Source organism: Amphiura filiformis, chromosome 17, assembly GCF_039555335.1.
Source record: "Amphiura filiformis chromosome 17, Afil_fr2py, whole genome shotgun sequence".
NCBI classification, from domain to species: Eukaryota; Metazoa; Echinodermata; class Ophiuroidea; order Amphilepidida; family Amphiuridae; genus Amphiura; species Amphiura filiformis.
Window position 1 is genome coordinate 20,619,668 of NC_092644.1, and position 72,089 is coordinate 20,691,756.

General features: G+C 39.1%; 3 protein-coding genes and 1 long non-coding RNA gene across 4 annotated transcripts; all 4 read left to right on the forward strand.

Moving 5' to 3' along the window:
• Nucleotides 1–6,540: 6,540 nt before the first annotated feature.
• LOC140138215 (E3 ubiquitin-protein ligase TRIM71-like) lies at nucleotides 6,541–8,589 on the forward strand. The gene has a single exon (XM_072160130.1). It carries the CDS (start codon nucleotides 6,579–6,581, stop codon nucleotides 8,520–8,522), a length of 1,944 nt encoding a protein of 647 aa, XP_072016231.1. The 5' UTR covers nucleotides 6,541–6,578; the 3' UTR covers nucleotides 8,523–8,589.
• Nucleotides 8,590–20,892: 12,303 nt separating this feature from the next.
• LOC140138216 (E3 ubiquitin-protein ligase TRIM45-like) lies at nucleotides 20,893–22,885 on the forward strand. The gene has a single exon (XM_072160131.1). It carries the CDS (start codon nucleotides 21,050–21,052, stop codon nucleotides 22,883–22,885), a length of 1,836 nt encoding a protein of 611 aa, XP_072016232.1. The 5' UTR covers nucleotides 20,893–21,049.
• A 23,904-nt stretch (nucleotides 22,886–46,789) lies between these two features.
• Nucleotides 46,790–48,706, forward strand: LOC140138217 (E3 ubiquitin-protein ligase TRIM71-like). The gene is made up of 2 exons (XM_072160132.1): nucleotides 46,790–47,800; nucleotides 47,888–48,706. Exons 1-2 carry the CDS (start codon nucleotides 46,790–46,792, stop codon nucleotides 48,704–48,706), a joined length of 1,830 nt encoding a protein of 609 aa, XP_072016233.1.
• A 10,859-nt stretch (nucleotides 48,707–59,565) lies between these two features.
• On the forward strand, nucleotides 59,566–62,723 carry LOC140137444 (uncharacterized). Its single transcript, XR_011856838.1, has 2 exons — nucleotides 59,566–59,708; nucleotides 62,645–62,723. It is a non-coding gene; the product is annotated as an uncharacterized lncRNA (long non-coding RNA).
• Nucleotides 62,724–72,089: the final 9,366 nt, after the last annotated feature.

Sequence of the window (72,089 nt, forward strand, 5' to 3'; positions counted from 1 at the left end):
ACAAAAATCAAATTCAGGTTCTTCGATGATTTTTTTCAGGGTTACTTTTAAATTGACAAAGGCCACTTCTTCATTTGGGAAATCTGCTTTCTTAGATATCATTTCTTCTTCTTCCTATAAAGTGTAGACTTCAGGTACTGAAGATTTTACACTGCAAGTGGTAGCATGCGCACGTCCTCATGAACGCAGTCTCTAATTACAGGTGCAGTTATATACAAGTGGGTGCAGTTAAAAAGCTTTGTTGCGTGCTGTCTAGGTGAGGCTGCCCTTCCATGCCGCTTTGAAGGCATTGAGGGATGGCAGTTGAGCAGGCTCCAGTTGGAGAGAATTCCAGTCTCTTGAAGTTCTTGGAAAGAAAGATGACAGGAAAACTTGTGAGCTGCAGTGATGGCTACTATGACCACGGGTGCGAGATGTAGACTGCACTAGGTAGTTTGCCCAGTTGATGTCGACGAGGCCGAAGCGGATCTGGTAGAGCATTGATAGTCTGGTCTGAGATCTTCTACTTTGCAAGGTTGGTTGAAGATCTTTTATCATGCTTGTAACGCTTGCTTTACGATCAAAGTTATTCAAGACGAATCTTACACCACCTCTTTGCACCTGTTCCACCTTCTGTATGTTTCGCTGGGTGTGCAGGTCCCACGCCGCTGCAGCATACTCTACTATTGGCCGAACGTAAGTAATGAAAGCTGCCTCTTTGATCTTACGGCTACACTTGCTGAAGTTTGATTTGATTTGATTTGTTCGGGTTCTGACAACCCTGGATAATCCAAGAAAGCCTCTATTGAAGCTTATTTCCATCGGGGTCCATTTGAACACCGGGACGGGTTGGGAACAATCAGGGGTTAACACCCTACTCCTTTCGAAACTGGCTGCGAAATACATGTACAGGTATGTCTCTCTGCACACGGGACCGACGGGTTAACGTCCCCTCCGAAGGACGGAGTACTTTCATGATTCATTTACCCAAATCTAAATGAACCATGGGGAGAGCGGAAGTCTGAATTTAATCTACAGAAGTTGCCAATTAATTTCAGACTTTTTTTTTTCCAAGTCAATATCCCAGCAAATCGCCACCACCTGGAATTGAACCCGGGACCTCATGCACTAAAGGCAAGTACCCTAACCATTGCGCCACATTGCTCCCTACATTTGCGGGATAGGAACACACGAGTTCCCTTAGCTTTCTTTATTGTTACGTCGACATGGTTGTTGAAGTTTAGTTTGCTGTCCAGGTGCACTTCCAAATACTTGGCAGAGTCGACTTCTTCCAGCACTTGACCATGGATGTTGTAGTTGGCAGTTACTGGTTTGCGTTTACAGGTCACTCTCAAGACTTGGCACTTTGAGGCGTTGAATTTCATCAGCCAGGTTTGTTCCCACTGCTGAAGGGCGTCCAAGTCTCTTTGAAGAAGTTGAGAATCATTAGTTGAGGTGATCTTTCTGTACAGCACACAGTCGTCTGCAAACATCCTTGTTGTTGATTTCTCCACACAATCTGGCAAGTCATTGATGAAAATCGTGAACAGCAGAGATCCTAGGACGCTGCCTTGGGGGACCCCAGATGTGACTTTGGCTTCTTCACTGATTTGACCTTCGACTACAACCTTCTGTGTGCGTTGGCTGAGAAAGTCTTTGATCCATTTTAAGATGTTTCCATGGACTCCGAAGTGTTCAATCTTGTGTAGTAACAAACGGTGAGAGTCTTTGTCAAATGCCTTAGCGAAGTCGAGCAGAATTAAGTCTGTCTGGCTTTTCTCGTCCAGGCCCTTGGCTAAGTCATGCAGTGTCAGAATCAGCTGGGTGTCACAAGACCTCTTTTTTATTTTATTAAATTGCAAATTAAATTGAACTTGTAAAATATAACATGTCAAGAAGATTCTGTATTGTTCTTTTTATTTGTTTATTAAATGAAATCTGATCTGTGGGAAAGTTCAATACAACAAATTCGTAAGTATCTAATAATGAACCATGGAAATACTAAGTAAATAGAGTGAGATCGGAAAATGGTCTTTTGTACTACATGTGCTATAGCTATTGGTAATGAATATCAAGATAAATACCATAAATCCTGTTACAGCCGACCGGTCCGATGGCTGGGATTCCGAACAGGATACAAGGCATATGAAGATACGCCACAACCCTGCCAATGACACTCTGAGCCACTCCCATTCTTTTAGCCACTTGCATCTGTGCAGTGGCGGCGCTACTGAGGGGGGTGGTAGGCAAAAACCCAAAATTACATAAATTTCAACTTTTTGTCAATTTTGCCCCCCCCCTCCTCCCTGATATTCTCATCCCCCGAAAAAAGAATTCCCGGTGACGCAACTGCCTCTGTGACATTCCATCCTCAACCATTTGAACAGCTCTGGCAACTTCTCCACCAGCTATTACTAGCTACAATCCGCGAAAAAAATAGTTGGCACACCTGTACTAATTAATTGAAATACCTGCCCTATCACAATTGGAGAGGATAGTAAAACATGCATTCGATATATGTGATGCACAGACTCCCCCCTGTATCTCACCCTTCCCCACTCCCCCATCTTTCAATGTTGGAGTGTCTCACGGACCTGTTCACAACATGGCTTGGTCCAACATTGAATTGGGGGAGCGAGGGCAGAGATCTAGCTATAATAATCATAAGCTCTGTCTGTCTGTCCGGCTATGCGTTTCGATATTTCATACATAGATGGGTACCGGGCATGCGCTGTTTACCGGGTAGTTTTAAAGGTCATCGGAGGTCAAGGTCAAAGGTCAAAATTTCAAACTTTGTCCAATCGGGCCCAAACTTGGTGAGTGGAATCCTTGATAGGAGGGGAATATAATGCGCGAAATAAAATTGAGGTCAACCGAGGTCAAAGGTCATTACGGAGGGGGTCAAATTTCAAACTTTGTCCGATCGGGCTCAAACTTGGTGGGTCGAAACCTTTGTATGAGGGGAGCATGAAAAACATTATATGGAGGTCATCCGAGGTCAAAGGTCATGGATTTAAAACTTTGTCCTATCGGGCTCAAACTTGGTGGGTGGAATCCTTGATACGAGGGGAATATATGCGCAAAACAAAATTGAGGTCAACCAGTGCTCTCACAGCATCAGGGCTCTCACAGCTGCAGGTGCACTAGTATACCAAAAGACAGGCAAAGTGTGCCAACCTTTTTTTCGTGGATTGTAGCTATTATTCTGCAAAGACAGCAAGATGGACATTTTGAGGTTGTGCAGGACCACCAATGCAATACACTTCACATTCCTTCAACTTTGTGTTTCAGAATCCATCTGACTCTGAAACGCATGAATGAGCAGTAGTAACAATTCGTATTGGTTGGTGCTTAACCAAGCATGAAGTTGCGCAGCAATGTACAATCATCAAGGTCAATGAGGTTCGTTTAAATTGTCAAGTTTAAGTCTGATCCTCAAACATTTTGGAGTAGTGTAGTAAAGTTGGGTTCAGGTCGTTTTGACTCAACCTATATAAAATGTTCAAACATAATATCCATCAACTATAATCCGTATGGAATAAACCAGCAGGAATGGTATAACAATTGAAATGGCAGCCATGTTGAAAGACCGAGTTCTATTAATCATATAATAAAAGGGTGACAGAGGGACAGGTCTCTAGATCAATTCCACAAGTATTCATACCTACCACATGTTTTATGTGAGAGTCCTCATGAGGCTCCCTGTAGGACAGAATTTTATTTAAATATCGCTGTTATTGCATACCTTCTATTGTGAATTTAAATCAATTCTTAACATAAAATTGATAAAATTTAAATATTAGCAGCAGTTAAAGTGTGAAAATTGTGGAAAGGTGTCACCTTTTATTATTCAGCGCTCCATGTACAATGCTTCAAATGATGAGAACATAGTCGTATTCATCCACCTGTTACTACCATTGTTCCATACATGTATATATAGGCCTACATGTGTAATTGTTTTCATCACGTAAACATGGTAAATATATATCAAGGCTTAATAGCGGCTTCTTTGTTACCAGGCCAGAGGAAGGAAAAGTTATCTTTGTAATACTAAAATGTAAGTGATTATGTTTATATTTGAAGTATAAATTTGTTTAATGGACCTATAGTTGGCACCCTAATTTATGGCACCTGTATATGTACCTGTAATTGCTTAATTAACTGTCATAATCATATTTGTAATTTCCATGTACTATTAGTTATTAATTATTTATGTTGTATATTGTTTGTATTTTTATGTTTGGATGAAATAATACTGACTATTAACACAACTCGATATTGACACAGAAATGAGATTCAATGTAACAGAATGTAGCTGAACGAAAACAAATTACAGTACAGCACTTACATTAATTGTATTTAACAAAATGGATGACCTTATTACAATCATGTCGTCCTCTATTATAGACAGAAAAACACTCTACTCACTTAGAGCTACTTAAAAAAAGAGAGTTTTGTAGATAGAAGAAAGGCCTTGTATAAATTTTAAACATTTGAAGAAGCTTACCCATCATACTGGAATATAAAACACTCTATTTGCATTCTTTATATGTGACATACAAAATTAATTTTTATTATTTATTAGAGCAAAGTCGTATTAATGTTATTTTCACTGTCGATTTCAGCTCCTACTTTGTTTGTGTTTATCAAGAGACGCCTTGAAAACGCGAGGAAATCTACTCGAAGCGTCAAATAATCCTTTATACTGCCATTTACCATTAGTACCAGCAGGAAAATAGGATTGAAATCGTGAACATGTAAGTAAATTGTGTAGCTTTGTAACTCCTATTTCAAACTAGATCTTGGTAGATCGTAACCCCACTAAGGACTGCATGGTTCTACGCGCTTGATCAGTGGCGGCAGAAATATTAAACTTTAGAGGGGATGAGCATATTTTGATCCGTTACTGGGACATTTGCGTGTGAAGCGTGAGAAGATTGTTCAATTTCAGACTAGCCCCAAATGAAGGTGAATTTTGCTAATTGATAGGCCGCGCAGTGCTTATTCTGCCATATTTTAAGATGCAGAGGGCAATTACTGCTTTCTTTTTTCTTCACGTGCCCCGGCTTCCGTAGCCTATGCACGTCCCCCTGCATCCACCCCCTATGTACTTGTCCTGTAAGGTCTCTTTAGTTTTCTTAAAACATATGCGGCTTTCTTTATACTTGTCATTCTCTTCTGGCATCTTTTGATATGCAAGCTTCTGTCCAGCAGCCTGGATCATTCACCATCAACGAAATCTCTTGCCATAAGGTATGTTCTTAGGTCACCTTTAACCATGTTAACTGTGTCGTACCATATCCACAATTTGAGCAATATAACTCTTGTGTAAACTTTGACCTTGAAATTTAGGGCTGTCAAGGGGGGGGTAAAAATGTAAGGGGGATAAGACGAAAATATTTTACCGATTTCATCATTTTGACCTGGTAATATCGGTGCCAGGTGGGATACATACTATAGTCTTTTTTACGTAAAGCCTTTGAGCTTCAAAAAAGGACTCTATTGGAACAATATGCTCACATAGTTTAAAGATTTTGCCCTCTATACACTGTGATGACTTTTTCCCGCCACCTTAGAAAGAAATTAAATTTATCAAGTTTGAGCAAAGTCTATAGCTGTATGCTTTTCACCCCAAATGCATGATAGGTTTGGTATGCGTCACCATTCTGCAGCACTATTTTTTGCCTCATCTACTTGGCATGCTCTAAGCTAAGCTCTAATGCATGATCTAAACATGATTTGATTTCGTTTTCTTTCAGAAAGCAGAATTTTCATCAAGTCTTCGCTTGGAAAGGAGATTTCTCCGAAGAAAGGGCTACCATGGTTACGCAGAATCATTGAAGCATCAGCCTAGCATTTTCCAAGAATGAAGAAACACTGTGAAGAAGAAAAAAACAGCCCAGAGCTTAGTTTGGCACAACATTTTGTTTACGCATTGTTTATGCACAAACAAACGTTACCAAGAATTGTAAATACAGACAACCTCTAACTATTTTGGTTTTTAAATAGGACTAAGCTGGTGTCATATTTTGTTCTCTTTACTCAAATACCCGAGACCAGTTTCTTCTTTTTATTGTCAAAGGTGGCATTCTTGTCCTGGAAGTGACATTATCACATCTAACAAAATAAACATACGCAAACTGTTTTCAGAAAATATATCTTATTCATATATAAGGAGCAGGATTACCCTAAACAACCTCAGTCTTCCAAGGCTTTCTAAATTGGATTGGATTTCCCATTCTCATGGTGTTTTAATATTGTTTCACTTCGTTGCTTGAAGTCCCGGCTTGAAGTGACACAAAATTCCTCTACTTTGTTTATTCCTTCCAAATATATTGCTTCTTCTGCAGCCTTGTGCATTTGTAATCTTTATCCTCTTCTTGACTTCAGCGATTGGTTCAAATATCTCTTCCCGTGCTGAGACAGGTAAAGTTTGGATGCTGCTGTATTGTCCTAAATAATCACACTTGGGCACATTGAAACAACATTCAAAGTGTTCAATACTTGCAATACTTCACAGGCCTATACTTATTTACTAGCTTTGCAAATAGACCCATTTCCATTTTTGATAGCTTAAGAAATTAGCAAGTTCTTGAAAGATGGCAGAGTCAAATCCAGCAGACAATGAGGATGACATAGATAGCCTTATCAATTGTGGTATATGCCTGTCAGAAATGGAAGAACCCAAGGCACTTATCTGCTTGCACACATTTTGTGTTAAGTGCCTTAAAAAAGTAAAACATCCACCTGGCCAAATCACCTGCCCATTATGCCAAGAAGATACTCTTCTACCAAAAGGAGGAATCGATGGACTTCGAAATAACTTCTTCATCAATCAGTTGAAAGAAAGAAGGGCCATTCGCGGAACAGGAGAGTTCAAGATGCAATGCACCTGTTGTGGAGCAACTGATCGGGCCGCTGTTGCTAGATGTGTAGACTGCAATGGATTTCTTTGTCAGCAGTGTGTTGATTCACACAAAACTTTGGGTCCACTCAAAGGTCATGCAGTTTATACCATTGAAGAGTTGAGATCAGGAAGAGTAGACATCAGCAAAGTTTGGAAAGAGCAATGCTGTCAACATCACAAAGATCAAATTCTGAGATTTTTCTGCAAGACGTGCGGCATTCCGATATGCCATGTCTGTACCGTGGTAGAACATAGTCGTCCTGAACATGATTACCTAACTCTGGAGTCTGCAACTGAAGGTCAGATGCAAGAGATCAAAGGACTGTTGGCAAGCTGTAAAGATGTTGCTAAAAGAGTTGACACTGCGATAAAACAAGATGACAAAGTGAAAACAGAATTAAATTCGGCAATGGATAAAGCTAGCCAGGATCTCATAACCACCAAAGAAAAAGTCATACACAGTTTCTTAAAGCTCATAGAAGATGACTATCACTCAAACTCTGAAAAACTACAGAAGATTGCTGCAGAAAGAAACACCACTATTGACAGCAGCAAGGCAAATTTGAGCAATCTTCAAGCCAAGTTAAACAACGCAATGGATATGGCTAATCAGGTGCTGACTTCAGGCTCCAAGCATGATGTGGCTTCCAACTACACTACATTGACTTCTACACTCAAGCAGCTTAAACAGGCACAGGTGGTTACTACTTCTGATGATGTCAGTTTTGTCATGTTTTCACCTAATCGATCAGAACAAGTGTTGAAACCATTGGGTAAAATCAGGGAGACAAAACCTACATTGAGGCAAGTGAGGTTACAACAAGAAATGGGGAAAGACGGCGAAGGAAAGTTGACATGTGGTATTGGTGTATCTATTGCCTCAAACGGTGACATAGCAATTGCAGATCAAAGTACAAAAAAAGTGAAAGTGTATCTGAGTGATGGTCAATACAAACTAAGTCTTGACACTAATCAGGGATTACAGCAAGGTAAGACATCACAACCATGGGATGTAGCTGTTAGTCCAAACCAATTCTATGTTACTGACTTGACTGGTATGGTGAAGATTTACAGTCTTGAGGGTCAATACCTGAAGCAATTTCCTGTCAAGTCTCCAGATGGTACATCATCTGATATCGATGGCTCACAACTACTTGGTCTTGCTATAGATAATGATGGACACCTGTTGGTAGGAAATAACACCAAGCAATACATCAGCAAATGCAAACAAGATGGCACACATATCTCTACAATCAAGGTTGATACAGACCCAGATTTCATTGCAGTCACACCAATGGGAAGAATTGTTGTCAGTCCAAATGTCTCCAACACAGGTGTGTATGTATTGGATCAGACTGGTAAGCATATACACACCATCAACACACCAAAGGATGCCAAATCATGGGATCCAACAGGTGTATGTTGTAGTGATGATGGTGTTATCTACATAGCTAGCTGGGACTCAAGAGACCAAGGTGGAATCTATAGCTTTACAGAAGATGGGGAATACCTGGGTTGTGTTACAACTGATGTGACCAAGGCATATGGCCTTGCATATACCTGTGATGATGGGGATGATAAACTGGTGGTAGCCCAGGATAGTGGGCATCCAGCAAAAGTATTTATTTTCAAATGATTATACCCAATGCATTGAGATCTGACATATTGGATTAAAATATGTTATTGTTATTGGAAGCTCAAAGATATAGGTCTATATAATAATTGGGCTTAAAACAGTTTACCTCAGACGAGTAAGACGACCACAGCATAGCTTTCCATATCATGACAAAACCGAGAACATTTGTAACCATAAAACATGTAAAAAGAAATTCCGCGCCCAGATTCATCATAGATTTTCCCCCTCTTTTCGGCTGTGTCCTTGTTTAAAAAAAGTCTTGTAGCTATTCAACTATATTTAACTAGTTAAGGTGGTTCTCAAACACTTCAAGCAAGTTTTCGTGATACACTAATTTGAAAGACCCATATAATAAAGATATCTCACTTTTTTTCCAAATATAATTGCAGCAGTGCTTGAATTTTTCTGGAAGGCCAGTTTAATAATAATTTGTCCCAACTGATCTTTGACTTTTAACAGGGAGTATTCTCTAGGCCTAAAAACATTTGGATTCCTGGCATCTATAATTTTTTTAAACTTTGTCACATGACCTCAAAATGTGCTTATTTACACATTTTTGACATGAATAAACCTAAACAAGTATGCCACATGTGCATTAATCTTTTAATGATAATTCATTGTCACTGGAGGGTATTAGTCGATATAGTCCAGCCACATGATGAAGAAAAGCATGAAATTTGGCAGTCGAATTTGACGTGCTAAAGAATCATGGATATAATACGGCATTCCGAAAATAAAATATGGTTGACTTTTCACAATAAAAGGAGTTGGTGGTACAGGTAAATCTCTCCTGTTTAAACTTGGACCAATGAATTCTTGTTTTTGTTCCTTCTTTCTTATCCCTTAAATACAGAAGCACTCCTGACACATACATCATAATGAGCAAAATGACAAGATGATTTTGTGCAACAATATTTTATTCATACAAACTAAAACAAAAACAGTATTATGTTATCTCATTCTATCCTGATTAGTGTATAAAGTTACACTCCATTAAGTTAACAAGTTGAACTTATCAAACCTTTTGTCAAACTGGCATAATTCCTTTAAGTATTCTGCAACATCCTTCAGCGGTGTCTGACCGGTCTTCCTGATTATCGCATAAAAAGAACTAGGTCACACGTTGCTACGCAGCTTGATCGGCCAATGAGGTGACGATGTTAGGACATGAATCAATATTAGCCAATCTAAACTCCACTACCGTTGTTTACGCTGTAAACAGCGCCAAATCGGTAGACCGCTGAAGAACCTTGTTGGAAACTAGAAGAGACCAACTCCCCCAGTGTCATCTGTACATGCCTTAGCTTTTAAGTCTTAAGAAATGTGCATGAATGGATGCAAAGAACAATATCACAGTACTGATATGTTAAAATGAAAGGTACTTTATGGTGCACTGTTCGAACTGCCTCACCATAAAGGCGGTGTGGCAGAAATGAGAACCGTCAACCATCAAAATTGTTTTAGCCGGTCCTGACACAAAATGTGTAATTGTGTATGTGTTGTGGCAGAGACAAGGTACCTTTTCATTATAACACATCATTCCAAGTAGTTCCTAATTTTGAGTAAAACTAGGAACTACAGATTTTTTTACTTACTCAAAAAGCTACAAAACTAGAAACTACTTGGAATATATAGTAGTTATGCTTACACATGAACAATTCTTCTTCTGCATGCCTTAAAAGCGAGCAACTTTTAAATTATAATGAACATCGTGTATAATACTTCCTATAAAAACTGCATCAAAATCTGTAGTTCTGTTATTTTAGTGAGAAGCTATTGAGTATCATTTTCTTTAGATTATTAGTGTTTTCTTTAGAAAGTGTGATCACTTATACTTTAATAAACGAAAAGACTAAAATTAGCTTTTTCATAACACCTTGCTCTTGAATATTTAAGTTATGATGGCCTTTTCCATTTTTTCTTCATAATTTTAAAGCTTAAATTGCCTGCACCTGAGACCTTTTTGTCACATTACTATGTTTTGATGGATCCAAATTGTGATAATATTGGATCCAAAACATAATAATGATATAAGTGGATGCTTTACGCCCAATATTTATTGGTCTCGCTATGAGTTGTAAAATATTGGACTCGACTACGTCTCGTCCAATATTTTAAAACTCATAGCTCGACCAATAAATATGGGCTCAACAATCAATTTTATATCATAATTAATACCTTCATGTATATTTTGCCAGAATGAGTCACATGACCCTTTGTACAGATCCGCCATCTTGATTCCAAAACATGGTTCTCTCTGCAAACGCATGCATGGAAAAGCATTTTTGTTTTTCACTTTGAAGCAATGTGCTAAATAAAATTCCCTTTAAAAGGAAAGCCAGCCTCAATGTAGAAGAGGTCTTGTAATTAGTTTTGGTCAATGTGAAAGGCATTTTAGGATCACGCTTACATCTACATGACAGTCCACCAAACCATCAACGATGAGAACATGCACACTGAAACAGCAGAAAACATTAATTCCTAATCTCATGTCAACTCTTTTAATTCATTACATGTACTCCAAATTGTTCTGGTCTGTTTGTTTTTGTTGTTGTTGTCTTTAACATAGCAAACCTGATAATAAGCAAGTGTATGAAAGGCATATGCGCACACATGGCACACTTTGGGGCTAGAACCTCGTTTTGAGACAACAGTGCAACAGGTCAATAGGCATGCATCTCTCTTTGAAGCAAGATTCAACCTACTTTTTCCAAACCAACCTGTGTAAGCAATACTTGAGCACATGATGAACTACCATCTCAGAAAAAAAGGTTCTTAAATCTGTCCTCTATATACCATTGATGGTTTTGCAATGAACCAAAAGGTTCTATAAAGTCCAAAACTGATTCTACAAAGGCTTCTTTACTTTAAAGAACCTGAAGGGGCTCTTTCAGTTTTTCTTGAGGGTGCCATATATATAGGACAAAAAAGGGTTCTTTAAGCCCTTTTAGAAACTTTCTGGGAGTGTAGTGTTTTAACATGAGAATTGAGTTGGGTAGTTTTTGAATTTTTTGAAGGATATAAGTTACAACATAACTTAAAATGTATACAGTTTAAGTTAACCTACTAATAAGTAGTATTGATACACATACATGAATCAGATATCAACAATGACTGTTGACAGTTAAGAATATTTATTTAATGTATGCACAATTCAAAATGGAAGAGCTTACACTACAAAGGTATAAAAAAAAGACTGAAATCTGTTGTTTGGTGTTGGATGATAACTGTGTATTCTGATTGTTGATTGATAAATATATTAGAAAAAATGCTTTAGTCTAGGTAGAAAAGTGCAATTGTACATAAAGCTAAAATGCCTTACTACGAGCGTGCAATTGTACATAAAGCTAAAATGCCTTACTACGAGCGTGCAATTGTAAATAAAGCTAAAATGCCTTACTACGAGCGTATATTAAATACCCATTTGCAACAACTGTGTGATATATTATTTGCATATGAACACTTCTAATTGTTTTCTAATACTATCTGTTTAATTTGTGTAGATAAACATGATTGATAAATATTACAATTAAAATTGCTCTAGTCTACATAGAAAAGTGCAGTCTAGAAACTATGCTTATCAAATCTACGTTTATCAAATCTATGCAACAAAGTTAATGATTAAAATGCTTTGTATCTATATTCACGCAAACTGTATGTGTTTATTGATTACTTTATACGCTGTTATTTTTGTCTACATAATTTTTTGCGATTTTGGGAAATTGTGCAAGTTGTTTATTTCGTGTAAAGTAACTTGATGACATTATTTTCACGCCTGCACGTCCACTTGCAAAATTACAAAAAATAAAACCCTCACAAAAATAACAGCATAATAGAGTATCAATTGCTTTACTGTGCAATTCAACATAGGAAAACTATAACAGGTGTATAAAAACAACTGAAATCAGTTGAAAGCTTGTTTGATATTGATAACATTGTAATTGTTGTAATTTACAAATGATTTAGTCTTCGTTGAAAAGTACGGTTGTATAGCTAAATGTCTTACTATTATTAAGTTCCTTATTTACAACTCCATGTGTACAATTATATTTACATTTCCATATAAAAGTAAATTATGCAAACTTCGATACCTTGCAGTATGACCATTATGCTATGAAAAACAAGACCTGCTACAAGCGGGACCTGTTTATGGCATGAAAAGAACCAAATTGTGCAAGTCCTGGTGTAACTGCTGAAGAAGGTATTGGACTCTCTTTGAACAAAGATTCATCATCCTCTTCCCCTCCTCTTTTCAAACCAACCGGTGTTTAATGCAATTAGCATAAGTTGAACAGAACAATGTGTCATATATTTTAACATTATGGAAGTTGAGCTCTCGCTTTTTCAAAGTAGTGTATATTAAAATGATTAATACAGCATACATAAATTAAAAGTCATAATTTACTATACTTTTTATATATAAACATGATCAATAGATCAATTCAACTGCTTTAGTCTACAATGTACATACTATGATGAACTCGTATAGCTTAAACTCTCTACTTGAAAACTTTAAGAACGTTAATATCTCAAGAGAATTTAACAAATATCTACTGTATGATATTATATTTAAAAAATACACGAATCAGAAATTAAAATTAACTACATACAAAGATATTAAGCTTAATTGTTTTCAAAGCAGAAGGAATGAAAGGACACAAATCCCTCAAATTTGTTGAAATGTGCCTTTTTTTTGTTGATAAATGTGTAATTTGTGGATATAAATATGAAGAATAAATCTAATCTACGAAAAGTGCACTTGTACAGCTAAAATGCCTTACTATCTACATGAAATTGTAAAAGTGGACATTTTTGTGCTTTTTGCCTTCAACGAAGCTACAGCAAAAATAACAAGCGAATATGTTCTTAAAACTTTGTTAAATTATACACACAAAAATATTTACTTTCAAAAAAGATTGACTAAAACGAAACTCTATTAAATGTGAATTGTATAAACTTCAAAAACTTACAATACCCTTGAAGTGGTACTACTGACCATTATGCTATTTCATGATTTGCATGTTACTATGGTTAAGGAAAAACAACCCAATGGGCTATTCCAGTTAAAACCCACACACCCCCTATGGAAGACGTGATCTTAATTTTGCACACAAGGGGTTGATTTCAAATGGAGTCATCCAATCAGGTAACCCCATTTGAAATTCACACCAGGGGTATTGATTTCAATTGGAATACCCCAATGTAAGAGACCAACAACAGTTCATGGGCCCTGATGTATGGTGTGAAAACAACTAGTTTACCAACACAACATGTGCTAATTGAGGTACCAATACTATTGTGATTCAATTAGCCAATCAGAATCACACAAAACAATTATTTTAAACTATTTGTTTCATCTCATTCATGTAACATGCATTCTTGATATTGTTTTCATTAAATTATTGAAGTGCCCATCAAACACAAAACGTTTTCAACATCATTTGCAAAAGGTTAGAAAAGGTTGCCAGAAAACAAGTTATATAATAGACATATAAAGGGTATGAAACGTTTTCATAACATCCAAAAACATTTGTTGATAACCTACTAAAAATATTCTAACATAATGTTATTTTAGTGTTGACAAAATATTTGGCAAAAAATGTTCGCAAAAAATATTTTACAATAACATTTTAAAAATACTGTTGTAATGTGTTTTCATACAAAACGTTTTAAAACGTTTCTATGACCTTTATATTACCCGACATTTAATGTTATTAAAACGATTTATATCAAAATCAAAACCCAAAATATAACATGTTAAAAACGTTTTAAAAACATATTTGTGTTTGCTGGTTAGGCAGTGTGACAGCAAATTAGTCAATATGGTCAGCATCACTTGGAAAGGTTCATCAGGAAAACATATAGGCCTACCTGTTTTCAACATCTGAACTTTGAATATGGCAAAGTATTTGAATGCCCTAATTGTCCTTAAGATGTCCTAAAACCAGTCGCACCTATATTAACCATGTCTTTGGGAATTTGCATTGCAGCGAAATCTTTGTGAACCTGACTTTTGTATTTACCTCAGGTTACTGTTACAGACTATAATCTTGGGCCCTGAAATGTTAGGTTGAACCCCCTGAAACTTCATCTGCTACTTCATGTTGAATCAGAAAAAACATTTTAAGCAAAATTAATTGTAACATTATGTTAAATTTGAAAACTTTAATGGGATTGGATCCAAAAAGCTGAAGATTTTGAAATGTAATGATGGATTCAAACAGGGTGATGTTTTATTTTTTCTGGAACCATGCAAGCGGGAGGGGGCAAAGTGGGGGAATCAGAACATTTGCCTAGCCTGCAAATTTGCCATTTTTTTGTTTTGTTTGTTTTGACATTATATTAAAAAATGTTTTATCCTTAAAATCTAATATAAGGTGATGGGCAATTTTAAAAATGTACACATGCATGAAAGGAAATGAAAAGGGGCATTATTAACATTTCAGGGTTACAAAACATGTTCAACTATGAGAAAAAATGGCAGTTTCCCCAACCATGCTTACGTATACCTTGTTTAGGGTAGTTTTTACCGTTTTCTTTTTGTAAAGAGAGAGGCCAAAAAGGTACTTTTTTGCCAAGAAACATGCTTAAATGAGGAAAGAGTAGCACATTTGTGAGACGTTCCAACTGTTGAGTTGCTGTCCTTTGTTTGAAGACACCAGTATTGGCAGTGGTATATGTCCTTTGTGAAGGCGGACAGAATTGAATACAGAGTACAGCATATTATATCCCCATTTACAAAGGACATATCACTGACTATAATGCATCTACAAACAAAGAACAACAGCTCAATAATTGGAATGTCTCAAAATTCTCAACTTGCAACTTTACGCTCGTTTCGTGGGAGCAGGTCACATTTGGCGTCACAATTTGGTTTCGAGGTACTTTGGCTGGTACAGTGAAACTAAATTAGGGGTGCCCTGATGTGTGCATGCATGTGCACACTTACATACTTAACTTGAGTATCACCCCCTCCTCCAATAATATGTGCCTGGACACCTCGAATAAGCCGTAAAGTCCCCCTCTGGTCATTTTTACTTTTTTACATATTTGCAAAGAGCATGTTTCAGGGATTAAAATGACACCTCAATGAACTTCATATGACAATCAGAAGCAAAGTTATGGCTTGTTATAGGTTGTCATGAATCAAAACGCGAAACCAAGAAAACCGCGTTCAAAGTTAGGGAAGCAAAATGACCATTTTTGAAATGAAAACCAGCATATTTCCATAGTAACCAGTATATTTCTTACATCCTAATTGCTTCAAATTTTACACAGACACGTTATGGGTATTATTACAATAATACAACAAGATTGAGACTGATATTTTATTGTTTTGCACATTTAATGAGCTCTGTTGTATATTTGTTTGATATATTTTGGATTTTTTTTCATCAGATGGGCTTCAGAAAATGTTGATTATTTCATATTTCCACTTATTTCTTTAAAATAAAACTTTGTATGTGTTTAGAAGAAAGCTTAAACATTTCAAATCTGCAAAAATCTTTAACTTCGCCAAAATACGAGATTTGCATATATTTTCGCCTCTAGCTCGAAATGAAGTTTGCCGAGTTTACGGCTCATTCGCCGCGTCCAGCCACATATTGTCTTTATCTTAAACTAAGCTAAATGAATGATCCTGGGTTTGTTTCTTTCACCTCAAATTTCTACCTCACTGCATTTGTTTTTCAAACACAACACCCATGTCAACCAGCATAGATTTCAGCTTTAGAGTGATACTTTTAGAAGGAGACTGTTCATACTTGGATGAATACTGCTCCATGGTGCATAGATCTGGGTGGGCTGTCAAGGCTTGTGCAGCTTCAGCCGGATGTTTCTTTACAAACACCTTGACTCCGCCAGTCACATCAATAAGCTCTCCAAGGTTGCTTTGAGATCTTCCATTGCTGCGCAGAACTGCTTTTTAGAAATCTTGTGGAATGCCGTCATGTTGGTAACGGTTCGTAGAATGGTAATGGGGCCCACTGTCAGCAAGACTGCAGCCATTATGGCCTGCCTTGGGACAGGTGCATTGTCTTTTCGCTGTTGTTTAGGCTTTGCCGTTGCCTTTGATTTTTTTGCTTTTGTTGCTGCCTTTGCTTTTGGTTCTTTTGGCTTTGACAGTGGTCTTTTCTGTTTAAAGAATGGTATAATTCAGCATGTTCAGATGAGGTAAAACACTATGCAGCTATAATGTACACATTCATTGAAGATACCAATATGTGATACAGTTAAAGGTGAGTAACCCGATTAACAGCCTCATCCCCCACTTTGCCCCATCAAAATGCAGATTTTGGTGTCAGGTGCAGCTCATATTTTACTCAATAACATATTGAAATTAGGCGATATTTCCGAAGAAATCATCAAAAAACTGTTGAATTGGTCTCAATTGTGGTATACCATAGTTGAGACTAATTCAAGAGTTTTTTGATATCTTCGAAAATACACTGATTTAGAACTCCTAATTCCAATATATTAATACGAAAAATAGGATCTTTCATTTGATATCAGTTTATTACAGGATTATGGTTATCATTAATAAAACAAAAACACTGTAGACTACCCCCCGAGACTACCAGTATCACGCTGTATAAATATCAGTAATTCCATAAGTCACATTTACAAGGAACATGTACGTGTTCTTTTTGCCTGAATGCTTGAAAGGGAGATGTCATCATTTGACATCACGCCGATGTACAAATCATTTACCTAATATCGTTACAGCACATTTGAAGTAACGGTGTGTGCATCGGCATGACGACATCAGCGGTATACCGCAAAGGCTTATGGGATTTAATGAAAAGGTGAATTGTCAAATTCAGTGGTACGGCACCAGGATTTTTTTTTTCTGAGGGGGTCAAAATTCGCCTAACTTTGTCCTTTTGTTGTAAATTAAAAAAACACAATAATTTTGGGAAAGCCCAAGATTGCCCCCTTGGTGCCAACACTCAGTAGTGAAATCCCCCAAATTTATTTTATAAACTGAAGGTCAAGTGTACTGTATTGCAAGGTCCTGCACAACCCTGCTAATGCCACTCTGAGCCATTTCCCATTCTTCCAGCCACTTGCCTCTGTGGCATTCCATGCTCAACCACTTGAACAGTTCTGGCAACTTCAACGTCAGTCCGACTTCGAACAGTCTCTACCACCAGCTATTATTCTACAAAGACAGTAAGATGGGCATTTCGAGGTTGTGCAGGACCAGGACACGTACTTCACCACATTTTATCTTATCCCTTAAAGTTTGAGTTTCAGAATCCAGCTGACTCTGAAACTGAGCAATTGCAAAATTGAGCAATCGTAACAACTGCTATTGGTTGGTTCTTAACCGAGCATGAAGTCGTGCTGCAATGTACAATCATCAAGGTCAATGAGGTTCGTTTAAATTGTCAGGGGCAAAAGTCTGATACTTAAATAATATGGAGTAGTGTAGTAAACATGGTAAGTTGGGTTCAAGTCGTTTTGACTCAACCTGTATAAAATATTCAAAGTTTCATAATATCCATCAACTATAAATCCCTATGGAATAAACCAACAGGAATGGTATAACAATTCAAATGGTAGCCATGGTGGAGGACTGAGCTCTATTAAAGATGACCGAAGGACAGGTCTCTCTAGATCAATTCCACAAGCATGCATGTACCTACCACATGTTTTATGTGAGAGTCCTCATGAGGGCTTCCTGTAGGACATAATTTTATTTTTAAATAATAATATTTTTAAGAATATCTGTTATTGCATACCCTCTATTGTGAATTTAAATCAATTCTTAACATAAAATTGATAAAATATAAATATTAGCAGCCGTTAAAGTGTGAAAATTGTGAAAAGGTGTCACCTTTTATTATTCAGCGCTCCATGTACAAGGCTTCAAATGATGAGAACATAGTTGTATTCATCCACCTGTTACTGTCATTGTTCCATACATGATTGCTTTCATCAGGTAAACATAGTAAATACATCAAGCCTTGCAGAAAGATAAACAACTATTTAATGGCGGCTTCTTTGTTACCAGGCCAGAGGAAGGAAGAGTTCAAGTTATCTTTGTTATATTAAAATGTAAGTGATTAGGTTATTTGAGGTAGAAATTTGTTTAATGAACTTTAATATAGTCGGCACCCTTATTTATGGCACCTGTATATGTACCTGTATATAATGCTTATTTCCATAGTGTCATAATCATATTTGTAATTTCCATGTACTATTATCTATTAATTATTTATGTTGTATATTGTTTGTATTTTTATGTTTGGATGAAATAAAACTGACTATTAACACAACTCGATATTGACACAGAAATGAGATTCAATCCAGAATGTAGCTGAACGAAAACAAATTACAGTACAACACTTACATTAATTGTATTTAACAAAATGGATGACCTTATTACAATCATGTCGTCCTCTATTATAGACAGAAAAACACTCTACTCACTTAGAGCTACTTAAAAAAAGAGAGTTTTATAGATAGAAGAAAGGCCTTGTATAAATTTTAAACATTTGAAGAAGCTTACCCATCATACTGGAATATAAAACACTCTATTTGCATTCTTTATATGTGACATACAAAATTAATTTTTATTATTTATTAGAGCAAAATCGTATTAATGTTATTTTCACTGTCAATTTCAGCTCCTACTTTGTTTGTGTTTATCAAGAGACGCCTTGAAAACGCGAGGAAATCGTGTCTACTCGAAGCGTCACATAATACTTTATACTGCCATTTACCATTAGTACCAGCAGGAAAATAGGATTGAAATCGTGGACATGTAAGTAAATTGTGTAGCTTTGTAACTCCTATTTCAAACTAGATCTTGCTAGATCGTAACCCCACAAAGGACTGCATGGTTCTACGCGCTTGATCAGTGGCGGCAGAAATATTAAACTTTAGAGGGATGAGCATATTTTGATCCGTTACTGGGACATTTGCGCGTGAAGCGTGTGAACATTGTTCAATTTCAGACTAGCCCCAAATGAAGGTGAATTTTGCTAATTGATAGGCCGCGCAGTGCTTATTCTGCCATATTTTAAGATGCAGAGGGCAATTACTGCTTTCTTTTTTCTTCTATTAGGATTTTGAAGGGGAAGTCCCCCATGGGCATAATAAGGGGGGCACGTGCCCCTGCTTCCGTAGCCTATGCACGTCCCCCCTACTTCCACCCCCTATGTACTTGTCCTGTAAGGTCTCTTTAGTTTTCTTAAAATATATGCGGCTTTCTTTATACTTGTCATTCTCTTCTGGCATCTTTTGATATGCAAGCTTCTGTCCAGCAGCCTGGATCATTCACCATCAACGAAATCGTCTGCCATAAGGTATGTTCTTAGGTCACCTTTAACCATGTTAACTGTGTCGTACCATATCCACAATTTGAGCAATATAACTCTTGTGTAAACTTTGACCTTGAAATTCAGGGCTGTCAAGGGGGGGGGGGGGGTAAAAATGTAAGGGGGAAAAGACGAAAATATTTTCCCGATTTCATCATTTTGATCTGGTAATATCGGTGCCAGGTGGGATACATACTATAGTCTTTTTTACGTAAAGCCTTTGAGCTTCAAAAAAGGACTCTATTGGAACAATGTGCTCACATAGTTTAAAGATTTTGCCCTCTATACACTTTGATGACTTTTTCCCGCCACCTTAGAAAGAAATTAAATTTGTTAAGTTTATCAAGTTTGAGCAAAGTCTATATCTGTTTGTATGCTTTTCACCCCAAATGCATGATAGGTTTGGTATGCGTCACCATTCTGCTTGGCTAAGCTCTAATGCATGATCTAAACATGATTTGATTTCGTTTTCTTTCAGAAAGCAGAATTTTCATCAAGTCTTCGCTTGGAAAGGAGATTTCTCCGAAGAAAGGGCTACCATGGTTACGCAGAATCATTGAAGCATCAGCCTAGCATTTTCCAAGAATGAAGAAACACTGTGAAGAAGAAAAAAAGCAGCTCAGAGCTTAGTTTGGCACAACATTTTGTTTACGCATGTTTATGCACAAACAAACGTTACCAAGAATTGTAAATACACACAACCTCTAACTATTTTGGTTTTTAAATAGGACTAAGCTGGTGTCATATTTTGGTCTCTTTACTCAAATACCCGAGACCAGTTTGTTCTTTTTATTGTCAAAAGTGGCATTCTTGTCCTGGAAGTGACATTATCACACCTAACAAAATAAACATACGCTTCAATTTCACAAGTCATCAGAAAATATATTTTATTCATATATAAGGAGCAGGATTACCCTAAACAACCTCAGTCTTCCAAGGCTTTCTAAATTGGATTGGATTTCCCATTCTCATGGTGTTTTAATATTGTTTCACTTCGTTGCTTGAAGTCCCGGCTTGAAGTGACACAAAATTCCTCTACTTTGTTTATTCCTTCCAAATATATTGCTTCTTCTGCAGCCTTGTGCATTTGTAATCTTTATCCTCTTCTTGACTTGATTGGTTCAAATATCTCTTCCCGTGCTGAGACAAGTAAAGTTTGGATGCTGCTAATGATAGCTTAAGATATGAGCAAGTTCTTGAAAGATGGCACAGTCAAATCCAGTAGACAATGAGGATGACTTAGATAGCCTTATCAATTGCGGTATATGCCTGTCAGAAATGGAACAGCCCAAGGCACTTATCTGCTTACACACATTTTGTGTTAAGTGCCTTAAAAAAGTAAAACGTCCACCTGGCCAAATCACCTGCCCTTTATGCCAAGAGGATACCCTTCTACCAAAAGGAGGAATCGATGGACTTCGAAATAACTTCTTCATCAATCAGTTGAAAGAAAGAAGAGCCATTCGTGGAACAGGAAAGTTCAAGATGCAATGCACCTGCTGTGGAGCAACTGATCGGACCACTGTTGCCAGATGTGTAGACTGCAATGGATTTCTTTGTCAGCAGTGTGTTGATTCACACAAAACTTTGGGTCCACTCAAAGGTCATGCAGTTTATACCATTGAAGAGTTGAGATCAGGAAGAGTAGACATCAGCAAAGTTTGGAAAGAGCAATGCTGTCAACATCACAAAGATCAAATTCTGAGATTTTTCTGCAAGACATGCGGTATTCCGATATGCCATGTATGTACCGTGGTAGAACATAGTCGTCCTGAACATGATTACCTAACTCTGGAGTCTGCAACTGAAGGTCAGATGCAAGAGATCAAAGGACTGTTGACAAGCTGCAGAGATGTTGCTAAAAGAGTTGACACTGCGATAAAACAAGATGACAAAGTGAAAACAGAATTAAATTCGGCAATGGATAAAGCCAGCAAGGATCTTTTGGCCAGCAAAGAAAAGGCCAAGGAGGATTTCTTAAAGCTCCTAGAAGATAATTATCGTGCAGACTCTGAAAAACTGCAAAAGATTGCTGGAGATAGAAACACCACTATTGGCAGCAGCAAGGCAAATTTGAGCAATCTTCAAGCCAAGTTAAACAACGCAATGGATATGGCTAATCAGGTGCTGACTTCAGGATCCAAGCATGATGTGGCTTCCAACTACACTACATTGACTTCTACACTCAAGCAGCTTAAACAGGCACAGGTGGTTTCTACTTCAAATGATGTCAGTTTTGTTCAGTTTTCACCTGGTCGATTAGGACAAGTGTTGAAACCATTGGGTAAGATCAGGGATACAAAACCTACATTGAGGCAAGTGAGGCTACAACGAGAAATAGGGAAAGACGGTGAAGGAAAGTTGAGGTGGGGTCTCGGTGTAGCTATTGCCTCAAATGGAGACATAGCAGTTGCAGATAACGGTACAGCACAAGTGAAAGTGTATCGAAGTGATGGTCAATATAAACTAAGTTTTGACACTAAACAGGGATTACAGCAAGGTACGACATTACGTCCATGGAATGTAGCTGTTAGTCATAACCAATTCTATGTTACTGACACTGACATGGTGAAGATTTACAGTCTTGAGGGTCAATACCTGAAGCAATTTCCTGTCAAGTCTCCAGATGGTACATCATCTGATACTGATGGCTCAATTCTATGTGGTCTTGCTATAGATAATGATGGACACTTGTTGGTAGGAAATTACACCAAGAAATACATCAACAAATGCAAACAAGATGGCACACATATCTCTGCGATCAAGGTTGATATAAACCCAAATTTCATTGCAGTCACACCAATGGGAAGAATTGTTGTCAGTCCAAGTACCTCCAATGCAGGCGTGTATGTATTGGATCAGACTGGTAAGCATATACACACCATCAACACACCAAAGGATGCCAAGTCATGGTATCCAAGGGGTGTATGTTGTAGTGATGATGGTGTCATATACATAGCTAGCTATAACAGAGGAGACCAAGGTGGAATCTATAGCTTCACAGAAGATGGGGGAATACCTTGGATGTGTTACAACTGATGTGACCTATGCATATGGCCTTGCATATACCTATGATGATGGGGATGATAAACTGGTGGTAGCCCAGGTCAATTGGCATCCAGCAAAAGTATTTACTTTGAAATGATTATGCCCAATGCATTGAAAGCGCAAAGATATAGGTCAAATTAATTGGGCTTAAAAACAGTTTCGTCTCAGGATGACCACAGCATTATCTTTCCATGTCATGACAAAAATGATTAAATTTGAAAGCATAATACATGTAAAAACAAATCCTGCGTATGGAATAGCCACTTTAAAAAAAATTTTGTAATCCGAATACATCATGGGACATTTTTCACATTTTTCGGCTGTGACCTTGTTTAAAAAAGCCTTACAGCTATTCGCTATTCAACTATATTTAACTAGATGTGGTGATTCTCAAACACCGCTCGCAAGTTTTCACGATACATTTTTGGTCCAAATTGCAGCAGCGCTTGAACTTTTCCGGAAGGCCAGTTTAATTTGTACCAACTGATTGACCATTGACTTTGAAGAGGGAGTATTTCTCTAAGCCTTAAAACATTTGGAGTCTACACAAAATTTTTAACTTTTGTCACATGACCTCAAAGTTTGCTTATTTACACATTCCATTACTGGAATTTTACTCATTTTCAACCAAAATAAGTTTTCTTGATGTACTATTTGCATAATTTTTGACAAGGATAAACCTAAACAAGTAACTAAGTAAGTAATTCAATCTTGTAATGACAATTCATTGTCACTGGAGGGTGGTAGTCATTATAGTCCAGCCACATAGTGACGAAATTCACATTTGAAGAAAAGCATGGAGTTTGGCAGTAGAGTTTGATGTGCTGAAGGATTATGGGTATGTGGCATTTATAATGTATGTGGCATTCCGACATTTCATTTCAAAATAAAGTATGTTTAACTTTTCATGATAAAAGGAGTTGGTGGTATAGGTAAATTTCTCCTGTTTAAACTTGAACCAATGAATTCGTGTCCCTTCTTTCTTATCCTTTAAATAACGGAAGACATCCTAACACATACATGTAGGCCTACATGATAATTAGCAAACAAGATGATTTTGTGTAACAATATTTTATTCATACAAAATAAAACAAACACATTTTATGTTGTCTCATTCCATCATGATTAGTGTATAAAGTTACACTCCATTAACTTGCAACTTATCAAACCTTTTGTCAAAACTTACAATCACACTGGCATAATTCCTATATGAAATGTTATATATTATAGTATTCGGCAACATCCTTCAGCAGTGTCTGACTGCTCTTCCTGATTATTGCATAAACAGAACTAGGTCACATGTTGCTACGCAGCTTGATCGGCCAATGAGGTGATGATTTGATGACGTGATTACAATTAACCAATTAGAACCCCACTTCCGTGTTTACGCTATAACTAGTGCGAAATCAGCAGACCGCTGAAGAACCTTGCTGAAAACTAGAAGCGACCGACTCATGCAGTGTCATCTTTACATGCCTTAGATTTTAAGTCTTAAGGGATGTGCATGAATGGTTGCAAAGTAGTGATATGTTAAAATGAAAGGTACTTTATGTCGGCTGCCACATGATGCACTGTTCTAACTGCCACACCCCGGGGCCAAACCATTAAGGAAACCATCAATATAGAATGGGCAACATCTAACAAATGAGAATCAAGCATTCATCAAAATAGTTTTAGCCGGTCTTGACACAAGATGTGTAATTGTGTATGTGTCGTGGCAGAGACTAGGTACCTTTTCATTATAACACATTTTTCCGAGTAGTTCCTAGTTTAGAGTAAGTAAATTATTACTTAATCTTTATCAAAACCACAAATTACTTGGAATATATAGTAGCTATACGTTACACACGAACAATAATAATAGAGACATTGCGATTTCCAAACGTAGACATCGGACGTACGTTGATTTATTCAAAACCACTCTCCTGTATCGGTCACGTATAGGGTGAGTCAAAAAAAGTGCAATAGAGAAAAGAATCCATTTTTGTTTAACAACCGAGTTGAACTTTTTAGGTTTTAAAACATTTTATATATGGTATATTCATCAGTGACCTTGTGTGAAAAAAGTAAGGAATTAGCATTTACCGTTTTGCTTTTATGACACATTTTATAACGCTTTCCAATTTTAATGTTTGTCCAAGAGACATCTAAAATTTGAATATCAGCCCACTCTGTGTTAGGTAGATTTGGAACAACTGCCATTTTCTTAACCTCACTGGCATTAAAATAAAATGGAGCACCCAAAGTGTTATTGCCCTTGGTCTTGTTTAAGGAGAAAAAACATTATTTGTTGTTATTTTCATTTTACCTTTACTTTAAAGATGTTTATTCTCTATCAAAAAGATACAAATTTGTAGGCGGGTTTTTCAAATGTCAAAATGAAATGCGCGCAAATTGAAGTGGGTTGAATTTCAAAATATCCAAAAAGTTGGACATATTGGGATTAAAAAACTGGTGTTGGAGTCAAGTGAGGTATGAAGGACTTAAAGTAATGTTAGAAAGTTTGTTTTAACAGAAAAAAAGAAAGAAATTAAAATAACGCCAAAACAACCTTATTTAAGTTAAAGTCAGTTTAAGATCTGGTGTCTTTAGCGTGCACTGTGTGCTCTCATTCAAAATACATGGTACCTCGTGGACAAATAACGAAATTGGGTATCTCAGCAAAAGGACTCATAAAAATTAAACGTTAGTCGCGATTCACTTCATATTTTCACAGAAGGTGGCCATTGAGTGTAGCATTTATAAAAATTTTCCATATTGGGAAAGTTTGACTTGGTTATTACATAAATATTGATTCTTTGCTCTATTGCAGTTTTTTTGACTCACCCTGTATTTAGCTATTTTTGAAGATATTCCACGTGCGAAATCGACGTAGATACATCGTTGAAAAATACACAAAATTTGTCCATTTAACAATATGTTAAAGACAGTCAAAGATAATGAACACGTGAAGGAAAGTCTAATTATTATTATGATCCTTTTTGTTTGTAACAAATCATTATTTATAAAGGTACAGCGATGTGTTAAAAATGGACTAAATTTAAACGCAATATTCACACGCAGAGATTGCCCATTGAAATGTGTGTGATACTTTGCGTTAAAAAACATTACATTGCGATATCCCATTTTGATTCCAACGTAGAATAAAAACGCAGATGCTACGTTGAAATATGCTGATTTTACCTCATGTCTAAGTCCATACACCGCGCCCAATTTTCAGGACGAAAAAGTCTCATTTTGAAAGGAAAGTCATGATGTATGTATGTAGTGATCTTTAATCTACCAAAATATATGTTTTTGGGCAACTATAATATTTGGGGAGCACAAAAAACAATTAGGTTTAATCAGCATGTATATAGGTCAAAATTTTAATCAAAATCAAAAGCGGTCTGTTTGAATCTAGGCAGAGACTCAGCTCACTGTTATTTTTTCAAATAGATTCAATTTAGATCAAATATTATAGTCTTTTTTCTAGCTGTCTTGTTCTCCTCCTTCGTGACGAATGAGCACAATCCAGTCTGGATCCGAGACTAGCAATATTTAACACCTTATTAACGTACGTAAAAACGTACGCGAAAACGTACGTTCTACGTGCTGCGTTTGGAAAATCGCAATGTCTCTATTTGTCCCAACTTACCTTGACTTTGTGGAGTCTGTACAAAATTTGATTGTTTTTTAAACTTTGTCACATGACCTCAAAATTTGCTTATTTACAAAGTCCATTACTGGAATGTTACTAATTTTTAACCTAAATAGCTTTTCTTGATGTACTATTTGCATAATTTTTGACATGAATAAACCTAAACAAGTAACTCCATGTGCATTAATTCCATCTTGTACTAACAATTCATTGTCACTGGAGGGTGGTAGTCATTATAGTCCAGCCACATGATGAAGATTAAGAAAAGCACATTTGAAGAAAAGCATGAAATTTCTTTCAGTTTCTTGTGGGTTCCATGCATGTAGAGGAGAAAAAGTGTTTCTATAAGACATTTTGGAAACTTTATTTATGAGTTCAAAATGCATGAAATTTAGCAGTAGGGTTTGATGTACTGAGGATTATGGATATTTGGCATTTATAATGTATGTGGCATTCCGATATGTAGCATATACAGTATATAAATCAATTGCTTTATTGTGCAGTGGCGTAGCGTGGGTCATCACATAGGGGGAACTGACAATGATTGGGGCACCAACAATGATTGAGGGACACCGGGTCCGATATGGAGGGGGGGGGGACACAAGCCATTTTCCTATGGGATTTTTTAAAATTTCAGATCGATTATGGGGAACGTGTCACCCTCTCCCCATGACGCTACACCACTGTTACTGTGCAATTCAACATGGGAAAACTGTATCAGTTGTATCAAAACACCGAAAATAGTTGAAAGCTTGTTTGATATTGATATTAACTGTGTAATTGTCTAATTACAAATGATTTAATGCACATAGAAAAGTATGGTTGTATAGTTAAATGCAGTACTATTATTAAGTTCCCTATTTACAACTTTTTGTATGCAATTATATTTGCTTTTCTATATTGAAATTTCATGATTTGCATGTTCAGGAAAAACAACCCTATGTATACAGATCTGCTACAATTCGAATCCTGTTTTTGGCATGAAATGAACCAGATTTTGCTTGTAATATGACTGTTTGAAGAATGTATTGAAGTCTCTTTGAATAACGGCGCAACCTCCTCTCCTCTTCTACCAATCAGTTTGTTTAATGCAACGAGCACAAGCATGACAAGTTGAATAGAACAACAGTGCCATATGTTTTAACATTAGGAGAGTTGCAAGTGAGGGAGTTGAGCTGCAACCCTGGTGAAAAATGTTGCCACACCAAAGCATTAATTGGCCAACATCCTTTCCCACTCCCCTATTGAAATGTTGATTTAGACAACATCGTCATCATTTCTACATTACAGTCGCCCAACATTGAAAAATGGGGTAGGGTGGGGTGGGGAAGGGGAGAGCGTTAAGCTGAATGTGCATTTGTTCGTTAACAGATATGATGCTTAATTCTTTTCGGTGCAATTCAAAGCAGAAGAAGCACCATACATAAATCAGAAGTCATAATTTACTATACTTTTTGTGGCGCCCTCTACGGAGGCGCGCCACAATATAGGCATGACTTTGTGAAAAGCTTCTAATTTCACTCTTGCTAGATTGACCTCGCAATTGTTTTGCTAAAATTATGCCCAGCTCAGAAATAAAACCACAATTTGCTTGGATTTTATTTTATTATTGTTTTCTGATATGCACGGGATAAAATGGTGAGCGTATATTCTTTGTTTAAAATACAAAATTAGGATTTATAAAAACACCAAATAAATCCTGACCTTTGTATGCGTTCAACCAGTTTACCGTGTGCCTTAGAACCCGATAGACGGTGACATTTGAACATACACTAGGATCCACAACATGCTCATCTACCATGGGAACAGTTCTTAAACCCTAATACATTTGTACATTCATCCTTTGACAATTTGGATACACAAACTCATACTCTGCAACTTGAGGTCAAATTTTGCACTATGATTATGTAATTGAGGTTATTGGACTGTGCCATTGGGATGAGACTCTTGTGGTCCATAGTGATAAGATCAATTAACGAGGCCTCATATAAACTGATGGCTTTTGTTTGCTAATTATACCATAGAATCTATATAGCGGTTATTGCCAAAGTTGCAATATGGTGGCACAATTGGGCGGCAAACTGTATGCAAACAACACGGCATATTAATTATACATGTTCTACATTGTTGTATTTTAAAACACTGAAGACCAAAATTGACTAGCTACTACCTCCATGATTGGATTAAGTAAATAACTAAATCCTGTTATCTACCCAGCAATGTTTGCTTATCTTAATGTAACAAACTGTAGTGTACTAAATTTTATAAGACAGAAAAGGCAAACAGACAGAAATTTAAAGTTTTAAATTAGAGAGTTGACAGGAAGTTGTAAGAGTTAAATTGTTATGGATATGATTGGTGTAAGCGCGAAAATGTTGAATGTCAGATCAAAGTCATCCGAGGTGAATTAAGTAATGTCAATCACAAATTGTTACAGGTCATTTGAGGTGGACTAAGTTTATATTTGCATTGTCAGAACACCTTCCCCAATCAAACACATTTCTCTTGCATTTGATCATCTTCTACTCGTCCCTAGAAAAATCATTATAATACCAAATCTACACACCATGGAATTCACCATATCACGTCCAAGTTCACATTGGGCGCCACATTCCTTTTTTAAAGGAATTTTTATTGTCTATATACATGATAGATGTAGCAATTAAATTGCTCTAGTCTACAATGTACATACTTGAATAACTTGATATTATGTTGACCTTGTATAGCTTAAAATCTCTACTTGAATATTTTTAGAAAGTTAATGACTAAAGAGACTATAACAAATATCTACTGTATATTATATTCAAAACTACACGAATCAGAAATTAAAATTAACTGTTAACGGGAAATATATTGTGCTTAAGTGTCTCTGTGCTATTCAAACCAGAAGAAATGACAGGATAAAAAGCCCTCAAATTTGTAGAAATATGCTTTGTTTTTGTTGATAAATGTGTATTTTGTGAAATATGAAGAATAAATCTAATCTACGAAAGTGCACTTGTACAGCTAAAATGCCTTATTATCTATACGATTCTGTATAAAAGTGGACATTTTCATGCTTTTTACCTTCAACGAAGCTGCCGCAAAAATAAAAACGAGCGAATATGTTCTTTTGTGTATAAGTCAATGTAAGAAAATATTGTTAAAAATTAAGTATTTCAAAATCTGCAACCACAAAAAAATTATAAACACGAAAATATCCACTTTTACAGGACTTTCAAAAAAGTGTTAATGACTAAACGAAACTCTATAAAATGTGAAAAGACCTAATATTTTTTTGGTGTTTTGGGAAAAAAAATCCATATCTTCAATACGAAAGGTCAAAATTTTCAATTGATCGTCGGCTTTTCAGCCCACCTACATACACTTTAAGTATAAATCATCAGATTTATAAAGTTTACTTCAAGTACTGTTAAATATCAAAAATATCAATTTTTAATGATTTGCCATAAAATGTGTATTAAATTGCGAATTTCAAAAAATCAAAATTGTTTGATATCAGAATGACATTCTTCGTATTCAGAATGCAATTCGATATGTCTGATGTGCTCTAATGTCCCAAAATAAATACTGTCCAAACGTTCATACCCCAGCCCTTAAGCGTTCAAAGGTTGCATATGACGTCATATTTTGATTCCGTAACAGTATATCGAGGTGCTATAGGCAAAATATCTAATCCTCGATCATGAGAGCCAACTTGGGCACACACAGATATTTGCGTAGAGCGCACTACGCACAGATACACGATTACGGCACAAGCACATCTTTTGAGAATCGACCAATCACATCACTGTCTTTGGTATCGTGATCGTGTTGTTCCACGAAAAGTACGCTGACGCAACAGTATGCAGAAGGTACATCCTCTCATGATCAAGAATTAAATATTTTGCCTACAGTTGACTACTTTAAGGGCTGGGGTATGAACGTTTGGACAGTATTTATTGTGGGACATTAGAGCACATCAGACATATCGAATTGCATTCTGAATACGAAGAATGTCATTCTGATATCAAATAATTTTGATTTTTGAAATTCGCAATTTAATACACATTTTATGGCAAATCATTAAAATTGATATTTTTGATATTTAACAGTACTTGAAGTAAACTTTATAAATCTGATGATTTATACTTAAAGTGTATGTAGGTGGGATGAAAAGCCGACGATCAATTGAAAATTTTGACCTTTCGTATTGAAGATATGGATTTTTTTCCCAAAACACCAAAATAAATTAGGTCTTTTTGGGAAAAAAATCCATATCTTCAATATGAAAGGTCAAAATTTTCAATTGACCGTCGGCTTTTCCTCCTTGCTACATACACTTTAAGAATATGTCATTAGATTTATATAATTTACTTCGAGGACTGTATTATATCAAAATTTGAAAAATATCAAATTTTTATAATTTGTCATAAAATTTGTATTATATTGTGATTTTCAAAAAATGAAAATTATTTGATATCAGAAAGACATGCTTCGTATTCAGAATGCAATTCGATAGGTCTGAGGTGCTCTCATGTCCCACAAAAAATACTGTCGAAACGCAATAAACGCTCATTTTAGATCCCTTAAGTGTCGAAAACATTATCCAAATGCGAACAATATACAAAGAGACACATCTGACATTGCACCTTGATATCCCAGAATACAATGGGGAACCGATTACGCTTTTCCGTCAAATTCAGGTCGTGACGCATTTAGGCTTTGTAATATGTGGAGATAAAAAAAAAGTTTACAAAAAGGTAAAAAACGTGATCTGATACCCGCAAATGAGTGGTTTTGACCCAATTCTTTGCAACATTTTGCTAACTCCGAGAGAGGAACCACCTCATGCGCACCCAGAAAAGGCCAAAGTACATCGTTATCCTAATTAATTGTCTCCACCCTCGGTAGTTTCACTTTCTGGATCCGCCTTTAACGTTGATATTACTGTTTATTCAATATGATATTATTATTTGTACTCTCTGATTGATAAGGGAAACCTCATTGGGTTTTTAAGTACATATCTTTTTTCTTTGCAAAATTTTGCTAACTCCGAGAGAGGAACCACCTCATGCGCACCCAGAAAAGGCCAAAGTACATCGTTATCCTAATTAATTGTCTCCACCCTCGGTAGTTTCACTTTCTGGATCCGCCTTTAACGTTGACATTACTGTTTATTCAATATGATATTATTATTTGTACTCTCTGATTGATAAGGGAAACCTCATTGGGTTTTTAAGTACATATCTTTTTTTAAATCCCAATGTACATTACGAGGTTTACATGACACATGATGCATCAAATATGGCAGTGTTTCTTTATACTACTGTAATTAACTAATAATACTTTTGAGGCAAGGGGCGTATGTAAGTTGGGAAACCCGTACAGTTAGTACTACGAAATTGCTTCATTCGTAGTACGACAATTCAATATCCTGAAAGAATTTTCAAGTTCGCAGCTATTTTTAAGGTAAGGACTATTTACTATTTAAGATTTTAAAAAAGGCATGAGGTAACTTAATTATTAGTTATTAATTATTAATTATTTTCTTCATTTTGAAACAAGTGGTCAACATCCCGGTATATTTTGGCAGATTTAATTATATTGCAATTATGGTTGATTTTATACATTCCTAGGTCTTATGAGGAGTGTGACCTCTGTGGGGAAATTATTTTTATAATATTCTTTACTTTGTTCTCTTTCATTTGACACCACTCGGGGGTACATACCTTCTCGGCATTTTGAGATATGAAAAGTATGAGGCGGGATTAGGGTCAAAACTCGAAGAGCATACGGTCGAAGCTCGTCCTCGGTAAGTTCGGAATCAACAGCATACGGTCGAAGCTCGTCCTCGGTAAGTTCGGAATCAACAGTATACGGTCGTAGCTCATCCTCAGTAACGTCAGAATTAAGAACATACGGTCGTAGCTCGTCCTCGGTAAGTTCGGAATCAACAGCATACGGTCGAAGCTCGTCCTCGGTAAGTTCGGAATCAACAGCATACGGTCGTAGCTCATCCTCAGTAACGTCAGAATTAAGAACATACGGTCGTAGCTCGCCCTCGGTAAATTCGGAATTAACAACATACGGTCGTAGCTCGCCCTCGGTAAGTTCGGAATCAACAACATACGGTCGTAGCTCGCGGGTCGTCCAAGGTAAGTTCGGAATCAAGAGCATACGGTCGTAGCTCGTACGGTCTACGTCCGAGCGTACACAGTATGCTCTGATTGATTCTCTGAATGATTCTCAACTTACCGAGGACGAGCTTCGACCGTATGCTCTTCGAGTTTTGATAATCCCGCCTCATAAAAATTCCTGACGGGTAATTACGGATAATTCTGTTCGGATAATTGGGGAATTGATATTATCATTCAGTGAATCAATCAGAGAATCAATCAGAGAATCATTCGGTGAATCAATCAGAGAATCAATATCAATCAGAGCATACTGTGTACGCTCGGACGTAGACCGTACGAGCTACGACCGTATGCTCTTGATTCCGAACTTACCTTGGACGACCCGCGAGCTACGACCGTATGTTGTTGAATACACTGCGCACCCTCTACTTACCTCCCACGACCTGATCTATGCACAAAACGAAGTTTGGGACCACAATAAACCCCCTGTACCACAGAAAAAGGTTTTGGCACCCCCGGAAGAACGGGGATGACAACGCCCAGGTGTTGGTGTCGCCCAACACTAACGAGATATCGTCCTCACCAATTCGTTTCTTGCGACCAACAAGGACGTGTTTACGAAGAGCTCCAATTTCTGTTGAGAAATATCGTAGCAGCGTGAGGCTTATTTCCGAGTAACGGTTACGCAAGTATCAGTAATCACTTCGGTGATATTTTCTGTAACTTTAGCAAGATTTTTTTTCCATTTGTGATGTTTTTTTCTTGCTAGTTTCTCGTAGTCTCTGTGGCCGAAGTGAGACCGCCCAAGTAAAATATTCATAGGTTTTCACTCGGCTCCCCCCTGGTAATTCCACTGGGAGGTCGCCGGGATTTTTCTTGGCGATCTCCCTTCTGTCCGGCTACTTTGGCTTTCGTAGTCGGTGTTTTGATTCATTTTTCCCTCGCACATGTGGTAAGCTTAAAATTCGCGGTTTTTCGCTTAATAGTGCGGGGGCCTATGTCAAAACTGTTCCCATGCGCACCTCTCAGTAGTAGGGGATCTCGTGTTCACTTTTTGGATCCCGTGCGCCTTTTCATGTTTTGGGTTCTCTGGCGGTAGAGGAGGGGGTTCTCCCCTTGGGGGAGTCTGTGACCCCTTACAGGTTGACACTCTTGCTTATCCCCCTCCTCTTACGCCGGGGGTCCCTCCCTCCAGTCCCTTCGGAGACGAGAGGGAGTTTACATGTTTTCTTACCCTTTCTCCATTACAGGTAGTTATCAAAATGTCTAAAGAGAGTACTCCCTCCAAGGCGTTGGGGACCAGAAGCAAACCTCGGCAGTGTGTTGCGTGCAAGGCATTCCTTGGGAAAGACGATGCGCATGAGGCATGCCTGCTTTGTAGGTCGTGCTCACCGGACCAACCGTGCACCATTGACCGTGACTGGTCCAAGGAGGCCTGGGCTAGGTCCCTGGCCCATAAGGTGAAACTACAGAAGTCTCACCAACGTAAGGTGGAGGGGCTTAGGGACAGGAACCGCAAACGCCGTTCTTCTTCGCAGGAGTCGTCTGGCTCGGCGAAGAAAGTGTCCCTAGCCCCCGCCAGCCAGGGAGTTTGTCCTCCGTCCCCTGGGTCCTCTAGCTCCAGGAGACCAGGTATGAGAGAGTCAATCTCTCTATCTGTCCCTCGGTCGGGCAGCCCCCAAGCCTTTTTGGCTCCGCCCGCCCTTATGCTAGGAGGCTCGTACCCTCACGGCGGCTCCCTGAGCGCTACGGCGTCCGGGTCGAGTGCCGTAGGTGGGTATGCGGCCCCGGCATCCTCTGAGCAATGGGCTGGCTCGCGCCCGAGCGGCCACTCCTCGACGGCACCAGTTGCGGTCGGGTTGAGTGCCCCGGGCGTAGGCGCTGCTCAGGCGTCCTCCCCGTGTGCGGTCGACCTCAATGGTTCCACGGCTCGACCGTCGGAAGGCCTCCCGTCCGTCCAGGACGGTAGAGCGACCCCGACAGCAGCCATGGTCCACCGGTCAACCGCTCGGATCCCTTACGCTCGGCCCCTGGCCAGAGCGTGTTTCGGGATCCCTCCTCTGCCCTAGCTGCTCCCTCGATGGTTGAGCATCCGAGATCCCAGAGCAGTCAATGCTCGGCATCTCAGGCTGAGGCACTGTCAACGCTCATCTCATCACTTTCGGACCCGTCGGCGTTAGACCGCATGAACCAACTCATTGGTTTGTTAGGCAAAGATCCCGGTCAGGTGCCCTCGGCGGTAACCCGACCAGTGGGTCCAGGTTTGCCTTCAACAGGTCCGGATCCGCAGTCCGATGCGATTAGCATAGAGGCTAGCTATGATGAGCTTTCAGATGGCTCTCAGAGTCAGACGGAGGTAGAGTCTTTTCGGGATTTTTCGACCTCCCCAGGGCTGACAGAGAGGGCTCTGATATCCCCGTTGGGGTTCATCGCGACCCCGTCAGTCATTCAGCGCCTTTCTCGGTCTCCCTCGGAGCTTCCCAACAACCCTCTTCGGTCGGTATTCCCTTGCAGAGCCAAGCACTTTGGCCAGACACGTTCACCGTGGCCGACCAACAGGGTCGATCCTACTCTCTCTCGCGTTTGGTCCCAGGCCCCTCGTCGTTTCCTCCACCAGTGAGTATGACCCAGTCCTTCCTTCCGTCAGGCTCACAGGCTCAGATTCCACACCTTCCCCGAGCTTAGCTGGCTCGACGTTCGCTGCAGAAACTCAAGGTTTCTCCTTACATTCGACCGCAGAGCGGTCAGGCCGCCTCGGTCCAGAGCGTGGCCCCAATCAGGAGCGATCTCGGTGGGGAGGGGTTCCTCAGCCGACCCGGCTCCACCTGGACGGTACCAGTGGAGTTATGATCAGTGTCGAGGCTGGGGGACCCTTATTCATTCCCAGCACCGACTCAAGGCTCCGAGGAGGACCAGTTGCGGAGAGGCTCCTTACTCCTAAGGTCTCGGCTCCCTTTTCGCAGCCGTCCTATCGGACGCTAAGATGCGACTGGAGTTCGAGACACCTCCGCAACTGGCTTCCGACTTAGGATATGCGGCAAAGCCAGCTAAGCCCCCAAGTCAATGCCCTTCATCCCCTTATCGCGTGACATCAAGGCACTCACCACGGCCGTACAGGATAAGGGTGAGGTAGACCGCCGCCCGTGGCTGGCACGGGCGTTCCCCCACGTTACAGAGGATGTGGCGTTCTTAGAAACCCCCCTCTGTCCGGAGGCGGCCTATCGCCAGATGGAGCGGGATAAGGGGACCAAGTGTCGCCCGGAGAGCTCCCTCCCCTCAGGAGTTGACCAAAGGCGCCCCACAAGGTGCCTCCCTGGGATAAAGCCCGGGATGAGGAGCTACGGTCCCTGGAGTCTCTCGCCAGAGACGGGCTCCGCATTTCCAATGTCCAACAGCTCGTCAGCGCTCATCTAGCACGGAGCTTGCTGGACAAGGAAAGGTCCTTGTCTCCTGAGGCGACACTGAGGGCGGTACATGTGCTGGCTGACCTCAATCATCTCTCAGCGGAGCATTTCGCTCGGATTTCAACTCGGTCTGTCCTGGCGCGCCGAGCCTTGGTCGCCCAGGCGCTCAACTTCTCGGACAAAAGAGAGTTGAGGTCTGCTCCGTTTGGTACTGATCTATTCGGCGGGGCCTTTCCCAGGCTGACCGAAGATGAACGTACCAGACGGAAGGCGGCTAAGGAGGCCAGCCAACCAAAGGCACCGGCCACATCAGCGCCCAAGCGGTTTCGGTCCAAAGGTCAGACAGCCAACCCGACCTATATCCAGGTGCCCCAGCAGCAGCAGCTGGTTGCTCAGCAATTTCAGCAGCAGCAGCAGCAGTATCCTTCCCTCTTGCAACCGTTATTTCCGCCAGCCACCCATGCCCCATCTGGCCCCGTGCGAGGTGCAAGAGGCGGCAGGCGGAATCACAACCGCAATCGCAGTCGCAAGGGAGGGCGAGGCAAGAGTGACGGTGCCGGTCGTAACGACCCGTCCGCCTATGGCGGACGCGGTCGGGGACGCCGGTTCTGACGCCCTTCCGGGACCCGACCGCCCGCTCCCAGTGGGTGGTCGTCTCCTGGCATTTGCCAGGGCTTGGCGGGGGGTGACCGCAGACCGATGGGTCCTAGAGACAGTGTCTCTAGGCTACCAGATCGAGTTCACCTCCCGTCCTCCTCGGTTCCGGGGGTTCGAGTCACCCCGTCACCGCTGGATCCCTTACAGAGGGAGGCCTTGGTGGGGGAGATCGAAGCTCTCCTAACAAAGAGAGCCATCACACCTCTCCCCAGGGCCTTCCGTACAGGCCATTACTCCACGTTCTTCCTTACCACAAAGAAATCCGGGGAGTGGCGCCCAATCCTCAACTTGAAGCCCCTGAATGCCTACATCAAGGCCCCACGTTTCCGGATGGAGACGCTGCGGGCGGTGTTATCTGTCCTTCAGCCAGGCTGGTGGGGAGTCACCCTAGATCTGAAAGATGCATACCTCCACGTACCAATCTGCGAGTCAGACCAGAAATGGCTTCGCTTCGTGTTCGACGGTACCGCCTTTCAGTTCCGGGTCCTCCCGTTTGGCCTCTCCACGGCCCCCGGACCTTCACTCGACTGGTCAAGTCGGTGGCAGAGTTTCTCCGGAGGAAGGGGATCACGATCTTCGTCTACCTAGACGACTGGTTGTTGGTAGCCCCCTCTCCGCAGTGTCTGCGCCAGGATGTTCAGGGGGTGTGCAGGCTGGTAGAGTCCCTGGGGTTTATCATAAACCACCAGAAGTCTTTTCTCTCCCCATCTCAGTCGCCTCAGTTCCTAGGGGCGACTATAGACTTCGCCAGGGGCCGGGTTTCTCCTATAGACTCGAGGATCGCCGACGTTCGGCTCTGCGCTCTGCAGATCGGGCAGGCAGCATCGGTCCAGGCTCGGTCGTGGCTTCGCCTTCTAGGGCTGATGGCCAGCCTCATAGATCTGGTTCCAGGCTGCCGGCTACGCACGAGGAAGATACAGTTGTACTTCCTCGGACGGTATCGAGCGTGGCGCCATCCTTTGAGCCTCAGGATTCCGGTCCTCGGCATCTCCTCCCCTGCCTCTCCTGGTGGATAGGTCAGCCGAGTGTTCAGATAGGCGTTCCATTCCCGAAACCCCGCCCTTCCCACGTCCTTACCACGGATGCATCCAAGTCAGGGTGGGGAGCCCACTTTCAGGGCGTCAGGCTCTCCGGGCGTTGGTCGAGGACTCAAGCTCGGAGACACATCAATCTCCTCGAGCTGTGGGCCATTTTCCTCGCCCTCCGCCAGTTGGGTCTACGGATTCACGGCCTGTTCATCCTGGTCAGATGCGACAGCATGACAGTTGTGTCCTACATCAACAGGGAGGGGGCACCAGAAGTCCCAGCCTTTGCAAGGAGACGGTGTCCCTCCTCCTGTGGTGTCTACGGAGGATATTTCCTCCGTGCGGAGCATCTGGCCGGGGTAGACAACACCCTGGCCGATTCACTGTCCCGAGGGGGGCTTCAGTCATCCACGCGCCTGGCCCAGAGGGGAGCGTCAGTAGAGTGGCATCTTCATCCAGCAGTCTGCCGTTCCATCTTCCAGAGGTTAGATCGCCCGCATGTCGACCTGTTCGCGTCTCATCGGAACCACCAACTTCCGACCTACTTCTCCTGGGGCCAAGACCCCCAGGCGATAGGCAGAGACGCCATGCGGGAGAGCTGGGAGGGCGTATTCGGTTACGCCTTCCCTCCCATTGCTCTGATCCCTCGGGTGCTGGAGAAGGTAGCCCGCTCTCCAGGCTGTATTCTCCTTCTAGTCGCTCCTCTCTGGCCCAAGCAGTGGTGGTTCCCCGCCTCCTGGACCTCCTAGTGGGGAGCCAGTCAGCCTTCCTCGCCGTGGGAATCTTCTGTCCGTTCCGTCACGCCAGCAGGTTCAGATGGGAGTGATCAACAACCTCCATCTGACTGTTTGGCGTATTTCCGCCAGTCATACCAGGCGGCGGGACTTTCTGAGTCGGCTGCCGCGCTCGCTGCAAAGGCAAGGCGACAGTCGACTCGACAGACTTACGATTCGCGACTTCGCCGGTTCTACAGGTGGTGTGCCGGTCGAGAAATCGCCCCCCATTTTGCCCCTGTAGGCGAAGTCGCGGACTTCCTTACAGAAGTTTTCCACGGCGGCTGTATGCCTCGGACTGCCCAAGCGTACAGGACGGCCATAGCAGCGGTCCATCATGGCTTTGGGGAGGCATGACTGTCTCCTCTAGTCCAGCCCTCTCCGCCCTCATTAAGGGCATGTTCTCGGAGTGGCCCCCGGTCCGTTCCCTGGTTCCGGAGTGGGACCTCCCGTTGGTGTTGCGATATCTAGCCGAATCCTTCGAGCCCATGGAGGACCTCTCGCTGCAGGACCTGACACTAAAGACAGTGTTCTTAGTGGCAGTGGCCTGCGGTCGGCGTTGTTCTGATATTCATGCTCTGTCGATCGACGAGCACCATTTACGCTTTACCAACCGGGGTGTCTCCATCCTGCCTAGGACCGGTTTCTTGGCCAAGAACCAGACCATGTCATTTACTCCTTCCCGGTGTTCCTCCCTGATCTGGTCCTGGTCGCAGGACAGGCGGAGAAAACCGTCATGTCCCGTTAGGGCCCTTAGATCGTACTTAAAGCGTACCGAGAAGATCAGGGGGGAAATCAGGCAGCTTTTCATTACATCGGCCAGGCCATTTAGGCCGGCCGCTAGGAGCACTATCAGCCACTGGGTTGCCTCCGTCATCCGTTGCGCCCACCAAAAACATCACGAACGGATGACGGGTCCTCAGACACAGTCACAGTCACAGGTCAGGTGTCACGACATTCGATCTCAAGCAGCATCTTGGGCTTTCCACTCTGGGGTGTCCCTGAGGGAGGTGCTCGACGCAGCAGGCTGGAAGAGCCCCACCACCTTCCAGTCGACCTACCTCAAGGACGTCCTCGCAAGTCATTCAGCTGTAGGTACTTCAGCACTGCTTGCAGGCCGCCAGGGATCGGATCGAGGACGTTAGGTGAGTCTTGGGTTGGGTGGTTTTTTGTTGTGGTTGAGCGGAGTTTGCACTGTGTGCCCTCCTTACCTCTCACGACTTTCTTCCACCTCCTTGCTCTCAGTGGTATTCTGTGCATAGATCAGGTCGTGGGAGGTAAGTAGAGGGTGCGCAGTGTATTCCCTCTCAGAAGTGAAAGGGACATACACAAGCGCACGATACTTACCTCCCACGACCTGAGCCCTTCCCGCGTTTTATGCGTTCCACCCCTCAAGAAAGTCATACGTTCTCACACGTAGAGGGTCGCAAGAAACGTGTGTTGGTGAGGGCGATATCTCGTTAGTGTTGGGCGACACCAACACCTGGGCGTTGTCATCCCCGTTCTTCCGGGGTGCCAAAACCTTTTCTGTGGTACAGGGGTTTCTTGTGGTCCCAAACTTCGTTTTGTGCATAGATCAGGTCGTGGGAGGTAAGTATCGTGCGCTTGTGTATGTCCCTCTCACTTCTGAGAGGGGATTCCGAACTTACCGAGGGCGAGCTACGACCGTATGTTGTTAATTCCGAATATACCGAGGGCGAGCTACGACCGTATGTTCTTAATTCTGAAGTTACTGAGGATGAGCTACGACCGTATGCTGTTGATTCCGAACGTACCGAGGACGAGCTTCGACCGTATGCTCTTCCGAGTTTTGACCCTAACCCCGCCTCATAGAAAAGGACCTATATGAATATAGACCCAGAGCTTATTATGAGTGGGTAGGAAAATATTTTCATTATATTCTTTAAAGCCATATTATAACATTTGCTGAGGAAGACGCCCTCACTGAATTTTTAAAATTCCTTTTTTTACACGATTAAATTGTACTTTATTAAACCAATATACCCTGCAAAAATCAAGACTCTAAGTGCTGTAGTTTTGTCAAAATCCGTGATTTTGAATTAAAGGCTGATTCAGCGCTTTATTATTACGATGGAATTATTAGTCGAACGCATACACGATGTTCATAACACACAGTACGTCACGGCGTGCGGGACGGTGATATACACAACAAAGGGTCGTACCACAACATGACCGAAGGAGTGGTACGTATTGGCGATTTATGTGCGCTGGTAGTAAATTCCAATTTTCTTTGCTTTGCCGTAGTTGTTCGGCTCAAAAATAAAAGGGATATATCTGACAGTAAAAGCTAACATATTATGGCAAAGAAATGCTAATCTATTTTGTTTGAAAATGTTATAATATTGCTTTAAGGGCTGGGGTATGAACGTTTGGACAGTATTTATTTTGGGACATTAGAGCACATCAGACATATCGAATTGCATTCTGAATACGAAGAATGTCATTCTGATATCAAATAATTTTGATTTTTGAAATTCGCAATTTAATACACATTTTATGGCAAATCATTAAAATTGATATTTTTGATATTTAACAGTACTTGAAGTAAACTTTATAAATCTGATGATTTATACTTAAAGTGTATGTAGGTGGGATGAAAAGCCGACGATCAATTGAAAATTTTGACCTTTCGTATTGAAGATATGGATTTTTTTTCCCAAAACACCAAAAAAATTAGGTCTTTTGGGAAAAAATCCATATCTTCAATATGAAAGGTCAAATTTTCAATTGACAGTCGGCTTTTTCCTCCCTGCTACATATACTTTAAGAATATATCATTAGATTTATATAATTTACTTCGAGGCCTGATATTCTCAAAATGTGAAAAATATCAAATTTGTATAATTTGTCATAAAATTTGTATTATATTGTGATTTTCAAAAATGTAAATTATTTGATATCAGAAAGACATGCTTCGTATTCAGAATGCAATTCGATAGGTCTGAGGTGCTCTCATGTCCCACAAAAAATACTTCATAACACCCTGTAACACTTAACACTCTAGAACTCCATGTAGCACCCAGGAACATTTCGGAATACCTCGCAACACTTTGAACACCCCGGAACACTTCAGTATAGCAGAGAACACATCAGAACGCCCAGAACACTTAAGAACATTGGAACACTCTGGATAACCATGGAACACTTTGGAACACCCCGGTACATTTAAGAAAACTTTCGATCACTGAGAACATCTAGCAACACTTTGGAACAACATGGAACAATTCAGAACACCCCAAAACACTTTGGAACAACCTCGAATACTTTGCAATGCCGTGAAGCATTTTGAAACACCTCAGGAGAGACCGAAACGCTTCGGAACGCACTGGAACACCCGGTAATGGAACACATCAGAACACCCCAAAACACGTTGGAACAACCTCGAATACTTTGCAATGCCGCGGAGCACTTTGAAAGACCTCAGGACATCTCGAAACGCTTCGGAACACCACAGAACGCACTGAAACACATGAAAACAGCACATAATACTCCGAAACACGCTGCAACAACCTGTAATACTTCTGAACATTCCGAAACACCATGGAACACTCCTGAATGCTTTGGAACACTTCAATCCATCCCAGAACGCCCTGAAACACTTCAGAACATCCCGGAACACTTTGAAACACTCCGGAATACCATGGAAGATTTTAAATTACACTGGAATACTTTGAAAAACCCTGGAACGCTTTGAAACACTTCAGAACACCCATAAACACTCTGGAACTCTTCAGTACAACTCATAACACTCCGAAATGCCCACGAACACTTCAGAACACATCATAACACTTTAGAACACCCCAGACCACTTCCAAACACATTAACACTTCGGAAAGTTTCCGAACACCCAATATTATGGAACACTGCAGTACAACCGAAAACAAGTTGGAACTCCCCAGAACACATCAGAACACCCCTGACACATTGGAACACCTCGGATGGCTTTGAAACTCCCTGAAACACCCAGGAATATTTTGGAATACCTCGCAATACTTTGAACATCTGGAACACTTCTGAATAACTCAGAACACATTGGAACGCCCCAGAACACTGAAGAATACAATTGAACACTCTGGAATACCACGGAACACTGTGGAATACCCCGGGACATTTTATAACACTTTGGAACATCCAGAGCATCCCGGAACACCCCAAAACACTTTGGAAAAACCTGGTATACTTTGAAATGCCGTCGAGCACTTTGAAACACCTCGGAACAACCAGTAACACTTCGGAATACACCAGAATACTCCGGAACAGTTTGCAACAACCAGTAACACTTCTGAACAATCCGAAACACAATAGAAGACCCCGGAATACTTTGGAGCATCCAGAACACTCTTGAACGCTTTGGAACACGTCGATACACCCCGAAACACTTCAGAACAATTCAGAACACCATGGACCAATTCGGAACACCAAAACACCTTGAAACACATGGGAACACTTCATAACACCCCAGAACGTTTTGAAACATTCCGGAACATATTGAAAAATCGTTTTAGAACACCCTAGACCTACTCCCTGAAACACCTAGGAACAACCAGGAATTCCACGCTTCACTTTAAACACCCGGAACGCTTCAGTATAACTCAGAACACACAGACCCTAGAATACTTAAGAACATTCCTGAACGCCTTGGAACACCCCGAAACGCTTTGAAACACTTCAATAATCCTGAAACATCCTCGAGCTCACCGAAACTTTTCGGAATACCTCGCGGAATACATCGGAACATTTTTTAATACTCTAGAAGACACCTGAACACCTCAGTACAACCTCAAACACTTTAATACACCCCAAAACGCTTTAAACCTCAGAACACCTTACAGCTCCCCGAAACACCCAGGAACATTTCGAAATACTTCTGAATAATAAAGAACACCCAAAACACTACAGAACACAGAACGCCCAGGAACACACTGTAATACTTTGGAAAAACGGGAAACCCATGGAACACTTTGAAACATCCTGGAACTCTTCTGAACACTCCAACACTACGGAACACGCTACAGCACGCCAGAACTACCCAGAATACTTCGAAACACCCTGGAGCACTTTGGAACACCCCAGAAAGGTTTGAAGCACTTTGGAATACCCCACAACATCTGGAAACTCCCGAGAACACTTTGGAACACCAGAACACGCCGTAAGACTTTGGAACACCCCGTAACACTTTTGTAACACCATTTAACCCTTTTGGAACACTCCAGAACACCCCAGAATGCTTTGAAATACTTCAGACCCCCGGAACTCCCCGAAACATTCAGGAACATTTCAGAATACCTGGGAACACCCAAACACTGCAAAACACCATGGAAATTCTTCAAAACGCCACAGACACTTCAGAACACCCCGTTACACTTTGGAACACCAGAACACGTCGCAAGACGACTTTGGAATACCCTGTAACACTTTGTAACACCATGTAACGCTTTTGGAACACTCCAGAACACCCAGAATGTTTTGAAATATTTCAGACCCCCCCCTTCCGGAACTCCCTGAAACACTCAGGAACATTTCAGAATACCTGAAATTACTTTACAACACCCAAAAACACTTCAAAACACCTCCGAACATCTTGGGACGCTTCGGAACACCCAAGCACCGCAAAACACCATGGAAATTCTTCAAAACGCCACAGACACTTCAGAACACCTCGTTACACTTTGGAACTACATAGAACGGTTTGAAACACTTCGGAACACCCTGGAACTCCCCCAAAACACCCAGAAACATTTTGGAATACCTCAGAACATTTGGAAACACCCCAGAATCTTGGAGCACCTCCGGACCCTTCTGAACATCCTGGAACGTTTCTGAATACCCCAGCACTACGGAACACTCCAGAATACCCTGAAGCACTTTGAAACAACCCAGAACACTTCATCCAAAGAACACTCTGCAACATTTTGGAACACTTCAAAACATCTGCAATACTTCGGAACACATTATGAAACACCCCAGAACACTCTGAGACTCTTTAGAACACCTTGGAACATTTCGGAACACCCCGACACTATAGAACACCCCAATACTACATAACAACCCGGCACACTTTGAAACACGCCCGAACAACCCGTAACACTTCAGAACAACCCAGAATACTTCGGAACGCCCCGGAACACCAAAAAATACCTCGAAACACTCAGAACACCCTGGTCCATTTCTGCACAACCTGGAACACTTTGTTTTTGTTCTTTATTAGAGCAAATCTCATCTTGTTAATATTATTGTTGATTTCAGCTCCTACTTAGTGATTATCAAGAGACGCCTTGAAAATGTGAGTAAACCGTGTCTAATCGAAGCATCACACAATCCTTTATACTGTCATTTACTAGCTGGAAAATAGGATTGAAATCGTGGACATGTAAGTAAATTACTTAGCTTTATAACTACAATTTCAAACTATATCTTGATGCAATTAAAACTGCTCATTTGAGCAATCCAGGAAAAATGTATTTTCAAGCAAAAACTGCACGACAAAATACATGTAATTGTGTATCCTTGAGCAAATTGGGTAAAAGGTGTTTTTGGCCTTACGCAACTTCTTGATCTGAGATCGTAACACCACAAAGGACAAGTTCTGCGAACTTGGTGAGAATTAAAATTTAGGGGGTGGGGTAAAAACATATTTTAATCTGATGTTACTAGGATATGTAGCGCGAAAACTTCAATTTCAGACTATTTAGCCCTAAATGAGGGTGAATTTTGCAAATTGATAGGCCACTTTTTTTACCCTATGGTGGCCCAAAACAGTGTTTTTCGGGCTAAAAAGGAAGATGCACAGGGCAATTCTTGCTTTATTTTTTCTATTAGGATCTTTAGGGGGGATGTGCTTGGTCCTGTATGGTCACTTTAGTTTTCTTAAACCTATGTGGCTTTATTTTCTTGTCATTCTCTTCTGGCATCTTTTTGGACCATTCACCACAAAAAATCTCCTGCCATAAACATCCAAGATATAACACTTTATTCTGATTTTGAAATGTTTTGGCAAGATGAAGAAAAATTTAAACCACTTTAAAGCCAATCTGAATATTTTTGTGATGTTGACCCATGTGGAGTTCATATCTCACAGATAGGTAAAACTATACTTTTCATAAATTCTTATGCTCAGAGGAATACTTTGAATTTAGCCCCTCTATAAACTTTGGTGACATTTTCCTGCCATCTTGGAAAGAAATTAATTTGGCCCCTAATTATAGACCAAATTTGTTACTTGAGCTACATCTGTGACAATTTGTGTGCTTTTCACCCAAAATGCATGATAGATTTGGTATGCTGCACCATTCTGCCGCACTATTATTTTTGTCTCATCTACTTTTTAAATGCATGATCTAAACGTGATTGATTTTTTTTCTTTTCAGAAAGGAGTATTTTCATCAAGTCGCCACTTGTAAAGCAGATTTCTCTGAAGAAAAGGTTACCATGGTTACACAGAATCATTGCAGCATCAGCCTAGCATTTTTCAAGAATGAAGAACACTGTGAGAGAGTAGTCATTTGAATAACTCTATTACTTTCTATATATTATGGAACTAAACATATAGCATAGTTTGTGTGCTTATTCACAAGTTTGTTTCTATCGAAAAGGTATTTCAGTCTTTAGTTGTAGTATTGGTATAATTCTTTTAGTTGGTGATTACAATTAAATCAGTTTTACAAAAAACAGAGCCTTTTGCTTAGTTCCGTAAGACTTTTGTTTAAGCATATTTGGAGCCTTTATAAGTTTTATAACTCTTTAGTACTGCTAAATTGTATATTTAAGAGGCTTTTATAAGAATATTTAGAGGCATTTTAACTGTTTAGAAGCATTTTAACTGTTTAGTATATACTACTGTAAGTGGTATTCAAGTTTGTCAGCTTCCTTGTTACTTACTTTTATTTTATGTACGAAATATCTTTGCCAAGAACTGCTAATACCCACAACTTCTAACCTATTTGGTTTTTTAATAGGATCCAGTTTGTATCCATTGTTCTCTTTACTCAAATACCTGAGACCAATTTGTTCTTTTTATTGTCAAGTGACATTATCACACCTAACAACATAAACATACGCTACAATTTCATAAGTCATCAGAACATTCACACTTGGAAATATTTCTTATTCATGTATAAGGAACAGGACTACCCTTAACATCGTATATATACCTAAGTCTTCCAAAGTTTTTTCAGATTGGATTGGATTTCCCATTCTCCTAGTGTTTTTTTTTTCACTTCATTGCTTGAAGTAGCACAAAATTCTTCTTCCTCAAAGATGGCAGTAGACAATGAGGAAGATATCGATAGCCTTATCAATTGTGGTATATGCCGGTCAGAAATGGAACAGCCCAAGGCACTTACATGCTTGCACACATTTTGTTTCAAGTGCCTCAAAAACGTTAAACACCCAACTGACCAAATCACCTGTCCTTTATGCCAAGAAGATACTCTTCTACCAAAAGGAGGAGTCGATGAACTTCAAAATAACTTCTTCATCAATCAGCTGAAAGAAAGAAAAGCCATTCGTGGAACAGGAGAGTTCAAGATGCTTTGCAAATGCTGTAAAAAAGACAAGGTCAATGTTGCCAGATGTGTGGACTGCTGTGGATTTATTTGTCAAGACTGTGCTGACTTACACAAGACTATAGATCCACTCAGTAATCATAAAGTATATACCATTGACGAATTGAGATCAGGAGAAGTAGACATCAGCAAAGTATGGAAAGAACAACGTTGTCACAATCATAAAAATCAAATTCTGATGTTTTTCTGCAAGACATGCGGCATTCCGATATGCATGGCCTGTGGTTTGTACAAACACTCACGACCTGAGCATGATTTTATAGAAATGGAACCTGCAGCTGAAGATCACAAGAAAGAGATGAAAGGATTGTTGGCAAGCTGCAGAGATGTTGCTAAAAGAGTTGATACAGCAATAAAACAAGATGACAAAGTGAAAACTAATTTAGAATCGGCAATGGATAAAGCCAGCAAGGATCTTTTAAGCGCCAAAGAAAAGGCCAAGGAGGATTTCTTAAAGCTCCTAGAAGATAATTATCGTGCAAACTCTGAAAAACTGCAAAAGATTGCTACAGAAAGAAACACCAATATTGACAGCAGCAAGACAAATTTGAGCAATCTTCAAGCCAAATTAAACAATGCAATGGCGATGACCAATCAGGTGCTGACTGCAGGATCCATGCATGATGTGACTTCCAACTACACAAAATTCACTTCTATACTCGGGAAGCTGAAAGAGGAACAAGTGAATTCTACTTCAGATGATGTCAGTTTTCTTCAGTTTTCATCTGACCAATCGGGACAAGTGTTGAAACCATTGGGTTACATCAAGGAGGAAACATCTACATGACAGTTACAGAAAGAAATTGGGAAAGATGGTGAAGGAAAGTTGAGGTGGGGTCTCGGTGTAGCTATTGCCTCAAACGGAGACATAGCAGTTGCCGATTTCTTTGCAGCAAAAGTGAAAGTGTATCGGAGTGATGGTCAATATAAACTAAGTCTTGACACTAAACAGGGATTACAGGGATGTAAGACATCTGATCCATGGGATGTAGCTGTTAGTCCAAACCAATTCTATGTTACTGACTTGACTGGTATGGTGAAGATTTACAGTCTTGAAGGTCAATACCTGAAGCAATTTCCTGTCATGTCTCCAGATGGTACATCATCTGATACTGATGACTCGGAACTAACTGGTCTTGCTATAGATAATGATGGCCACCTGTTAGTAGGAAATTACACCAAGAAATACATCAGCAAATGCAAACAAGGTGGCACACATATCTCTACAATCAAGGTTGATATAGACCCAGATTTCATTGCAGTCACACCGATGGGAAGAACTGTTGTCAGTCCAGGTACATCCAACGCAGGTGTGTATGTATTGGATCAGACTGGTAAGCATATACACACCATCAAAGCACCAAAGGATGCCAAGTCATGGCATCCAGAGGGTGTCTGTTGTAGTGATGATGGTGTCATCTACATAGCTAGCCGTGATTCAGAAAACCAAGGTGGAATCTATAGCTTTACAGAAGATGGGGAATACCTGGGATGTGTTACAACTGATGTGACCTGGGCAAATGGCCTTGCATATACCTATGATGATGGGGATGATAAACTGGTGGTAACCCAGTACAATGGGCCAGCAAAAGTATTTACTTTCAAATGATTATACCCAATGCATTGAGATCTGGCATATTGGATTAAATATGCTATTGTTATTGGAAGCTCAAAGATATACGTCTATATAATTGATTGGGCTTAAAAGTTTGTCTCAGATGACCACAGCATAGCCATATCATGACAAAAACTGACTACATTTGTAACCATAAAACATGTAAAAAGAAATCCCGGCGTATGGATCCCAGATACATCATAAGATTCCCCCCCCCCTTTTTTCAGCTGTGACCTTGTCTTGTAGCTATTGAACTATATTTAACTAGATGAGGTGATTCTCAAACACTTCTCGCAAGTTTTCGTCATAAATTAGGCCGCTCAAATTTGATAATATGATCAAGATATGGCACTTTTGGTCCAAATATGATTGCAGCAGCGCTTGAACTTTTCTGGAAGGCCAGTTTAATTTGTCCCAACTGATCGACCTGACTTTGAAGAGGGAGTATTTCTCTAAGCCATAAAACATTTGGAGTCTACACAAAATTTTAAACTTTTGTCACATGACCTCAAAATTTGCTTATTTACACATTCCATTACTGGATTGTTACTCATTTTCAACCAAAACAAGTTTATTGATGTACTATTTGCATATTTTTTGGCACGAATAAACCTAAACACGTAACTAAGTAAGTAATTCCATCTTGTTATGACAATTCATTGTCACTAGAGGGTGATAGTCAATATAGTCCAGCCACATGGTGAAGAAAAGCACATTTGAAGAAAAGCATGAAATTTGGCAGTAGAGTTTGATGTGCTGAAAGATTATGAAGATGAGGCATTTTCCAATTGTGGTATTGCAATATGACATTTCAAAATAAAATACGGTTCACTTTTTACAATAAAAGGAGTTGGTGGTACAGGTAAATCTCTCCTGTTTAAACTTGGACCAATGAATTCTTGTCCCTTCTTTCTTATCCTTTAACAGAAGCACTCCTGACACATACATGATAATTAGCAAAACAAGATGATTTTGTGTAACAATATTTTATTCATACAAAATAAAACAAAACCATTTTTATGTTGTCTCATCCCATAATGATTAGTGTATACAGTTAACAAGTTGAACTTATCAAACCTTTTATCAACACGTACATCATCACACTGGTATAATTCCTGGAAGAAATATTAAAAAGAGATCGACTCATGCAGTGTCATCTTTATGGGCCGTTTTTTTCCGAAGCATGGCTAGTGGTCAGGCTTCCAAAGCCATCAGACTAAAGCCAAGTTAGTTGTTTATACAAGTGCTTACATTGTCACATCCTACATCACCTAGAAAGATAAATCAATAAAATGGATCCACAATGGTAGCCACTAGCCAAGCTTCGAGCTAATATCGGCTGCTACACAATGCAATGTTCTAACTGCCACATCAAGAAGGTTGCCAGGCAAACATCAATATAGATGTAGATAGAATGGGCAACATTCTACCATGATTAGTGTATAAACTTACACTCCATTTAAAGCCATATTATAACATTTGCTGAGGAGAACGCCCTCAAAAAAATTTAAAATTCAGGTTTTTACACGATTGTAATGTACTTTAGTAAACAAAGATTCTCTGCAAAAATCAAGACTTTAGGTGCTGTGGTTTTGTCAACCCAACCGCCAGAACCGGCGTTTTATTATTATGATAGAAATATTAGTCGAACGCGTATGCGATGTTCATAACACATACTACGTACACGGCGGGCGGGACACACACACAAGCCAGAGGATCGTACTGTATTACTACCGTCGGAGTAACATATAATAGCGCTAGTGGTAAATTCCAATTTCCTTTGCTTTACCTCACTTGTTCGGCTCAAAATTAAAAGGGGATATATCTGACAGTAAAAGCTAACATTTTATGGAAAATAAATACAAATCTTTTTTTAAAGAAATGTTATAATATGGCTTTAAGTTGAAATTATCAAACCTTTGTCAAACAATCACACTGGCATAATTCCTGGAAGAAATGTTGTATATCAAGAGACCGACCTTTTGAAGCATGGCTAGTGCCCAATTAGTTATGCCTTAGATTTTAAGCCTTAAGGATGTGCATGAATGGTTGCAAGGTAGCAATATCATAGTACTGATATGTTACAATGAAAGGTACCTTATGTCAGCTGCCACATGATGCACTGTTATAACTACCACACCAACATGACCAAGAAGAAGGTCAGGCAAACATCAATATAGAATGGGCAACATTTCTATGGAATGACAAGCATCCAAATTATTTTAGCCAGATGTATACGTAAGGCAAGGTACCTTTTCATTGTAACACATCACAATTACATACTCAAAACTAGGAACTACTTGGAATATAAAGTAGCTGAGCTTTACACATGAACAATAATTCTTCTTCTGCATGCTTTAAATTTAAGGTTTGGTATTCAACATTTAAATAATAATACTGAAAATAGTGAGCAACTTTTGAATTAGTTCTGTTGTTAAACAATATGAAGTGTATAATACTTCCCAGAAAAACTGCTTGAACATAATTTGTTACTATTATAGTCGTTCTGGATTGCGTAGCATCAGGCTACTCTATGTGACTCTTTGAATTCCCTTGAAATAGTTGGTAGGGTCCGGGTACCAAATGGTTCTATTTTTAACTGCCAAAATTATCTGTAACTCTGTTATTTTAGTGAGAAGGTATTGAGTATCATTTTTAAAAGTTTAATTATGTGACCCGTTCCAGCAAAGAGTACCTGAAGTATGTTTTTAAAGAGAGTGTGTGATCACTTAGTACTTTAAGGGGAAAAAGACTACAATTAGCTTTTTGATGATACCTTGCTTTTTAAAATTCAAGTTACGATGATTTTGGTGACTATTTTCTATGTTTTTCTTTATAATTTTAAGCTTATATTGTATCTTCAAAACATTCCAGGCAGAATTAGGTATTTTGCCAGAACGATTCACATATTGACCCTTTTACGGATCCGCCATCTTGATCCCAAAACAAGGTTCTCTCTGCAAATGCATGCGCTGAAAGTGCGTTTGTGTTTTTATGCAAGAAGTCTTCAACATAGCGTATGCGATAATTAAGCATGTGCATGAAAGGCATAATGCAGGCATGAGACTGCACTTTCCTAACCAGAACTGTAAAAACTGAAAATGCATGTGAAATTCCCGGGGGAGGTTCTTCGAAAAATTTTGTACGGGGGTGTGCCACGCAGACTTTCGGATACTGACTTTCTCTATACCCCCTACTTTTTGCTGTTTTTGCTACCCATCAGTATACCAATTTTCAAGAAAAAGCACCCAAATGTGCTATTATTGGGCGCTTTATGTGCACTTTTCCCATAATGCGCCCAATTGGGCGCATTGGTCTCCACTGAAAACCCACCCATTGATATACCAAAATTGCTGAAAAGGTACCCCAAAACCGTGTCACATCCCCGTATACCTTCAACCAGGAAGACCCCGGGGTGAAATTGGGCAAAAAGTACCAAAAAACAGGCTGTAATTAAATAAAGTTTCGGAAATTTTGACTAAAAAAAATGAATTCAGTTTTAAAACTGAAAATTCTCATGCCAGATAATGCACACACATTGCACACTTTGGGTCTAGAACCTCATTTTGAGACAAACAGTGCAAAGGGTCAAGAGGCCTGCATGATCTCCTCTTGGACCAAGGTCTAACCTAGGCTTTCCAAACCAACCAATGTAAGTACTCACTGTGGTAAGTACTTGAGCACATGATGAACTACTCTCAGAAAAAGGTTCTGTCCTCTACATGGAACCCTCAACAGTTCTGCAATGAGTTAACTAAAAGGTTCTATAAAGACTCAAATGGTTCTACAAAGGGTTAAAATAACCTAAAAAGCATCTTTCAGTTTAAAAAAAAAACTTCCTGGGGGGTTCCATATAGAGAACAAAAAAAAGGGGTTCATTAGGGCCTTTTAGAAACTTTATTTTTCATAGTGTAGAACAAAGTGTCTTGTTTTAACATGAGAATTGAGTTGGGTAGTTTTGAGCTTCTAGACGGATATAACAACATAAAATTTAACAGTTTAAGTTAACCTGTTCTCTGTGTTTCTCGCAGGCTCTTTCAAAGTAGTATTGATACACTATACATGAATCAGATATCAAATATTACTATTGAACAGTTAAGAATATTTGTTTAATGTATGCGCAATTCAAGTTGAAGAACTTACATCACAAAGGTATAAATTATTGGTTGATTGGTGTTGGTTGATAACTGTGTATATAAACATGATTGATAAATATTAGAAAAAATACTAGGTAGAAAAGTGCAAACATGATTAATAAATATTACAATTAAAATTACTCTAGTCTACATAGAAAAGTGCACTTGTATAGTAACTATGTTTATCAAATCTCCGCAACAAAGTTAATGATTAAAATGCTTTGTATCTATATTCACGCAAACTGTACATGTATAATGCATTGCATATACTTATCAATTGATTTACTGAGCAATTCAACATGGGAAAACTCTTAAGTTGTATAAAAACACCTGAAATCAGTTGAAAGCATGTTTGACATTGACTACAGTGTAATTGTTGTAAGTTACTAATGCTTTTGTTATATGGAAAAGTATTGTTGTACATATAGCTAAAATGCCTTATTACTAATTAGTATGCAGTACCTATATTTGCAGCTGTGTGTGTATAATTATACTACTTTTCAATGTAAAAGTCAATGGAAACTATAATTTGTGTATATATTAAATATGATGGATAAATCTAATCTACAAAAGGTGCACTTGTACAGCTAAAATGTCTTACTATCTACATTGTAAAAGTGGACATTTTTGTGCGATACCACAAAATTAAAAACAAATGAATATGTTCTTTTGTGTATAAGTTTTAAAAACTAGCCAAGTAGATCAAAATAGGCAAAGGACGAAAACTTATAAACACAAAAATATCCACTTTACAGTAGCTTCAAAAAAGGTTGATGACTTAATGAAACTCTATTAAAGGTGAATTGTACAAACATCAAAAATTTACAATACCCAAATAATAATAAATAAATAAATAAATAATAAATAATAAATAATAAATAATAAATAATAAATAATAAACAAAATAAAATAAAATAAATAAATAGTTTACCATTTGTATAGACATGATATAGGTTGTGATTAGAATTACTCTGTAGTAACTTTACGTTAACACAAATGTGGAAAGTTGAATAACACTTAGACTTCTCCGTAGTCCACTTGCCAATTGTGCACTACTATGGCTATTACATTTAAGCTTAAAACTCTGATTTAATTAATGAGTGCACAATTGATAGATTTTCACAACTGATCTTTTCAGTCACCGTACGCCCTCTGTTTGTTAGCTTCCCAAGTGGACTACTGACTTTGGATTGAGAGTTAGGCCAATTTCTGTCCTAACTAAAATTGGTCATGATGTAATGCATCTTTAAAAATGAATCTGGCTTGTGATTGGTCGCCCAGATCTCGTTATTGTTTAAATCCTCCCGACGCGTACTGGTACCATTATAACTATACATGGTACACAACTATCTAGGGAATGCGGCGCTTTTGTGCTGGTGGATGAACGTATGCATCTAGCGCGTATTGTACCACCATGCTTAGTCTTGTGGTTAGATTTTATTGATAAACAAGTATGATTGACAGTGTGTGAGTCCCGGGGTAAAGTTCTGCTTAAAAGTGAAAGTCCATAGTCGGTTTTTCGGATAATAAACTGGCAGATTCTAAAATTAGAATTGTTCCGTATTGAAGTGTCATTATAATTATGCCATTATGATATGTTGCATTCAATAATATAAGCCTACGTAGGGCCTATACTTTACTTTTACTGTCACAAATATAATTATATAGCCTAAACTTTTTCATAACCATTTTATACTAGTATTTTGATGTACTAAATATCACTATAATTTCGAGTTCAACTGAATGCGTTCATCATGATTAATAACATTTTTATTTATCAAAAATCGACTATGGCATAGTCTAAATAACACTGAGTTCTTGTCTTGGAATAAAAATGGTTATCATATGAAAACATTACCTTTGTAATTGTGTGCTTAATTGTGTTTAAAACATGTTAATAAATGAATGGATAACTTAATAAACTCTTAATACTTCTATGAATAAAAACAACTCAATAACATTTGTGCACATCTTAGAACACCTCAAAAATATGCTATTTTTATTGCATTATGTGAACACGCTTTGTAGGTTGAGTTGCTGTTAAGAGCTGTTAAGAAAACCTGCAATGTATTTGAATGCCCTAATTTTTTCTTAAAACCAGTCACACCTATGTTCACCATGTCTTTGGGCATTCGCATTGTAGTGAAGTCTTTGTGATCCTGGCTTCTGTATTTATCTCAGGTTACTTTTACAGACTTTTAATGCATTGTTAGCCCCTAAACATAAAACAGAGTCTTGGCCGCTGAAATGTTTGGTTGAACCCACTGAAACTTCATCTGTTACTTCATGTTGAATCGAAAAAAATTATAAAGGCAAAACTAATTGTAACATGTTAAATTTGAAAACTTAGGATGGGATTGGGTTCTAAAGGGCTGAAGCTTTTGAAACTTCATGATGGATTCAAACAGGATAATGTTTATTTTTTTCTGGAACGATGGAAGTGGGGAGGGGGTAAAGTGAGGGAATCAGAACATTTGCCTGCAAATTTGTCATTTTTGCCCAATATTATAATTTTCAAAGTTTTATTTGTTTGTTTTGACATTATATTAAAAAAATGTTTCATCCTAAAAATCTATAAGTTGAGGGGCAATTTGAAAAATGTACACATGCATGTAAAAAAAAAAAAAAAAAGGAGCATTTTGTGCATTCATGCAAGTAACTTTTATATGAATAATTTATTTTTATAAAGTGAGAGGCCAAAAGAGTACATTTGTCATGCTCTGGGGAACGGGTCTAACATTTGACTTGCTCCCACGTAATTTAGGACTCTGAAACGCATGAATTCCTATTGGTTGGTGCTTAACCAAGCATGAAGTTGCGCAGCAATGTACAATTATCAAGGTCAATGAGGTTCGTTTAAATTGTCAAGTTTAAGTCTGATCCTCAAACATTTTGGAGTAGTGTAGTAAAGTTGGGTTCAGGTCGTTTTGACTCAACCTATATAAAATGTTCAAACATTTATAATATCCATCAACTATAATCCGTATGGAATAAACCAACAGGAATGGTATAACAATTGAAATGGCAGCCATGTTGAAAGACCGAGTTCTATTAATCATATAATAAAAGGGTGACAGGTCTCTAGATCAATTCCACAAGTATTCATACCTACCACATGTTTTATGTGAGAGTCCTCATGAGGCTTCCTGTAGGACAGAATTTTATTTAAATATCTGTGTTATTGCATACTCTCTATTGTGAATTTAAATCAATTCTTAACATAAAATTGATAAAATATAAATATTAGCAGCAGTTAAAGTGTGAAAATTGTGAAAAGGTGTCACCTTTTATTATTCAGCGCTCCATGTACAATGCTTCAAATGATGAGAACATAGCCGTATTCATCCACCTGTTACTGCCATTGTTCCATACATGTATATATACATGTGTAATTGCTTTCATCAGGTAAACATAGTAAATATACATCAAGGCTTACAGAAACTTAAAACAACTTTTAATGGCGGCTTCTTTGTTACCAGGCCAGGGGAAGGAAGAGTTCAAGTTATCTTTGTTATATTAAAATGTAAGTGATTAAATTATTTGAGGTAGAAATTTGTTTAATGAACTTTAATATAGTCAGCACCCTTATTTATGGCACCTGTATGTACCTGTATAGTGCTTAGTATTATAAATAATATTTGTAATTTTAGGCCAAGGGCACTGCATCTCACGCATAGCATTTGGCAGTGTCCTCTTCCATCATCTCATCCACCGTATTTATATGGATAACCTTATTGCGTCATCCCCTATAAGACTCACAAATCAGAGCAACTAAAAAAAGAGTTGTATCAATAAAAGTAAGGCCTTGCATAATCATAAACAAGGGAAGAGGCTAAGTATATTTTCTGCCTCTATTTGCGTTTTTTATTCGTGAAATACGACCAGACAAACTCAATTTTTGTATTTTATTAAAGCAAAATCATATTAATGTTATTGTTTCTGTTGATTTTAGCTCCTACTTTGTTTGTATTTATCAAAAGACGCCTTGAAAACGTGAGGATATTTTGTCTGATCGAGGTGGCACACAATCATTTAAACTGCCATTTACCTATATGGTACCAGTTGGAAAATGGCCTCGTGGACATGTAAGTACAACGTACGTAGCTTTATAACTCCTATTTCAAACAGGATCTTGGTGCAATTATAAACTACCAATAAGGCTTTGAAAAGGCTTGTTTCAAGTAAGCCATGCACATTTCGTTTTTGAGAGCAAAAGTTTCCCACATTTCGGGATATTTTTTTGAGAAATCCAGAAGAAGATATTTTCAAGCAAAAACCGCACGACAAAATAAATTGAGCGATCTGTGGTAAAAAATGTGTTTGGCCTTAAAGGTGAACCTCATTGAAAATAAAGTTATATATCAATGGAAAGCTTATGATGTCAGGATATTAAAAATTATTTTTTCCGATTTTTTTGATTGCTAATAAAGCTGAAAAATTAAAAAAATGATTGAATTGTTGGTCTTTTTAAGGCGCCCAAAAAGCACCCAAATCAATCGTCTATGACCTTGGGAATGCTCGTGACGTAAGCTCAGGGTTCGCAGTCACGTGATCCTACTCGGAAACATCCCAGTGGGCACAGGTTAGGATTTCGACGTTGTATCAACGTTGATACAACGTCGAAATCTAACCTAACCTGATTTCAACCCGATTTCAACCTAGAGATTGGTTGAAATCAGGTTGAAATTTCAACGTCGATACAACGTTGAAATTTCAACCTGATTTCAACCATGTTTGAACCAACTTTCAATGCAAAAATTAGGAGGTTGAAATCAGGTTGAAACTTCAACGTTGTATCGACGTTGAAATTTCAACCTGATTTCAACCAATGTTTCAATGCACAACTTAATGACCTTACATAAAATATTATTAGGACGAAATATGCCTATGCCTAGTAGCCTATATATATTAAAATGTTTAAAGGTCGAGAGCATTGAGATTTTACCCAAATTTCATTTTATATATCCAGGCCGCATGATCTAACGATTTAAACCGGACTTCCGTTTTCCTTCAAGTGGCGCGCGGCGTGCACTACCCCAATGACTTACCCGAAAACACCGGGTGGTACGGGGTATGCTATACGGCCCCGTCGCCGCTCAATTGGCGGGCTGATGTTGATAATTATGGGAATTCCTACAACATGGTGAACACTTGTGAACACTTGTGGGGGGGGGGTTGATGCAAAAGGGGGGGGGTGGGGCTTTAGTTTTGACCCTCTTATGGGTACGGCAGGGCCTTGAAAAATGACTAAAATTTTCCCAGGAAAATTGAGTTTATATGCTTTTCTATGGGGTTGACCCATAATTTTCATGTCAAAAAGGGGGGCCCTGACATTTTTGAGGTCTGTAATGGGGGGCCCGAAAAATTTTCGCGATGATTTTTTTGCATCACCCCCCCCCACAAGTGTTTGTGAGTGGTCCCTAATAGGCCTATTGGAACTTCGCATATCTTCTATTTTACTAACCCGATTATGTGATGTCGCCCCGGGGTATTGCCCGGGTGTGCGCCGCGGCGTAGCCGGCGTCAGTAGGTGCAGATCGAGGTCGGTGGGCACGCCCTCTCTAAATATTGTGATATTGTGGGTGGGTACGGTACGTACACGCGTGCACAAGTGTTAACTCGCCGGTACACACATGCGTTCGCAAATGTTTGCGAGTACGCACTCATGTTTACAAGTGTTCATGGGTACGATTGCGTACATTGCCGGTACACACATTCACAAGTATTTGCGAATACGCACGCGCGTGCGCAAGTCTTTATGGGTACGCATGTACATGTTCAAGTTTTTATGGGTACGCACATGTGTTTGCAAGTTATTGCGGGTGCGCACGCGCGTTCGCAAGTGTTTGCAAGTACACATGTGCATACACAAGTGTTTGCACAAGTGTTTATGTGCACGCATGCGCGCGGGCAAGATATTGCAGGTAGGCACGCGAGTTTGCAAGTGTTTATGAGTACTCGCGTGCGTGCGCAGGTTATTGCGGGTACGCATGCCCGTTCCCAAGTGTTTGCGAGTACGCACGCACGTTCGCAAGTTTTACGTGTATGCACTCGTTCTCAAGTGTTTATGCGTACGCATGCACGTTCGCAAGTGTTTGCAAATACGCAAGCGCATGCGCAAGTGTTTATGGGTACGCACTTGTGTTCGAAAGTTATTGCGGGAACGCACGCGCGTGCGTGCACAAGACATTGCGTTACGCAGTCGAGTTTTCAAGTGTTTTCGAGTACGCATGCGCGTTCGCAAGTGTTTATGGGTACGCGAAAGTTATTACGGGTACGCATGCGAGTTCGCAAGTTTTATGGGTACGCGAAAGTTATTACGGGTACGCATGCGAATTCGCAAGTGTTTGCAAGTACACTCTCGCGTTCACAAGTGTTTACACGCGCATTTGCAAATTATTGTAGGTACGTACGCGCGTGCACAAGTGTTTGTGAGTAGACCTACGCACACGCGAGTGCAAAACTTATGCCACTGCCGCGAGCGGGATGGCGCATCAGCCAATGACAAATGCCTTTAATGTGTCCGTTTGTTTGAACTTGATGTAGGATCTGGATCTGGATCATCTTGTCTCAGGGCTAGTCGGCCTAGGCCTATATCTGAAACATGTTGAAAAACAATTTCAAATTTTTGGATATTCGCATTTTGACCTTAAAAAACAGGTTTTTAATCCTAGATCCACCATAAATGTTTGGACATTCGAACATTATATTTTTGGATTAAAATTGTAGTAGTGCGATATCGCTTTCGCCCAACACTTTTCCAGAGTGGATATTGCCCAATGTACAGCAGCAAGCAAAAGGAGTTGCACGCGTACGTATGACGTACATAAACTTGAGGCCTAAATTTGCAAATAAAACAGGTTAGTAAACATTTAAATTTTCTTTAAAGGTCTACTTGACTTTTGGACACATTGCTGGATGTATATTTCAACTTGGTTTTCCATTTTGTATCATTATGTTAAAATAGTTTAGCTTACTGAGCAGTTTAAAAATTACATGCCTGCTGCACATGACATGCATGCTGTATACAATCATGAATGCACCATTCGAGAAACACGAAAAAGTGCTTTGAAGTTGACATGCTTGTGACATTACTTGTACTTTGTAGAAGACCCAGTCATGCCAGTTTGGAATATTTGCTGGGGCAATCAGGCCCGTAGTCTGGATTTATTTGGGGGTGCTGATTTTGAAAAAGTGGACCTTTTTTCAAAATTTTGACCTTTTGGACTGGGCGGATTTGGACATTTTTGGACCAAGAAAGCATGCGCTCGCAAATGGGATTGGGACTTCAGGGGTTAAAAGGGGAGATTTTTGTGGTTAAAAAGGGGACTTTTGGGGTTAAAAAGAAGACTTTTGGGCCTTTGGCATTTAAGGAGGGGGGTGGCAAATGTTTATTTTATAATTAACAAACTTAGGCCCTATACTAGGCCTAGCCCTAGACTAGTCATATCGTGCAGCAAGGTCTAGCTGTAACCCCTAGACTACAGGTCTAGTCATGCTCATGTGCTAGGTCATTGTACTAGTGTTTTTGGTCAGTTCTTTACACAGCCGTGCCGTAACGTCACGGCTGTCTTTTTTCTTTCAGGATCTTCTTCTTCTTCTTCTGTCGACCATTACATTTGCTCTAGCACTGACATGCTTACACCGATTTTGACCTAACTTGGTCAGCACCATAACTGACCATGCCCCTACATGTCACATGAAACTCGTGGGGTCAAAGGTCACGTAGGGGTCACAGAGGTCAAAAACGTGATTTCAACTCAAAATGCTACTTCTCCCACAAATTTCGCAGGACAGTAACGCCACTCGCACACATGCATTGTTATTACCCAGTGTCTATAAATCATACACAGATTTGAGGTCAAAGGTCATTAAGGGGTCACTTCCGGTATTAAACCAAATTCCTTCAAAAAATTTTATAAGCTAAGAAAAACATAGGAGAGTGACGGTATGTGCACATATTAATTATGTTTATCTTATGTATATGTGGTATTTTTTTTTGTTTGAGGTCAAAGGTCATTAAGGGTCACTTCCGGTATAAAACGAAATAGCTTCAAAATGCTACTTCTCCCACAAATTACGTAGGACGGTGATGCAACTTGCGCACATGCATTGCTATTACACAGTGTCTATGAATCATACACAGATTTGAGGTCAAAGGTCATTAAGGGGTCATTTCCGGTATAAAACCAAATTCCTTCAAAAAAATTTATTAGCTAAGAAAAAACATAGGAGAGTGACGGTATTTGCACATGTGAATTACGTTTATCTAATGTGTATGTGGTATTTTTGTTTGAGGTCAAAGGTCATTAAGGGTCACTTCCGGTATAAAACCAAATTCCTTCAAAACGTTTTATCAGCTAAGAAAAACAATGGAGAGTGACGGTATGTGCACACATGAATTATGTTTACCTAATGTATATGTGGTATTTTTTATTTGGGGTCAAAGGTCATAAAGGGATAACTTCCGGTCCAAGACAAAAAACATTCAAAATGTCCCTTCTGTCACAAATAACATGGCAGAGTGATAATATGTGCACCCGTGCATTGACATAAGGCAATGCCTGTGGGGTTTTCGTAGATTTTGGGGTCAAAGGTCATTAAGGGATCACAACACGGCTGTGTTCGTGGTCTTAGACCACAGCTAAGTCTAGTTTTCTTTCTTTCTTGCACCCCGGTTCCGAAACTAAAGACGTTTGGAATTTTTCTTCGATTAGTCTGTCTTACCATTCAATGTATAAAGCCTAAATCAGCTCAGCGAACTCAGTTTTTGTTTTTGCTTTTTCCTGAACCATGAAAATGGTATCAGCCTATAACAGTGTATGTTACTAGGTTACTAACTAACCTTTTGGTCTGAAATGGACATAACTTTAAATGCCACGAAGGTATGAATCAAATCATGAACCCCAGTGATGTCAAATGAAAGAGGAAGGAGTAAAGAATATAATCAAAATATTTCCTAACATCAGAGGTCATAAAGGAGTCACAGGGGTCAAAAAGGTCATTTGAACCGAAAATGCTCCAATTGAGCTGAAATTTAAATGCAATGATCATTCTGACATTCTAAACATGTTTAAAATAATTTAATATTCATTTAAGGTCATTAAGGGGTCATAAAGGGTTGATATGTCATGTACCACAATATACTGCCAAAGCCCCATTGTTCAGCTATGGTACGGTAATCGCTCTAGTTTAAACATGTAAAGAAACTAGAGCAAAAATACTTTACAATTTCCCTCTTTTTGGTCCGAATAATGGCCCTAAGAATTGTTCAGCAGAATGACCCTAAACAGTCAGGAGTAACTATCTTACATTAAGCATATTAATCGTACTGCATGTCTATGTCAAATATAATGTCATGTCAAGGGTCATGTTTTCAAAAATGCTCCAATTGAGCTGATATTTAAATGCAATGATCCTTATGACATTCTAAACATGTTTAAAATATTTTAAAATTCATTTAAGGTCATTAAGGGGTCATAAAGGGTTGATATATATACATGTACCACAATATACTGCCAAAGCCCCATTGTTCAGCTATGGTACGGTAATCGCTCTAGTTTAAACATGTAAAGAAACTAGAGCAAAAATACTTTACAATTTCCCTCTTTTGGTCCGAATAATGGCCCTAAGAATTGTTCAGCAGAATGACCCTAAACAGTCAGGAGTAACTATCTTACATTAAGCATATTAATCGTACTGCATGTCTATGTCAAATATAATGTTTCTGTATGTGTAAATTATGGAAATGTATTTTCAAATGATAATCCTGAAATTGTTATTTTTGTCGTTACAGCTGACGTGTTGTTGTGCCACGTGACAATGGAATCAAAACAAGATTGGCCATGCAATAGACTATAGTCCATGACAATGTACAATGTATAAAGCATCAAAAAAATTGACTTTTAACTTAAGAAAGTTTAGATGCAGCCAAAGATTTTGGATGAACTGGCCAATTGAGAGAGCCATCATTTTAATACAAGAGCATGGTCAAATCAAAGATGGAGTAAACTGACACGGCATGACATGGAACAACTCCGACACTGAATAAAGCTAGATACAGTCCAGAGGCGGGTCATTCACATCACAGATCGACCCTCCTTCAAATTCTGCCTTTGGGTCCATCGTAAAGCAGTTGCTGCCACGTACATCAGATCTAACTCAAGTTGTTAGTCATCATTCATTCCATATAGCCCGCAGATGGAATGTACTTGTACTCACGCCTCACATTCCAGGAACTGTGAAACGGACCAACTTCAAAAAGTGTTTTGGTCAAAAATGTGATTTTTGGTCAAAAATGTGCAAACCCATCAGCTTCATGATAACAGCTGTTATTGCCTTGATATGTGTCTTGACATAGAAAGAAACAAGTTGAACAACTAAGCAAGCAAATACAGATTCTGGTCTAGATTTTCTTCAAGTAATATTGGTATTGATGACATCAATGCGATATAAGCCTACTGGTAGGGTTGACGTTTTTGATGCTTATCTCCTTCAGCTAAAACTGAGCACAAGGATCCTTTAAATACATTGAAGGGTGGATTGCAGGGGATCACCCCGGTACTGTTTACTGTACTTCAAAAATACACTCATTAACTCTAGGTTCCAGAGTTCTCCTTGTCTGGTTACAAATGTAGCGTTGAGGAGTATCAAAGCAGAAGCAAACGCAGAACAATTCCAAAGCTATTGATCACACTATCTGTATATCAGTCTAAGAAAGTTCTGTGAAGTTCTTCCATGAGAAAAATAGAAGTATTCAGTTATATAATCTATCAACAATTTCCAGTTTAGTTATATGTTAGTGTATCAAAAGTCAGGACTTAGAAACCATAATTTATATGTTAAAGATACCTTACATGGTATCAGAAGTTTTAAGTTAGTTGTAACGTGAAAAGAAGAAAAACTTGACATTTTTACTCAGGATTTTTACTTTAAGTATATTAACATCTTAATACTAATTACGGCGTGTCCGTCCGTCCGTCCCTCTGTCCGCTCGCTATCGCGTTCGCGTCAGCGCGGTTCGCGTTCACGCGATGCACTATCGCGTGCTCGCGGTGCGCTATCCCATGTCTATGTGCGCTATCGCGGAGTATCAACGGGAGTGTGCGCGGAGTACAGTACGCGCATCGGAAAAGCAGTGTGACTAACAGGTGCATCTCATCGGACCAATAATTATAGGCCTTATTTTCAACACATATTTCAATACCGAACACGTGCACACACCAAACACGTGCATCTCATCGGACCAATAATTATAGGCCTATTTCAGCAGAACATGACTATTTCCGGAAGGCATATGAACCGTTTTTGCGTTCACGTTTCTCGCGATTGATTTCATTACTTTAGTAACGGCCTACCCAGCAAACACAAAACGTTTTCGACATCATTCGCAAAAGGTTGTCAGAAAACGTTTAAATGTCGGGTTATATAAAAGGAATATTAAGAGTATAAAACGGTTTCATAACCTAAAAAAAATGTTGATAATCTACTTCTCAGCAAACAAAAATGTTTTACAGAAAACGTAGGGCCTAAATGTCGGGTTATATGAAGGGTATAAAAACGTTTTGATAACATTCCAAAAACATTCTTGAAAACTTGATACAAAACATTCTAAACAGAATCTTATTTTGGGAAAAATTTTCCCCAAAATATTTGCAATAACGTTTTCAAACGTTTTTATGACCTTCATGTAACCCGACATTTAAATGTTATTAAAATGTGTTTTTTTTTTCAACAAGAACATTTCTGTGTTTGCTGGGTTCAAATATTTTAACATAATGTTATTTAAGTATTGACAAAAATATTGTTGTAGTGTGTTTTCATACAAAACGTTTTAAACGTTATCATGACCTTTATATAACCCGACATTTTAATGTTATTAAAACGTTTTCACTTAAACCAAAAGCCAAAATATAACTTATTTAAAACATTTTTAAAACGTTTTTGTGTTTGCTGGGTATATCCACGTCCAGATACTAATTTCGGTTTCTCTAAATGTGGTAACAGGGCAGGGCAGGGCAGGGCAGATTATGGGTAGGCCTACCGAACTACCGAAGTAAGCATCACACCTATAAAACAAACAGAGTTGATTAAGTTGTGTAAAGTTGGGTCTTGATCATTGAGAGATGCATTTCATAGTAGTTTAAAAAGTCAGGGCAGGTATATGGGTAACGGGTTTGGGTAATTAGAAATAGGCCTATCACGAGAAGCGCCCGACCGAGAACCGCGAAATCTAGTTAAGTATAATGGGCACGTTGCATCCAGTACATTCTTAAAGGTTCCAAAAGGGTCAAGTTCTAAAGTGTCCTCCTAGTACATAGGCCTATGGATAACCCTCACACTTTAACATAAAATACTTCTTGAAAATTAACGAGTTCTTTTGAGAACCATCACAAATCTAATGTGTTTAGGTTCTAAATGTCCAGCTCGTAACACTTTTTAAACAAATACACACTTTTTAAAGGAAGGCTCCGCCTATCACAACAATATGTTCTATGTAAGAAAAATAATTATCAAGCACGAATCACGTGGTTTTATCTAAAACAAACTCATGGCGACCATGTGATTCGGGCTTGATTATTATCTTTCTAACATTTATAAGGCATGATATTATAATTGCCGGAGACTCATTAAAGTGCTTAGGAATAAAAGAAAATATTGTTTTCCACATTTTCACGAAACGATTGGTATTTTTGGCAACACCAACTCCTAAACATATCACAAATAAAAAGCTTACATATCTAATTTCTAAAAGTTTAAACTGACTTTCAGCACAAATATCCAAGTAACCTTGAATTGTCGATGTGTGACACACATCGTCATCAGAAGAAGTCCTATGATTAGGGGGTGGTGTTATTTGGCAAATTTTGACTTTTTAATGTGAGGACCCCCTCAAAATATGGAGTTGACTGTACTGAACAATAATATTGAAGAGAAAAAATTAAAAACATACTATAACCCCCCTGTACATACCCTCTGAAAGTTTTAAGCCAAGGTTTCCCAATTCGGCAGTCTTGCACAGTATTAATACACCACCAGATATGCATTTATATGAATATAATGGACATATTTGGTACAAGTAATAGAATTACGGTACTTTACTAGGCTGTTTTAATGGATATTTATACAATATTTAAAGGTCTTTGGTACAATTGTCGCATATGAATACAAAACAAAGCTAACTTTTGGGGAAAATTATAGCAAAATAATATATTTTGATGCCGAAATCTAGCTGTATTTCGTCTGACGTTGCCCTGTGCATCATTGCTCTGCATCATTTACATGATTTAGATGACATCATTTGTCTCCACAACTACGAGCATGCCACCAATCTACTGGCCTGTATTATGAGATGCTTCTTAGATTTAGACTTCTGAAAGTCGTCACGTAGGCCTAATTAATTTGTCATCATATATTAATTTGTGCATGAGCACTGCTTGACCTTCAACAAGTTCTACATAAAATCACAAGATCATTTTCAAGCAAGTTCATGATGGCTCGTCTAAACTAAATGTAGACAAACTTTTTAATATGAGCCTGCATTCAGCTTTGTGTCCTGAAAAGATTCCAACAGGCAAGATATAGGCCTATGACAATGACATTTAGGCAAGTCCAGCGCAAAGGTAGCTGCAAGTACAACCTCAACTTGCAGCAGGTTTTCAAACACAAAAGGTCAATATCTTTGGTTTCTGAGATAATGAACCATATTCACATTCTCTAGATCATATATATAAATGTGAACACGGAGAAGATGAATAAAGTACATTGTACATAACCTTATGAGCGCAGTGTGGGATTTGTAAATTGCAATCTGTCGAGAAGGGGTGTAAAGCAGATAGATGGGAGAATCTAGCTCAGTTTAGGAGTACAACCATATCATGAAGTGAGGTGGGAAAATAGAAGAAATAATCAGTGCATGGTACACTAAAGGTATAGAAAGCGAAGAACAGGAGAAAGCACAAAAATAAAGATATTAATAAGCTGTATCCATGGGCGCGGCCCATCCACATCAGCTGCAGAAGTTGACAAGTTTGTGGAATCTCACAGCATACATACATACATACATACATACAAAAGTTTCTTAGGACGCAATTCGCCAAAGCAACATTGCGTTTACAAAAATAACATGAGCAAAATATTGTGATGAAGAGAACAAATTAGAAATTTGCTACGTCGGTGTTTTAGCCTAAAACAGGTGACAAGTGACATCTTTAGTTTGATGAAGGACTGTAGAAATCTTTCTACAACCACATAGGCCTATGCAACCAATCTAATATGAAACTACTGAGCTATTATGAAACTCCGCTGAACTATGTTACCTGTGTCATGCTTTAAGATTTCAACTCAGCTATGAATGTTAGGTTCTTTTGGAAAAAGCTGTGTAAAGTGGATGCTACCATAGGCCTTCAACCTGTGATGCTACAGACTGAAGTAAAATTATAACACATTGATAAGCCCTACAAACAGGCCTACATCATGTACATGAAATGATATCATAGATGTGTACTTTGCACAAAACATCAAGCTTAATAATACTTTATTGAGTAGACTTTTGGGACATGTAAGGGACATCTGCACCCCCCCCTCTGCCCTTATGTATAACTGTAGGCCTATGGTCACTCAAAAATGACTATTTGTACCCTGTAGAGCTGTTTCTGATATCTACATGTAAATTATCAAACTTCCAGAGTACAATTCTATCAATTGTACCATTCAATTTGCCCATTATATCATTAAACTGTGATTTTCTGTATAGAATACTGTATAAGCCTGCCGAATTCGGCAACCTTGCACTTCGAATCTTCAGAGGGTATGTACAGGGGGGTTAGACCCCCCAAATTTTTTTTAAAGAGGTGTTTTCTCTTTCAGGGTGACCATCTCCATATTTTAAGGGGGTCCTCAGAAAAAATTTGATTTATCACCCCCCTCTACTATGATGTTGTTACTTATCTAAACATGTCGCTTTAATAGCTAAACGTTAGCATTTAGAGTGTTTAGGATGCGTTTTGATACAAATTGTATCAAAGTATGAGACATGTAAAGTAACTTGAAAATCAAAAGGACGGAGCTGATTTTATTTTGGATTTGCGATGTGTATGATAATATGTTTTATAATATGAAATCATAACAACTTACACTGAATTTCAAAATCTATTGAAATCGCATATCTATGTTCTAAAGACAGAATTTTTTTTGAATAAGGCCTTAAAATATCCCAATTTTTGATCCTTTTTAACCCATATTTTTAATTATTCAAAAATAGTTTTGAATCTTTAGAACATAAATATGCAGTTTTTTTTGTGTGCGTTTTCCAGCTAAAAATAAAGGCGGCAGCCACTATGAAATTGGCTATACCATCTTGAAAAAAATAATGGATTACCTCATATCCAAAATAATTGTTCTACAGCTAGAGCACTATAATATTTCTGGTTGATTTTATACCAATAATAGGTGAAAGAGGTGTCCTGTATATGTACATGTGTTTGTTGTTGTTGTTGTTTTCAGGTAGTTGTTAAGGCAGCGGCCATTTTAAAAATGGCGGCACATCTTGAAAAAATAAACCAGAATTGTTTAGTCTTTATTGCTGTATTACTCGCATTATAAAGGTAAACAAAATGCTTTGTCAACTCTTTAATAACATTATGTTAAAATCGTGCATCTATTTTTCAAAAGTGTTTTTAGAACGTTATTAAAACGTTTTATACCTTTATATAAACCGACAATAACACGTTATCTGTAAAACGTTTTGTGTTTGCTGGGCAACTCAACTTTATATGATGATGATATATAAATGTCAAAGTTCAAGGTAACTCGACTTATGGCCTAAAACGCGACGCTTACTTTGCACCTAAAATCTATGGAAAGCTATTTAGGATTTGAAGGGTAAAAATAGGTCAAATCATCAAATTGAGGCTATTACGATAAACTGATATGAAAAGGTGAGAAATTAGCAAAATCGGATACCAAGAAGATTCCAAAAAGTTGCATGTTTACTCAGTGGTGGCCATCTTGAAACAAAAATGTGATTTTTGGTCAAAAATTTGATTTGTGACAAAATGTGTTTTAGGTAATGTGATTTTTGGTCATAAATGTGTTTTTATTTCAAAATATGTTATTTTGGTCAGGGGTCAAAAATGTGATTTTCGGTCAAAAATGTGATATTTGGTCAAAAATGTGATTTTTGGTCAAAAATGTGATTTTTGGTCAAAAATGTGATTTTTGGTCAAAAATGTGATTTTTGGTCAAAAATTTGATTTTTGGTCAAAAATTTGATTTTTGGTCAAAAATGTGATTTTTGGTCAAAAATGTGATTTCTGGTCAAAAATGTGATTTTTGTTCAAAAATGTGATTTTTGGTCAAAAATGTGATTTTTGGTCAAAAACATGACCGCCGTTCACGGCCCTCCGACTCCATACCCGGTTGACTCCCGCGTATGGATGCCGACTGCACCAGCCCTCTGCACCGACAACGAGGCGTGACCACTGCGCAGCTCACCACGACTCCACACCCGGTTGCATCCCGCGTATGGATGCCGACTGTACCGTCCCTCTGCACCGACAACGACGGCGTGACCACTGCGCGCGGCTCACCACGACTCCACACCCGGTTGCATCCCGTGTACGTGTGCCGACTGCACCGGCCCTCTGCACCGACAACGACGGTGATACCAGTTACCCAGTTACCTAGCCTATAATCATGAATTCATGATAATATTCTCTCAGACGGACCACAGCGGTGAGGTTCTACACGGGTACGTATAAATTTATTACTATAGGCCTATAATAATTATAATTATTTAAATTAAAAGCAGGTTAAAATCGGATTTAATTCAGGTTGAAATTAGGTTGAAATTTCGACGTCAATACAACATGAAATTCAGGTTGAAATCAGGTTGACGTTTCGACGTTGAATCAACGTTGAAATCGGGTTGAAATCAGGTTAGAGTCGATTTGCAAATACAACGTGATTTCAACGTCGAAACGTCAACCTGATTTCAACGTGATTTCAACGTCGGGTGTGCCCACTGGGATGTAAACAAGACTTACTTCCTGTACTTTGCAAGCTGCCCGGCAAGTCTGATTTTCACAATAAAGCTTGAAATTAGAGGAATCTTCAAATTGCTGGTTCCTTCTATATATATTAGAAATAATAGAATTATTGTCAACACATAAATTTTCCGTACATTTTTGACAAAATCAGTCATAACTGGCTGGGTATAACTGGGTAATTGAGTTTGAATTTCGCGCTGAGATCAATCCCATGCGCAAATGCTGCTACCGTTCATGTCATGGACTGAATAAACATGATCGAATAACAAATTAAATAGTTGTTTGTGACATTCCCTATATATTCTTGATTCATTTTAAAATGTCTGATTAAAAAAATATCGTCTTGCAGTAATTAAAAATTAATAAAAAACCGCCGATTTCATCAAATCCAGCCCATAAAAGGTTTTCATATTTAGCGTATTGCGGTAATACATTCTTTCCACACAATCGCGATTGAAAGAAACAGATACTCGGGCAGATACTTTATTATAAAATAAATACAATTTAGGCTTAGTATGCCGTTATTTGACGGAATTCTGAAATCTGAATAAAATTAAAATATTGTCACTTGTGTCATGATTCTTTAATGATAGTACAATCAGTGAACGGTACTGAAAAAGTGAAACATTCATGTTTTATGGATTACCGAACACGATGCATAAATTGCTGCTGAATTGCAGGGACGGATATGCACAAACACAGCGACTCGCTTCGGGGCTTCGTCCTCCGTGTTTCATGGGGTGTTTCAGCAGATTTGATCAATCGTTCCCTTATATTTGGAACATTTACAGGAATAAATTTTGCTGATGAAGTAGCAATAAGTTGGAAATATCAGAATGTGAATATCAAATCGGTCATTTTGTCTGCAAGTTCAGTACAGTCGCGGATACTGAACACTCGGCGTAGTGAGACTCAGTCAGTCACTGAGCTCATCCCGTATGTATCTATACGAGTTCGCCTATCATACATGACCGGCCATGACTGGTTGTAAAGCTAAGAAATAATTAAAAATCCTGTACATGTACCTTATTCTATTCCTTCATTTTCTCATTATGATAAGTTCATCTCAACTTGGTGTGACGATCTGTACTGGTAGCACTAGCAGTTATTTTTTTGTAATCTGTTTTCATTCCGGTTCTTCGGCGAATCTTCGCTCTTCGTGCTTTACTGTAATATTCCCTATGCATATCGTGGATGGCTTGGCCTATCCCAAATCACCCCGGCCAGCACTTTCCCATTTTTTAATCCACACACTTTATTCAGGAACTTCATTCTTAATTTGATCATGATATTTCCTTCATGTTATTCTTATTTTATTGAAGATATTTTTCATGTAAAGTAAGTTGACAATGACTGAATTCGTGCATTGGCCCGATGCATGCCACAGTAATACACGGACATTGTGTTTACAATCAAACCCGGAAGTAACTGTGTGTCCCTGGGCTGACGTCATCAACGAAAGCGCCCAATTTGAACGATTTCGTTTTGTAATTTAGGGGGGGTGCCAATATCCAATCTTTGCATGGAGATTATGTCTAGCCTGGTACGCTATGCAAATAAAAAATATTCTTTTCTGATTCCTGACATCATAAGCTTTCCATTGATATATAACTTTATTTTCAATGAGGTTCACCTTTAAGCAAATGGACTTGCTATTCTGTATACATTTATCGAGTCAGTAATTTAGAAATTGTTTTTATCTCTAAATGTAATGATCAGAAGTATATGAAAGTATACATTTTCAAAAAGGAAATGATGCAAGGAATCCAACTAGAATAACAGATTCCTGCAAAATTAAGTTTTTGAGAAAATATTAAAATTTTATTTTACTTTACCGACTCGAGGAAGGTATACGGACTACAGATCGTCATGGTCAGTGATGTGCAGTTCAAGGCATCCCTTAATTTACCAACTCTCATAGTATCGATATTTAATTTTGGATTTGGTTTTAGCACAATTTGAATAATTTTAGCCCTTGTATAAACTTTGACCTTTGAAATTCTGGGCTTGATCAAATTTTTGGACTTACGCAATGGTCTTGCTAGATCGTAACGCCACGAAGTACTGGTTCCATGGAATTGGTCCTGTATGGTTTCTTTAGTTTTCCTAAAATCTATGCGGCTTTCTTTCCTTGTCATTCCCGGCTGTTATCTGTTGATGAGAAAGCTTCTGTCCAGCAGCCTGGACCATTCA

Bases quoted from the DNA above. Each gene is read 5' to 3' on its own strand.
- LOC140138215 (XM_072160130.1), top strand. From the start codon at position 6,579: ATGGCAGAGTCAAATCCAGCAGACAATGAGGATGACATAGATAGCCTT.
- LOC140138216 (XM_072160131.1), top strand. From the start codon at position 21,050: ATGGCACAGTCAAATCCAGTAGACAATGAGGATGACTTAGATAGCCTT.
- LOC140138217 (XM_072160132.1), top strand. From the start codon at position 46,790: ATGGCAGTAGACAATGAGGAAGATATCGATAGCCTTATCAATTGTGGT. The intron at 47,801-47,887 runs GTCAGTTTTCTT...TCTACATGACAG, and splicing joins TGAATTCTACTTCAGATGAT to TTACAGAAAGAAATTGGGAA.